Raw genomic sequence first — 72,089 nt, forward strand, 5'->3', positions numbered from 1 at the left:
CAGGCCATTTCCCAGCAGTATGGAGATCTGCAAAATTAAGACTTATTCTCAAGAATCCGACAAAACCACAAGACCTTCCGGAGAAATACCGCCCCATCGCTCTTCTATCCATACTAAACAAACGCCTAGAACATTTTCTAAGCAATACAATAGAAATTCATTATTCCAAGGCTGGCCTACACTCTGAAAACCAATACGGCTTTAGAAGGGGATGCTCCACGGTGGATGCCTTACAGAATATCGTCAGAGCGGCTACCACTACCAGCCATAAATACTTCCTTGTCATTTCAGTGGATTTTGCTGGGGCGTTTGACTCCCTCTGGTGGCCAAGCGTCCTCGGCAGACTCCGGATAACAAAACTACCAGCTAATTTGTACAATTGTATAAAAACCTATCTCTCAAACAGAACAATAACCGTCAGTGCTCCGTACTGTTCAGTCACACGACCAGTCTATAGAGGATGCCCACAAGGCTCAGTGCTTGGCCCACTTCTCTGGAATGTGGTGCTCGACAGCTTTCTAAACCTCGAACTTGGTGTTGTGAAGTCACTGGATCAGGCCGCCAGCATCAGGATCAGGTCATCCGTGTAGGCGGATGACCTGATCCTGATGCTGGCGGCAGACTCAAGAACTCAACTAGAGATCTCTGCAAACCGTGCTATAAATATCCTACAAGACTGGGCCACCCAAAACCATTTAAAGATATCCCCAGCAAAAACCTGCTAAATCCTACTTAAAGGTTCTCTCAATATCAGAAGGCCTCACCAGATAAAGATTCAGGAAACAACAATTAAGCTTTCCACCGAACATAAATATCTTGGTATTCTGCTGGATGAAAATCTGTCATCACAACTCAACTTACTTATCTCCGAAGCAAAATCAAAAAATACTCCACACTAATAGCTAGAGTCACTCTTCGCGATTGGGGACTTACGAAGAGGACCCTAGCCCTCTTCTATAAGGCAGTCTTCTTACCAGCAATAATATACGCATCAGGAGTCTGGTTCCACAAGGCGGTAACAGCAATAAACAAAAGGAAGCTAAAGACCATTCAACGTTCAGTCCTACTGACAATCTCGAGAACCTCCTGTACTGTTAAGCACCCACGCCCTCCAGGTCCTCTTGGGCGCTCTCCCCCTGAACCTGGAGATCATCCACTGTGGGTTCCTTTATGAGCAATCCAAAGGCAGAGCAATCACCTGCCTAGACTACACAACTGATCCGTTGAACGATCGGAAACTCGAGAAAAACACGCCTTCTCACCCACCTACAGCAGGCCTGGCAAACCCGCTGTACGACTTCGACCAAAGGGGAAGTCACTCAAAGATTCATACCGGATAATCAACTAGTGTTTCCCAAAAGCCCAAATTGGTTTTCACCGGGACTGCTGACATCTTACCTACACACGGGACATGGCGCAATAACAGCAAAACTCTCCAGTTTCGGTTTGAGTGACACCCCTCTCTGCCATTGTGGACAGCCAGAGACGAGGGAGCACCTCATGCACCACTGCCAACTATACGAAGACCTTCGCTGCCTCTTAATAACCAGAATACGTTTCTCACCAATAAACCAAGAACAATATCTCCTGAAGTGCGAGGAGAATTATAAAGCCTTAACGCAGTTTGCGCAGGATCTTTTTACTAGAAGAAGAATATACCCACAACCTTAGCAGGAATTTTCCTACAAACCAACCACTCGTCATCCACAATAAAGATCCTTAGATGTGTCAACCAAACAAAAACCTAACAGCTACAATCTGAAGAACAACTAGTTATTAACTTAACATGGATCTGACCACTGGCTTAAACTGGAGTCATTATCTAAACTTGACCACTCACACGGACGGGACAACATGTCCCAGGAATGCCATACCAAGACCTGACAAAGACATTGTGCAGTTTCCTGCCGAAACATCATTAGGCGATCTGAACCGGGTACCCTCCATCGGGTCACTTTTCTTCCCTTCCCTTGGCAGGGGGATGGTTACTCTGTACCTTCCCCCTGCCATCTCCTATCTTCACCTAGAATCACCAAAACAATATGGATTCAAACCGGGATTATCAACCATAGAAGCAGTCCAAACCCTTATATTCAAAGCAACCCAATGCGACAGGAAGTACTTCCTAGTCATTGCAGTGGACTTCGCAGGGGCGTTTGACACCCTGTGGTGGCCGAGCGTCCTCGGCCGGCTCCGGGAGGCAGCGCTCCCAACAAACCTCTACAAGTGTTTAACGGATTACCTAACTGACCGAAGAATTGAGGTGGTAACACCTTTTCGAAAAGTGGCTCGATGGGTCCGCAGGGGTGTCCCCAGATCTCGGTCCTGGGGCCACTCATGTGGAACATTGTCTTTGTCGACTTCCTGGTTCAGGACTTGGGCGAAGTGAGCTGCCAGGCCTTGGCTGACGATTTGGTCCTGATGGTGGAGGCGGACTCCAGATCGGGCCTGGAGGCTCATGCAAACCAGGCAATACAGGTGTTACAGGATTGGGCAAAGCTACACATGTTGAAGATATCACCCACGAAGACGAACTCTGTTCTACTGAAAGGAGTGCTTGACTTTCATAGACCACCGCACATAAAGATAATAGGAGCAATCATCAAACTTGCAAAACAAATACGATACTTAGGAATTACAATCGACAGTAATTTATCCTTCACCCCTCACATCATCCACCTGAAAGAAGAACTAAGGAATTACGCAGCATTAATAGCAAGAGTCTCACGCTGGGACTGGGGATTAAACAGAAAAACCCTGTCCTTGTATTACGAAGCAATTTTCATCCCAGCCATCACTTACGGATCTCCGATATGGTACAAAAAAGCAAAAACAGTAGTAAATAAAAGACGCCTGGACACAATCCAGCGTAGCATTATGCTCATCATCTCTCGTGCATGCAGAACAGTGAGCACGCACGCCCTCCAGGTCTTGACAGGAGTCCTCCCACTGGACCTGGACCTGGAGGTGACTCGCTGCGGGCTCATGTACCACCTGTCTAAGGGAACACCCACTACCATCTATGGACTCACCCTAGAACCAAACAACAACCGCAAAGCAGAAAAGCATAGAATCGTGGCTCACCTGCTACAGCTGTGGCAGGACAGATGGACAGCATCAAACAAATGCGAAGTGACGAAGAGATTCATACCACTGGTTGCCAAGACGTATCCAAACGCCCCCCGTGGTTTAACCCGGGGTTAAATGCAACGTACTGATTAACGGGTCATGGCCCATTCAAGGCAGAATTGAACATGCTGGGTATAACGGAGGAGGAGCTAACTTGCACCTGTGGTGAGCCGGAAACATGGCATCATATAATGCACGACTGTGAGTGCTATGAGGAACACAGAAGCCTGCTAATAACTAAAATACAGTACAAACCAAAAAACAAAGAACACCATCTCTTGGACACAGAAGGCGACTACGCGGCTTTCAGCCAATTTGCTATAGAAGTCTTCGACCGAAGAAGAACGGAAATTGCCATCCACAATGAATGAAAGTAAATTACATGCTCGAAGAAAATCGACTACCCCACAGACTGCAAAGAGTAAGAGGAAATCAAAATGAGCGTGGAAGAAGACAACCCCGACCAAAGTGAGGCCATAAATGGATCAAAGGACCCAACAGGACCCTACAAAGATCAAGAAAATAGCAAAGTGACAAGGAACCTGGTCAGACACAGCCATAGGAACTAACCGACGAAGATGAGTACATGCAAACAAACCAAGTGACAAAAAGCCCGGACTGGACATAAATGCAGGAACCACTTGCATTACGCCATATGGCGATCTGAATGAGACTCCCTAGTTCTATTTACCTTTAATTCCCAATCCCCAGGCAGGGGGGAGATGGTTTCCTGTCCTCCCCGCAACTCCCCGCTTCTCATGGTGGGGAATGGGCCTGCCCCATTGCTTTTGGGGACACCTACTCTATTGTCCCCATACTTCTGGCTTTTTCCCCCAGTCTTTAGCTTACCTCCCCTACTCTGTCTACAGGGTGTTTCAGTTAAACGTTTCAGAACTTCTAAGAGGGGTAGGGTACATCCTGGCAACTCGAAATCATATAGCAATGTGGGGTCGGAAATGCTTTCCTGAAGCGGTGTTGTACACAGAAGCACCATAAAAAGAAAAGAGACCGTAAGTGAGAAATCGTTTTAATAATACATGAAAAGAAGCAAAAGGTACATGGATTAAAGTAAGTGTTCGAAGTTTCTTCCACGGGCTACAATGCCCGCCTCACATCTCCGACGCATGGACATCCGAACATTCTGGAATACTCCAGGCGAATTTCGAATTTCTTGAACAAGAACGCCAAGTTAGTAGGATGGATGATTACACGAACGCAGAGTTAGCCGATATGCATTTGGCGTACGGGGCTGCAAATTGTAGTGGGCCAGCCGCACAGCGTTTGTACGCGGAACGATATCCGACGGGGCGTATTCCCAGTCATAATTTCTTTGCAAGACTGCACAAGAGGTTAGCTGAGAGAGGTTCATTTGAAAGAGCTGACAGGGACAGGGTAAGAACAGCACGGACTCCAGCCGTCGAACAGAATGTGCTGCAGCATGTACAGGGGAATCCAAGAACGAGTACACGAAGTCTAGCAAACGCAGTCGGGGTTTCCCATTGCAGCGTCTGGAGGATTCTCCGAGAACAAGACATGCATCCGTTTCACGTGCCGCGTGTCCAGACACAGCAACCGGAGGATTATGCACCTCGTATTGCTTTCGCACAGTGGTACCTTGGAAAATGTGCTACAAATCCCCTTTTTCCTGCTGAAGTGTTGTTTTCCGATGAGGCATCCTTCACAAGGGAAGGAATTTTCAACACGCATAACGACCATATCTGGGCGGTCGAGAACCCGCATGCAATACGACGTCGTGCAGCACAGATTCGATTTTCGGTCAATGTATGGGCCGGTATTATGGGAGATCACCTCATCGCACCTTACCTGTTACCGTGTTGTCTAACCGGACCTATCTACTTGATCTTTCTGCAGCAAGTATTGCCACAACTTTTGAGAGATGAATAGATTTCTACATCGACGCAACAGACAATGTGGTTCCAACACGATGGAGCCCCTGCCCATTATAGCGGAGATGTTCGTAACTACCTGGATGTCACATTTGGTCAACAGTGGATCGGACGTGGTGGTCCCGTGCGTTGGCCTGCTCGGTCACCCGACCTATCATGTCTTGATTTTTATTTCTGGGGTCATATGAAATCGCTAGTTTATGACACCCCTGTTGACAATGCTGAGGAGCTGGTTGCAAGAATCGCAGTAGCTGCCGAAGAAATTCGAAATTCGCCTGGAGTATTCCAGAATGTTCGGATGTCCATGCGTCGGAGATGTGAGGCGTGCATTGTAGCCCGTGGAAGAAACTTCGAACACTTACTTTAATCCATGTACCTTTTGCTTCTTTTCATGTATTATTAAAACGATTTCTCACTTACAGTCTCTTTTCTTTATGGTGCTTCTGTGTACAACACCGCTTCAGGAAAGCATTTCCGACCCCACATTGCTATATGATTTCGAGTTGTCAGGATGTACCCGACCCCTCTTAGAAGTTCTGAAACGTTTAACTGAAACACCCTGTATACACCAGCGCATGTCCCACACAATGTTAAAAATTAAAATATGTCCAAATTCAAACCGCGCACCGCAAAACGCTTTCGGCTTAAACCTTTTTCAGCGATTATTTTATTTTTTTATTTACATTTTTTTTTTTTAGGTCCTAGCCACTGAAATCTCAGGAAATTAGGTGGCAGGACCTGCCAGAGTAAATCTCTAAAATACTGGTGTACCTGGTCTGCCTCCACGAGGTATAGTGCGGACAACGGTGGGTCTCATTTGAGACCCAACGGCTAAATGACCAGATGAACAACGGTACAAAACATTACACACCACAATATCCATACACTTTTAAACCTCTGGCCCCTACAGTGTTCTGTATCACACCACAATGTATACTACGCGGAGATGGGGGAAACCCCTGGTGCCGTTAGACCCTAAACACACTATACACCTACGCCTGAGACCAATTAACTCAGCCACGTAGTGAAAAAATCCAATTAAAGTTCATTGCGTCATGGACTGAATTGTAAATCTGGCCTTTTCCGCCCGATGTTGGGAGGACGGTGACGTTCCACTGTGCTACCAGCGGAGATATAAAACATCCATTTACGAGAAATGGTTCGAGGACGACTGCAAAGACGTGTTTGAAAACAGCCTGCCATACAGTACACAAAACTGGGTGTTTTCCACTTTTATACCTTTTTACTTTTCTTTTTACCATTTTATGCCTCCTTTCAGAGTAGTTATAATCTGGTAGTTGCCATCCTATACGACGACCGACCGGGATAGTCCGGTGGGTAAAGTGCCTGCCTGGCAACCCAAAGGTCTCGGGTTCAAATTCCGCCTTCGGCTTGGATCAGAGTGAAAATGCAAAACCTTTGGAAGACGTATATTGGCCGCTGATGCGCCAACAACTAAAAAAAAAAAATGCGATATGAATGGTAACCTTTTCTTAAGAAAATTTCGGCAGAACAGAAATTAATGAGTCGATTGTGTGGAATTATTTTTTTTAATATTTGGAGCAGTGCTTGAATTGATACATTGTGTAAAGATGATTTCATGTCAATGAAGGTGATGTCTATTTAAGAACTGCTGTAGGTGATAAGATGAAACGGAAATGAGGTATCAAGGTTTATTATGGTAGATTTTTGTTCCAGTGATGTGTGGTAACGTGGCGGTCTATTGCTCAAGCAGTGGTCGAAAATTGTAGGGACAGATAGCTTTCAAAGATTTTCAACAGAATGCAACCAACGGGAAAATGCAGCTTATGTGATACTTCGATTCCATCATGTGGTTCTTCCACAATAGAATTAAGTAAGATTTATATTAAGCCAAGATGAGGAACTTCTCTTTCTCTCTCAAAAAAAAAAAAAAAAATATATATATATATATATAATAACAAAAAAAATAATAATAGTAATCTCAAACACTTTCATTGATTCTTAGGCGTAATATATTTTATTCAAAAACGCAAGGTGCCTTCGATCATTAACCGGTGAACAGGAACTGAATTGAGTGTTAATATGAAAATGGGTTTCAGTGAACTATTACTATTTCAAATATCTACTTACTTTAGTTAATTCCGGTAGCTTACATCTCCTACATGGGCGGCTTTTCCGCTAAACACAATAAGGGACTGAAGTCAAATCCACTCTTCTGTGAATATATAGAAATAAATAGGAAATGTAAAATTTGAACAGATATTTAATATTGCAATTATTGAATTCATTGATTTGCACATTAGGATGCAGAAAAGACGATAAAAATATATGGTGATTCGTTTTATTCATAAAGCTATTGATTTTTTTTCCTTTTTAGGAAATTTCAATTTTTTTTAACCACACAAATCGCTGCTCCTTAAATAAAGGTTTGGAGTGTTCGAGGGAAACAATGATTATTCTGCAGCTGACGTGAAAAAAATGGAGACTGTACTTAGCCAGTTCTGTGAAACAGGAGCTCATCTCCTTCATTTCACCGAATGGTATCGTCTATCACTAATACTTTCCTCATTAATTATTGTTACCATATGAAAGACGTGGGTGCTTTTTTCTCCAGGAATGGCCTTTTCTATTTATATACAAATGGCATTTTAAAAGTTTGTTCCTGAACATGATATGTTTGTTTGTTTGAGGAGTGTTTTAATAAGTTACTTTTCAACAGAGTCACCTTATAAGTCAATACCCTTTTGCCACCGATGCTGCATTGCGTTGAGTCAGGCTGCGATGCGAAGAACGTTTTCTTTTGAACTTATAGGAATGCATCCAATGCAGCAATCAAATCAATCAGTTATCAGTTTTCACCCAAATGTCTTACAAGGACTGCGTGATTTGCCTCTGTAAGTGTATGCCTTTCTCAAAGTAACTAGCTAGCAACACTCCATCCAGTGGCGGATTACCCATTAAGGCAATGAGGCACTTGCCTAGGGGGCCCCAAGCCAAGACAATTTCCCATAGTGTTCTAAAAGAGATTAATATTTTCAGTAAACATCATAAAAATCTTGATTCATTTAAGCGAAAATTTAAGTAAAAATTACAAAAGTACAAAATTTCATTTATTTACCACCTAACTTTTATTTATTATTTATTATTTTTTTGGGGGGACCGCCAAATATAATTTGTTTAGGAGCCCCAACTATCCTTAATCCGCCACTGACTCCATCTGCATCTCATAAACCGATGCCGTCACCTTGCAAGCAAAAGGAATCAACTTGACTTTATTTTGAGGAAGAAGTACTAGATTTCCACTTCTTCTTTGTCTCTGGCTGAAAATGATGGATCCATGACTCATTCGTGGTGACAAATCCTCCAAAATATTTGTTGAATCGGCTTGAAACTATACTAATTTTCACTTGATAACTCATTTCCCTTTTTGATCCGCTGTGAATAATTTTGAGCCCCATCATGATGACACCTGTCTCAATACGAGAGCCCCTGTTATTATGTGATGCACATAATTATATGGCCCGTCTGAGATACCGATAATATTCTGAATTATCACTGGACGATCACTCATCACCACATCAAGAAAACTCTGAACAACTTCTGAAGTGATTAAAGTTGCAGGTCATCTAGAAAGTTGGCTATTTTCCAGGCTATCCCTCTCTCTTTTAATTTCTACTGTAATTGACAATGGTTCAAAAAGAAAATAATATGATTTTCGATAATTTCATTTTAGAATCCTGTTAAGTTCAAATTTCAGGAAGAAATATATATATCAAGAATATGAAATAAATTATGAAAAACAATTGTAATTTTATTGCACTGGAGGCTACAAAATGAAAATTACCACATATACTGTTTAATTGTGTCTGAAAATGAACGAACATTGCAATTATTGGATAAAAGAACAATCGTTATTTGAGTAATACCTCCGTAAATAAACACTAGGAGCATAAAATGATTGAAGTTTTATTTGACTAGAGGCTAAAAAGTTTTAAATTGTTCTTAAACGAACAGTAAAAGACGTAAGCATTATAAATGTTAGCTAAAATTGTATTGACAAAAAAAATTAAGTAGTAAGTGGCAGATATTCTTAATATAAATCTACAAATCGCCCCTATAAAAAATATAGCTGATTTTTGAATATATTTTGAATACAACGTAAAAAAAAAGTCATAATTAAAAAAAAAAAAAAGATACTGCTATTCACCTGATAGCAGAACTTTATGACGAGAAATGAAATTTATTTCAAATTTATATGCCCGAAAAGTTTAGTCAAACTTTATCAGATTTCCACAGAAAACATTTAAATCTTTAATATAACTTAAAATTAGTCTAATGCATGTTACAAAATAATACTGAACATATAATTGAGTTTAAGTACAGAAATAGTCTTAAAAAATTGCATTTTTTCTGACTTTATTTATGGAAAGGCGCATTAAATTCGAATAACTTCATTACCTTTTACATGTTGAAAATAACTGAGCTCACTATTATAGAATATTAAGTAAATTTACCGAATAGCATGAGAAGAAATTCTTCATTCTCGAGAAACGAACGTTCGAGAATATGGCCATTATTCTCGCCTCTTCTTTCCATCTTGACAAATGACTGAACTGTTGGGAAAGTTTACACATTTCAGAGTGTTTGGTCACTTTGTTTGTATATAAGAGCGGAAATTCTTAATTTCCCAACTTGAGTGGTTTGAGGCGTTCAAGATTAACACAGTGATACGAACACTTGGAGGTAGAAGCAAAGTCTTTTATCAGCTATGTGTGCTTGCACACTTGATCAGCAGTACAGAGTAAAGTTAAAAATTATTTAACTGAAATAAATTTAACTGAAATGAACTGAATTCAATAACAATACAGCTGACATTATTTCTAGATTTTATAGATACGTTATTTTCTTGAAAATGTAAATAATTTTATTATTTTTTATATATTTTAGCTTATTTTAAGGGAGTGAACGATTTGAAGAGAACAGAGAGAGAGAGAGAGAGAGAGAGAGAGATATTTTTAACTAAAAATTGCGTTTGAAAGCAGTTTATTCCCATTAGAAATGCAAATAATGCTGTTCTGGAAAATTAACTATTTTTAAGACAAAATCGGGTGTGGTTGGTTATACAGTTTTTTTTTTTTTTTTGGTATATCTAAAAAGTGTACTAGGATAGGACAGTATTCTCCACACTACTTAAAATTAATTTGACATAGCTGAACACCAGAACAAAAATAAATTCGGTTTCTAGTTTTGCAACAACTTCTGTAAACTTCAATCATTGAATACCTTCATTAACTCTGTATTACTGGCATTGGAAGTCAATCTTTCACTTTTGATCTTAGAATGAAGCGAAATCTAGTTTCATTTTGTGAACAAGAACATCATTATCAACAGGCCTGGACAGATCGAACGTCACCTCCTTCTACGCATGAAAGCCACACTATATCAAAAACTTATTTCTTTTCCTAGTTCTGCACATTGATTTGTTGTGGTCTAACAGAATGTACAAAGAAGAACATAACAGAATTCCTAGGTATAAGCACCAGAACTGACAAAGACCCGAAAATAGAAAAAAAAAAAAAAAACGTATTTGGCAACAAGTGAATAATCCTGTGGCAAAGGTGTTACAACAAAGATGTTTATCCCAATCATCGACCAATTCGACTGCCCACTGACCATGTTCACCCCTAACCTTGTGACAACATAAATCCTCTCTGGACTAGGGTCACTGAAAGCCAAACTATAGGAAATAGGTATCTCCAATGAAAACCTTTGCATCTATGGTGCCGTGGAAGATTGGCGTCACATCATACTCAACTATGTTGCCTACTTGGACTACTGACACGTCTTCTGGAGAGTGAAATACAAATCCTCCAATCTGTCCACTCCCTAATTGCATGAAAGACAGCCTACTTTACCTTTTCAAATTTCACTACCAATGTGTTCAAGCGGAAAAGTAACCGCTTGGATCATCGTGGATTGAAATCTCCAATCTGGCTAACTTCAACTGGACATCGACTCATCTCACTACCACCACCTTACACAGAGAACTTGATCTCCAGCATGCTGCTGCCTCAAAATACTTCTTAGAAGTCTATTCAAGCTAAGGCACTTATACTCCATTACCCAACCCCCACCCTTCTTTAGGGCAACCCACCAACTACAAGTTTTCCTAGCTCCTACTCGCCTCAGGGATATCTCTCTCTCTCTTGATGGTCTCCTTTCACCTTCACCTTTGATTTCCATTTTTACTCACCTCAGGGACATTGATGTACACTTTCACCTTCAGCTTTGATTTCTCTTTCTTTCCCTTTCTCTCTCTTTTTCTCTTAACTTGGGGATTCTCCCACATCAGGATAAGTATATCTGGGGGGGGGGGAGGTCAGACACATCAGATATTCAAATCAGCTCTGATTCTTGTTCCATGGACGGGTTTTATCAGGTGATTTCACCTCCCAATGACTAACAGGCCAGATGAACAACACAAGCAACACATAACTTACGGTACCCGACATAATTCACTCTCACCTGGCCTTCCAGAATCCTGCATCTTCAAGTGCCACTAAATGCAGTTTTGTGGGATAGCAATGGCATCACCAAACAAAGACACTATGTCCACTTAGAAAGAAACAACAGATTCAATAGTTAAAGGAAAACCTATGAGCAGCTCTTTCAAAAAACGATTGGGCTCAGAAATCAATACTGAGATATAATTGATTTTTCTTTTCGATACAAAAGCGAGTATGTGTAAGTGTAACACCCTTATGCATACACCATCCGCCATCTCTGCACAGTATACCTTGTGGTGTGAAACAGGGCACTGTTTAAGCCACTCCGACCGGGTTAGCCGGGTTGGTAAGGTGCCTGCCTGGCAACCCAAAGGTTGCGGGTTCGAATCCCTCCTCGGGCTTGGATCAAAGTACTGCAAAAATCTTGGAAGGTGCATTATGGCCACAGAAGCTGATGCGCCAACAACTACAAAAAAAAAAATGTTTAGGCCACAGTGTATGGATTTTTTATGTGTAATGATGTATCGTTATTCCTCTGGCTATTTAGCAATTGGGTCCCTAATTGAGACCCAATATTGACCACACAATGCCCCGTAGAGGCAGACCAAGTACCCAGTAGTTAAAGATTTAATCTCGCAGGGCTTGCCACCTAATTTCCTAAGATTTCTGTGGCTGAGACCTAAAAATATATATTCTTGGGGAGACGCCGAAATTGGAAAAGCCAAAATGTTAATGAGTGCAGATCAGATTTACGTAGTTCAATTTAGATGTGCGGAGCGTACGTGTGACGTATAATTAAGGTAAGGCGGCAGATTAAAGACTGCAGCAGATTAAAGACAATAGAGAATTCAACCACAGGTGATCAGTGTGGCATGTCCAGGCCACACCAGCAAAGAAAGAGGGGGAGGCAACGAGACGGTAGGTCGTCGGTGTAGGAAGAAGGATAGGACCACACAAAGGATTGTGGTTTGGAGCCAATGGCCACTGCATAACTGTGCACGTCATGGTCGTGGTGATGTTCCTGCTGGAAGGACCATATTAGAGGGACGCTCATGGGACAGGGTCCCGTCCGGTAGATGACGCTGTCGAGGAAAGTCAGCTGCATGTTGTCATACGTGGGGCATTCGATCTGTCAGATCTCTTTTGTGGTCGTCTGAGTCGAGTAGTCACATTAGGTTGTCCTGTCTGGTAGATGACACTGTCATCAGAAGTCACATTCGTACAGTCGTACATGGGACAATTCTCCCATCAGGCCTCTTCTCTGGTTGTCTGTTTCCGGTTGTCAGTTTAGTTTGGTTTAGTCAATCGTGAGATGGGAGTCTCAACCCATATTTTGGTAAAATGTTACTACTCCATATTTCCAGTCTAGTCTGTTCTATCATTTAGGGGGCGTTTTTCCCGTCATATCTTTTTCTTGTTGTCCGAGTCGGGTTGTTAATTTAGGTTGGTCTAGTCACTCACAAGAACAAGGTGAAGTCCAGTCTTTAGGAGTGTTGTTACTCCTTCAGATTCCCAGTGGATCTTAAGGTCCTTGTCCTAGTTGCGGAGGTCTTTTTGTGGGTACTCCTATAGTGGATGCGGGAAGGTTCTTCGAATGAGGAGGTCCTGGGCGTATTCGTTCGGGGCTTTGTAGCTGGGTGATGTTCTTGATTTTGTGGCATGAAGCGCAATCTGGTTATTAGGGATATTCGAAGATCTAAAAGTTGGCAGTGGTGCATTAGGTGTTCCCATGATTCTAGTTCAAGATTCCGCTAGGTGGAGTAGATGACAACAGTGTGATTATCGTGCTCCGTATTTTTTGATATTTTCAGTTTAATTATGAGTCATGTACTAGCTATATTTAGTATTAATCGAAAGTTCAGAAGTGCCTCTCTCTAAATATACCATCTCAGGAAGAAATGCACAGTCAGGTAAATTATGATTATTGTTTTTTGGTCTCATGCATGAACTTTGCTGTATGTGGTACAGCTATAAATAAGTTTTCTTGTCTGCGGCAAGTTCAACTACTCAGCTTTCCCCACCACTAATCCTCTCTCAAGGTCGCTCCTTACATTAAAGGCTCCAATTTAACCGTAACTGGGTGGGGAGTGTATAGCTCTCCCCATTACCGCACCTTTCATCGAGAAATAAGTGAAATATCTGTCCAACGCTCCAGATTTAAGTAAAACATATAAGTAACGCTTCTACGGTCTCAATCGTTACAAATATGGAAAAGAAACCATCTGATATGACGGAGCAAATATACGGCATTTGTAACGTTGTAAATAAATAGGCCATTAAATGCTCGCGATATGGCAGCGTCATTGGGAGCTGCTGTTCCCAAGTTGACATCGTGCGCTTAAATCAAAGCACACGAAAGAAGTTCCTTTGCTCAAAATGCAGGTCCTACAACGAGAACAATAGCGCACAACAACGGGAAGAAATAAATGCAGCAGAATCTCACGTCATGGACAGCGGCGACTCAGAAACTGAGGAACCTTCCCCACATGTTTCCGACAACCTCGCAGTTACGGAACGGGAACCTTAGTGGCTCATTAATTGATATCTTAGGTTGCGACGCTTGCCCAGACGATTGCGTGCACAAGAAAACATATGAAGATGGAAATGATACTCTTGACGACATTAAAGAAATAGGCTGTAGTGGGGCTCGGAATGATCAAGAAAGAAAAACAGGTCAGGATTACTTTAAGCCTGAGTCACAAATGCTAAAAGAGTTACTCGAGAAACTCCTTCTTCCGATCCACAAAACTCTGCAAGGAATCCAAGAAGGAAACCATGAACTGCATGAACAGAATACAACTTTAATAGCTAAATAGAAACTAATTGATGATAAATTAGACACAGTCCTAACTCAACTACGTGCAATTAACGGAACAATCGGACGAAATATCCCGATACTCGAGAACCCACAGGCTTGCCCAGCTGGCATTTCAAAAGTTGCAAGAGGGAAACCGATGGAGAACCCGCACATTAAATCACAACGGACGACTACCCTCAAAGGTAGGGCAGAGTTGCAAGATGCTGATCCCTGCAAAGTGCAGTCACCTCCTCAAATTTTTGATAATTCAAAAAACTAATCCTCCAATAAAAGGTATGCACAAATGCACCGGTCGGAAAACGGTCCAGCGACTGCTATCCCCAGCTCTACTTCTTCTGCAATCCAAGATCGCAATAAAAAGAAATCAACCCCTCCATCAGAGCCAAACATGAATCAGAAACCTACTTTTGCTCAGGTTGTTTCTCTGCCGACAGAATAGGCCCCTCAAAATTCCACTAAAAAGGACCCCCTCACCTAAATGCCCATCAGCAACAACATGCCATACGGACAAATGGCGATCCTTCTGATCATCCTCCAACATTCCAGCCATCTGATTATCATCCTTGTCTTGCAGAAAGGTACAGAATCACCTCAGTTCAAACAAGAGGAAAGCTATTTGTCTCGCGGATTGAACCCAGTATCACACCGAGCGTCATTAAAGAAATGTGCGTAGAGGGGATGGGTATTGACGTAGAAGTACGACAAGTACGAACAAGGCATCCAGTATGTTCCCCCTTCACTATCTCATGCCCTATTAATTGTGAAGCACGATTACTAGACAAAACCATTTGGCCCACTGGCACCCTCGTTAAACGCTTCAGGGAACGTGCTTGGAGTCCCTCAACTAGGGTTGCGCAGTAGCAATTAAGGAATTCCTCATCAGACTCGAAAGAAATTATGCGAGTCTCTCTTTACCTTCAAAATGTGCGCAGCATAGCCAATAAACTTCACACTTTGCAGAACCTTCTATTAAGCTCCGAATATGAATTCATCTTCCTGACAGAAACCTGGCTTCAAAATAATAGACAGCTAGATGCTCTGGCTGACAATTTTGGCTTTAAATGATTTACAAGAGGAAGAGAAAACAAAAGAGGAGGAGGAGTAATGATACGCTTTTGTAAACCAACTTAAATACCTAGGTGTGGTACTGGACAACAACCTCTCGTTCCAGCTGCACCTAAAGTACATAAGAAAAAAAATCAGGAGCTATTCTGCACTGGTAGCGAGAGTTACTAGGAAAGATTGGGGACTCAAAAAAAGAACCCTGACGCTATATTACAAGACAACGTTTCTCCCAGCAATTACTTACGCCTTAGCAATTTTGTTCCCAAAAACTGCATTTGCAGTGAATAGAAGAATTCTGGACATGATCCAAAGGACCATACTCTTAACTACAACGCGTGCGTGTAATACAGTGAGTACTCCAGCTTTACAGGTACTCGCTGGAGCGCTTCCTTTGGACCTTGAGGTCGTTCGCACAGGTCTGCTATATTTGATATCCAGGGGAGGGGCGGCCACACATCTGGACTACACAACTGACCCAGAGAACAACCTAAAAACGGAAAAAAACTAGATTACAGAACCACCTGCTAAAATTATGGCAGAGAAGATGGACGGAGACCACCAAGGGCGAGATAACCAGAAGATATCTACCAGACCTCCAGAAAATCTACCCAAAACAGCCGACCTGGTACTTCCCAGAGTACCATTTGACATCTCTCATAACAGGACACAGACCTTACAATGAGAAGCTGCACGGATTCGGACTCACTGAGGACCCCAACTGTACATGCGGGGAGACAGAAAGCTGGAATCACATAGTGTACGAGTGCCCACAATATGAAGACCTCAGAGCGGTACTTATAACAAAAATAAGAGACCTACCGAAAGGATTGCAATCTCATTTCATAGATACTGAGGATGAATATAGAGCATTATCCCAGTTCGCAAAAGACCTCTTCGTCAGGAGAAGGACATTAATCACCATCTACAATGACTGACATCAAGTACCACTATTGAGACACCAGCCAGCACAATGTAAAGGCTGAAACTAAAGATGAGGGACACAAGCACAAGGACGGAGCTTGCCCCATGAGTAAAGAAACTTGAAAACAGAAATGCAGCAATAGCTGCCAATAGCCATATGGTGATCTGAAGAGGACACTCTAGCCCCCTTTACCTTTATACCTACTTCCTTGGGGGGAGGGGGGACATTTTCGGCCTCCCCTCCACCCTATATCTTCTACTCTGGTGGGACATGGGCTACCTACTATATTGGCTCCATAATTCTGTCTTTCTCCCCCCAGCCAGATGCCTTCCCCCTCTCTATCTGTACGCTAGCGAAAGCCCTACACACCAAAAACTTAACATGTCTAAATTACTTTCCTCCCATAACTTGGCCTAGCAGAACTAAGCGATTCTACCCCTACGTCGACGCGTTTCTTTTTCTTTCTTTTTTTTTTTGTAAGGTCCTAGCCGCCGAAATCTCAGGAATTAAGCGGCAGGGCCTGCCAGAGTGAAACAGACTACTGGGTTCCTGGTCTACTTCCACGGGGCGTAAGTGGGGCAACCTTGGGCCTCAGTAGGGGCCCAGCTGCTAAATGACCAGATGAACAACGGTACAAGGCATCACACACTTATACAAAGTCCATACACTGTTAAATCTCTGGTTTTTTCAGTCAACTGGTTCACCCACAAGGTAAACTACGCGGAGATCGGGGGAACCCCTGGTGCCGTTTGACCCTAAACACACTTTACACTTTACACTTTACCTTTGGGTTACCAGGCAGGCACTTTACCCACCTGGCTAGCCCTGTCGGCCTTGTGAGTTGTGTGGTGGCACAAGATCAGTGGGACTCCATCGCGATTAGTGTCTCCAGTCATCTCCATCGCATAGGAGATGAATGATTGTTATTCTTCTTTCGTTTCCAGTTTGTGGTGTTCTTGTCCTCTGGGAGAATACATTATCTTTGATATTAATATGCTGTGGAGGTTTTCATAGAGCCAGCAATCGTACATTAGATGTTACCAGCTGTCTAATTCCTGCAGACGCAAGAAGGATCTTCTTCGTTTCCAAGATCCTTCTTGTGTCTGCGATCTACGGAGTGTGGATCCTGAGGTCTCACTTTTAATCAGGTATTTTCACAAGAATGTGCTTAGAGAACTTACTAAGAGATATTGGACGAGCCGCCCTAACACGCAGGGTCCAAAAATTGATTTCTCTTGCATAACGGGTGCCCACACAAAATACTGTCTATCCAACAGTTTGCAAAGAAACGTATAAACAGTATTCCCAAAAAATAACATTGCACTGAAGCAGAAGCAAACGTCTTTGAAATATAAAAGCAACATTAGTATGCAGGTATGTTGCATGAATTTTTTAGGATTTGATTATATACAATTTTTTGGGACAAGCTTGTATATTAATTCACGATGTTTTTAAAGTTATTCTATAATCCTCTTGTATTTTCAGCCCAATGTTCTACCTAATTGATAGAGAGCATGTGTTATGCCAGCATTTCATAATAGAAGATTATGAGAGTCCCCTTTTATGAAATTAAAATCTGAAGCCATATTTTTAACAACCGAAATCTAGCTCATCATTCATTTTAGCGTCCCCTCATATCTACCCACTACGGTTCGAGGGCTGGCAATCCAATGATACCATCAGGGTCATGGGGACGATCAGATAAAAGATATTTTTTTCCCAAGTATTTTCTTTAACATGCTGAAAAAGAGAACACTCATCTAGTGCATTTAAAATTTGCCTTCCAGTAGTAAGTTTTTTTTTTTTTTTTTCAATTGCTGCGATGAATTAGGAGAAGTCTGAAATCTTCCATTCCAGGAACACACAATTACTCGCTCATGACATCTTCATACAGAGGCAGTCATAATTTTCACAGTGTTCTGGTCTATAGTATTTCTCTTTCTTATATTTTCATTTGATTCTTATTATCTCGTCATACAAACTCAATGCAAATATAGTTTCGAATCTGATAATGCTCTTATTTTTTTATAAACAGAATATGCAAGTAATACAAAAATTGAACTGTGAGAGTAAAAGTAAGTGCAACTATATACTTTAATGTCTCTATGAAAATAAGGTTAATTTCTGGTTAATAAGGGAATCACTGCAGTTAAAAAATCAATTATTATACCGGTTAGTTGTACCGGTTGAGAATGCATTGGAAATATTAAAACTTCTGAATTTTCCGTAATTAACTCATAAAGATCAGATACAACGTGCACATACCCATATATATATATATATTGTTCTTCCAGTCATATAAATCCCTGAGGAGCTGGTGTGGCCAACAACAAATTCCTTCAACTGCATCGATCATGTGCTATATGATAGGCATCGTTGGTTTTGTTATGGTCTCTGTGGCATCAGATAATGTGGTGATATGCCCTAGCCTACCACAGGCGCCTCCGTAGCCAGGTGGGCAGGAGTAGCACACGCTTCTTGATTAAACTGTGGTTCGAGCCCGTGACCACTAAATACGGAGGATGCGGAAAAATCGGAGAATAACCACCGCATATCCCCTGAGTAATATGGACTTAGTTGCAAATGGTCCTAAAAACCTAATAACAACAACAGCACCCTACCACATGGCCGATTTTGAAAGGGGCCGGCTTTAAGTTGCTCTTACTCTTATGCTGATCCTCAAATCTTATTGAAGGCTGCATGGATTGAACATGAAAATATTAAGTAAAATATATATATATATTTTTTTTTTACATAATTACATCGTCTTAACTGTATTTTAAAAAATGTTCCCTGAAAGAGAGCACAATCATTGTAAGACCACACACAAACATGGATTACGAAAAATAAAAATTGCCATTTTCTTACTTTATTTATTTGGTTTCATAATTTTCACTAAAAAAACTGATAGTTTTGATTGTTAAAAAAATTTGCATCATAATTATATTTTAAATAAACATTGAAAAATTACCTTGATTGCTTCAACAAAATTGTTAAAGTTTACTGGATCGTCGAAGTTTTGTTTCTTCGAGAGACAATCAAATACTTCCTTCTGTTTCTATTAAAGAAAGAATGTTTAATTAATAGAAATATCATCGAAACTGTGTTACAAATATTCCAGCGGTGAACATTTAATTCACGGGTTGGTGCAAGATCTCATCTTAATTATCATCGCTTGAATCTTCTCTGGATTTCTACTTCTCGAAATACGCTCCCTTCAACTTTACACACTTCGCCACCGTCGTACACACGCATAAAATGTCCATTCTACCCATATTTCGAAACATTGAGTCCTGCTTCCGTTATGGTTCTGCGAGCAGTGTTGGGTCGGGTCGGGTCGGACTTGAAACGCTTGTCTTTCAAAGATTTCTTCAGACCCGGAAACAACAAGAAATCACACTGGGCTAAGCCTGGCGAAAAAGGGGGTTGAAGCAGAACCTCTGCACCTATGCTGGTGATCGATCCCTGCACATTGCTAGTCATATGGAAATATTTAGTCACATCGGAACAAGGCCGTTCTACCAAGGCACTCATTACCGTACTCTTCATCCATCTCTTGTAGCTTTTTCCGATGCATTTAAGCCCAATCTTACATGATAAATCAGTAGTGTCCAATTTACGGCACGTGGGCTGGATACCGCCTGGAATAAAAATTATTATACGCCCCATGCGGAAAGTGAACTAAAATAGCATTTAAGAGAGTCGCGCCACTGCCACTGCGTGTGCTGGCATGAAGCTTCGAGCTCAACTGTATCAAACGTGATTTGTTAATTCTGGTTTATGGCAACTCAAGGTCCGAACTAGAGGCACGTGCCTCTCAAATAATGGAGGAATTGATAGAGTGGTCCAGATTGTATAAGTTACAGATCTCAAAAACAAAGACTGTACAGATGCTGCTTAAAGGACGACTGAGTATGAATAGAAATCCAGTTGTTAAAGCATTTGATATGTCAATTAGGTATGTGACTTCTGTAAAGTACCTTGGTGTGTGTGTGTGTGTAGGGGAGTGGATGGCGTTTTTGGAGCACATGAAGTACTTAAAAAATAAAGTTTGAGTGCTGTATGCCAAGCTGAGAAGAATGATTAGAACTGATTGGGGGATAAAAGGAAGAGCTCTGGTCTCCTTTATGACTGTGTATTTGTCCCCATAATCACATATTCTTCTGTGGCTTGGTTGCACCGAATAACTAATAGTGTTGAAAAGAAGTACTTGCTCCAAGCGCAGAGGTTCGCTCTACTATGCACAACACGGGCCTGCAAAACAGTTTCGACAGATGATCTGCAGGTCTTGGCTGGGCGATTTCCGGCTGATTTTCAGACCATCTTGTCGGCGTTACTATACTGTACTAGAAAGAACATCAGGAAAACTGTGTTGGGAGTTTCCCCTTGCCCAGATCTAAATAGGATATATTCAAGATCTGATTATAAAGAAGAGAAGGCAAGAATTAAAAATGAACTGATGGCTGTATGGCAACAGAGGTGGGACACGAGTGAAAAAGGACGTGTCACCCATATGTATTTACCGAGAGTTGACATATTAAATGTGCGGGCAAATCCTTGGCAGCAATTTGGAATACATGCCACTTTTCTTATTACTGGACATGGATTGGCAAAAGACTCCATGAGTTGGGACTTGTGGAAAATGATTTATGTTCTTGTGGGTTACAAGAAACTAGTGTCCATATTATGCTCCATTGTGATCAATATGTTGATCTAAGACATGAATTGGAGATAAGTCTAGGTAAACTTGAACAACAAGATCTTTGGATCATGTTCATGGATAGGGCTCTCCTATGGTATGTTAATAAGTTTGTGAGTCTAGTTTTTAAACGGAGAGCAAGGCTAGATAGTAGTTCCCGCCTCTTCATGGCTGGGGACAGTAACACAGCCAATTAGGATATGTAAGACGACGATAGCTAACACTATATCCTTCTTGGCTGCGGCTAAGAGGATTAGCACTCTCCTAAGATGTGTTGTGATGTTGAATTTTAAATAGTATTTTTATTACTATAATATATTTTTAAGAACAGCTTAAGATAATATCACTGAAGAAGCATAATCCACATATAAGCCTAGGCTTAGGGGGTGGACTTGCTGAAGGTGAGTTGAATGAATGTATCAAACGTGTACATGAAAACCACTGCAGTCCAATTATGTCCGCTAAATACAGTTGGGTACGCAACAAAATTTTCATATTGTGGAATTAGACCTTTTTGATATAACTTGTTCATTGTACTGAATTATTATTATTTTGTATTGAATTAAATCGTCCTAAAAATGTTCCGAAAAAACATCTTTCGGAAAACTGTAAAGCCGATTTGAAGTGTCGTATTTTAACAAAGGTGGGCTAAGGACTATTTCTTCATTGAGTTCGAAAAAGCAGTGTGTTTGGTTTGTAAGGGGACTGTGACATTTTAAAGAATATAATTTAAATGATCAATATAAAGGAGTGTTGGGAAAGGAAAAGTGTTCGAAGTTACAAAACGAATTAAGGAAACAGAGCACACTGAAAACGTATGTCAAGAAATTTATCTGTTGTAAGTGCGAGTTTTCAAGTTGTATATTTGACCATTTTGTAAAGTAAATCGTTCAGTGATGGTGAATTTATTAAACTTCGTGTGTTATAAGTTGTGGATAAAATTAGCGCACCGTATAGAATTATAATAATAATAATAATAATTTATTTCTAGATGTGACTTTATAATTACAGTCACGCTCCTTATTTTATTTTGTATTTATATAGAGATTTTATTGATTTCACTCAGTAATTGTAGACTCTTGTACTGTTTAAAACTTGACCCCATGGATGTAGTATATTAGATCGATACGAAATAGTTTAATGTACATCTATAACTTGATAGCGTAAGGTATAACGTAAAACTAGATAGTGTAAGATATAATGTAAAAATATACAGCGTAACGTATGTTGCAGCGCTCATTACGCCCTTTCCTCTAAACTTACTGTAAGAATAATAATTTTAATTTCCCATACTCTCCCTACCTACTTATCATCGAAAACTTCGGTTTAACTATAATTTTAGAGTTATAAAAACTGAGTATTAAAGCAAAATATCCTTAAGCTAGAGCATCTTTTTGTTCTCTAAGGAAAATGGCAAAATTAGCCACAGCAACTGTGTGTTAAAAAAAAATGCCTATGTAAAAGTCTACAGAAGCCTACAGTTGTTGGCTGGCAACAGCTATATCGCGTAGTCCCTTACGAGTTAGAATTCTATAAACACCGGAAAGATGCGCTTAGCTCGTGATGCAAATTAGGGCAACAAGGGGGGTGATCATACTCGTGTGAACGGATATCGAAGATTCCTCTCAGTCTCGTAAACTCGGCGTAGATGCAAGCAACAGCTTCTTCATTACCTAATAAGGAGATAGCTAAGAGTGGCTACACGTGTTGCCAGAATGTTCGGTACAGGGTGTAATGAGGTGATGATGGTTACCCCTTTGACTAAGTGTTCCATGACGTAGAGTCCGAACATCCGAGGACTTGCAGACCTCCAATAAGAGAAAAGGCTTGAATAAACAGTGTGGGCAAGCTTGGGACATAAAAAGCGGATCCTGGCAAAGAGAGAACAGAAGCACTGACGGAAAGAAGATGACGTGACCGTTGCAGAATCCTCCACGGGAAGAAGACTGGAGACATCGAAGGAAGAACCACCAGCGAGCGAAAGAGCCCAGCGAGGAAACCACTGTCGTTCTGCTGAGCCAACACCCAGAGTCGGCCGAGGAAAAAGAAGAACTACAGCCATGGACTGATCAACCCAGCATGATAACTTGAGCTGGTAAGTTAAAATGATGAGTACGAAAATGATAGTAAACATGATGCTGTTAAAATGACTCCTTTCTAGTTTCATATAATCTGAGCCTATTGATACTTAAGAATGTAAAACCTTAAAAGTTAAAAGTTCGATCTTATAATTGTTGGACTATTTTGATGAACATGAAATGTCATAATATATCTTTTGAGTGAAGTGTGTAAATTCCCTCTTGTAAGTTTTCTCTTGTATTAAACATTGTTATGTTTCGTATTATAGAAGTTTCTTTTCTCTGCCAAAACCTCACATTCAATCACTAAAACAGTAGAGCTTGCAATGATTTGAAGTTAACTGCGGCTTTGAGTAATTAATTACATAATTACCCGATGATAATCACAATGCAAAAGCCGAAACTGCAGGATGGAGAGAGGAAGTAATCTTCACCCTCCTTATTCTGAGGGTATACGAGGCTTGTCCTATTGAAATCCACTAGACGAAAGCAGAACTAGATACCATATAGGCAAATAGGTTACGGCGAATATGTTAAGTATAATAAGATAACCAACCAAATGAAAAAGGTAAAAACGACCCAAACTGCACTAAGCAATAAAAGTATGAGTTATACCTAGTCTGGCTACTTCTGTTACAGCCACACCTTAGAGCTCGCGTAGGCAAAAAAAGTACGGAGAAACGGGAAAGCTTAAGTAAGTAAGCAAAGCACTCACACAAACCTGAAGCGAGAGAGAGGGTAACAGGTATAGGGTAAAATTAGATAGCGTAATGCATATCACTGTATCTGGGTATCTATTAGATTAGTGTAAAATTCTCAATTAGTTAAGTAAATTTAATTATCATATTAAATTTACTTAATTAATTGAGAATTTGTTAATCAATTAAAGGTATTCAAACCATAAATTTGTTAATCAATTAAAGGTATTCAAACCATTAATTTGTTAATCAATTAATGGTATTCAAACGAAAATAACGCCCAAGAACAGAGCAGCAAAGCAACTGACACAAAGAACCGTGAGTGCTGTGGTTTCGGGATTAAAACAAAATTGCAACTTGTGAAATGTTTCTGCTTTTTTTCTGAAACAGGACATGATCCAGCAAAGGAGGATGTCTTAGCATTAGCATTAGTAGAGGCATTTGATGCAAGAAAGCAAGCTTATGCAGCATCAGCCGAAAAAAAAAAAAAAAAAAAACACTTCCACTTCACCCCTCTGTTCGTTCAAAATACCTCTCCAGCTGAGCCTTAAACTTATTTAGGCTATCAACTTCCACGACAAGGGATGGAAGTCTGTTCCACCAACCAACGACCCGCTGGCTAAATGCAAATTTCCGCACGTCTATCCTACATCTGTCTTTCCTCAATTTGAATTTATGCCCTCTCAGGTGATTATTCTGAGCGAGAGGAAGAATCCCATCAGCATTGAGCATGCTCAAACCATTCAAGTCTTTATACACTTAATATAAAGTCTTTGTGTGTGTGTGCAAGGTGCAAGCAGTGTCAAGAAATTAGTTGCCAGCTCGGCATTCTGATGGGTATCTATGATAGTTTGAAGAATAGGGTAGAGGCCCTAGAAGGAATTAAAATTAGGTGGCCCATCAAGCTCTTAGTTGCCCAACTCAATACTAGACCTCACTGCTTTGCATCAGTCATCAAAGTGACGATCTCTAAGGCAGAATGGCTCCTGGTCCCACAGGAGCTAGCTATTGTCGGTGACTTTATTGTCAGGGTGAGAAGGAAAATATTATGCAAAAAGGATAGGTGAAAATCTTTGGTAAAGGATGCAAAGAAAAACAAAAAAGTCTTTAGAATCAAGGGATGAATAAGGTTGGTACACTTGATATCGATGATTCGACTGTTGCTGATCGTGCTCAGATATTGACAAACTGAATAAGCATTTTGCATCTACATTCATATATGAGGAAGAGTGTAGAGAAGGGGATGACAGAAGCTTATTAAACTCTAATAGAGAGCTAAATTATTTTGTAATAATATAGAGCAAAGTGTAGGAGAAATTGTTGAAGTTAAACGCGAGAAAGGCGCCTACGGTGAATGGAATCTTCCCAGTTATATGAAAGAGGGCAGCTAGGGAAGTAACCAAACCCGTAGGCGTAATTACGACAGCATTCTTGGATTCAAAGGAGAACTCCAGGGACAGGAGATGCACAAATGTATCCGCGATTTAGAAAAGGAATAAAATGGTGACAGAAGCAATTATAGACCTGTTAGTTTAACTTTTGTTATGGTAAAAAAATATGGAGTCACCACTGTTTAAAGAAGCATTACAGGATCATCTACACAAGACTGCAGTGATAGTTTAGACAGAGCATTGGTTTGTTAATGGAAGGTTTTTTTTCTTACCAGTTTGACTGGATTCTATGGTGTTGTCACAAATGTACTGGATGCAAAAAACGTTTTCCTATTATATACTTAGATTTTAGGATAGCTTTTTTTTTGGTACTGTTGGACATTGAAGACATGGCAGTTTTACAAATTGGAACAGTATGGCGTTAAGGACAAATTGCTACAATGGATAAAGTAAACGTTGAGTGGGAAAAAGACAAAGCGTGGTAATCAAATCAATGGAAACTGCTCATCGTGGACTAATGTTATAGTGCAGTCCCCCAGGGTTCAGTGCTGGGCCCATTGTTATTTCATGTATTTATCAGTGATATTGATGAAGGTATATCAGGCTTAATGTGCAAATTTGCATTTGAAACAAAGGTTACAAGGTTTATTAATGACAGTAAAGACAGTATGCTACTGACAAGATCTAGAAAAGTTGTGCTGATTGGCTGAGAAATGGCAAGTAATGTTTAATTTTGACACATAAAAGTACTGAATATGGGTAGCAATAACCCCAGGAGCAATAAACACGTGATTATCACTTTTTATGAGGCAATGGTCAGATTTTTTTTTTTTTTTTTTTTGATTTGGCAGTTGTTGGCGCATCGGCTTCTGTGGCCATATTGCACCTCCCAAGGTTTTTGCAGCACTTTGATCCAAGCCAGAGGCGAGAATCGAACCCGCGACCTTTGGGTTGCCGGGCAGGTACTTTACCCACTCGGCTAGCCCGGTCGGGCAATGGTCAGGCCACCCCTTGAGTACTGCGTACAGATCTGTAAATCTAATTTTAGGAAGGATTTAAAGTTGTTAGAACGAGTAAATACACCCCAATAAGACCACTTGCGAGGTGATTTTATCGGGGTTATAAGTCCTTGAATGGTTTGTGCCAGCTTAATGCTGATGATATTGTTTCCCTTGCTAAGATTACCAACTGGGGGTTGGGGGATATAGATTCAATTTGAGGAAAATACAGTTGTAGAATGGGCTTGCGGAAATTTGACGTTAGCCAGAGGTAATTGATTGCTGGAACAGATTTCCATTGCTGTTCTGAAGTTTGATAGTTTATATAAATTAAAGGCAGAACTAGACAAACATTTGACCTAATGAATGGATTGATGGAAAAATTTGAATGGATTGATGGAATATGATTTTTTTTTTTTATTATATCTCTGTTAGCTTGCTTTCTTGCATCATATGCCTCAATTAATGCATAAAGCTAATATTAACACTGTACGAAAGAATTTCTTTGAGCTACTTTTGGAAAACATAAAATAAAGGAAATAGTTTGGGGTGACACTGGATGACAGCATTGTTTTAAATGACACGGTTCAACTTCATATTTTCATAAGTGGAATTAATGATAAATTTGTATAGTTGAAGACTTGGCTGATCTACAGAGTATGCATGGAACAACTATAAGCGAAATTAATTTTGAAGATTTTTGCCAATCTTTTGAAAAGTTAGATTAAATATTAAAATCCTGGCAGGATTCACAGCTAACCGCATTATGGATAGCATAACCAAGAAAATAATAGATATCAGAGCTGAACCTCTTATTGGAATTAAAGGCATTCTGCCTTTAGAAGCTCTGGGAAAGTATTCATTTTCCAAAAGGTTACGTATGTGGTTATTTCAACCGCAAATTTTATAACAGCGCACGGTCTTTATCACCGTATTTTTCAACAGTTTCTTTCCGAAATCGAAGCAGAATACGAAGATGTAATTTTACATAGTGCAGTGAGATGGCAAAATGCTATAACTCGTTTCTTTAAACTTCATCATGAGGTTGATATATTTATGAGAGAAAAGAGGAAACCAAAACAATAAAGCAACTATCAAATATGGAGTGCTTGTTTGATCTTGCAATTCTTAAAGACATTTCTAGTTATTTAAATGCTTTTAATTTTAAACTACAAGGAAAAGGAAAACTGGACACTGATTTGTATGATGATATACAAATAATTTCAGGATAAATTGTTATTATTTAAATCCCAAATTGAGCAAGGCAATTTAGTTCACTTTTATTCTTGTACCGAGCTAAAAGGGAGACACATGTTTCTGAAGAATCGTTGCCCATCGTTATTACAATTACTTTCTCATGAGTTTGAAATTTGATTTTCTGACTTAATACAAAATACAAAAGCTTGCTTAAGGATTTGTTTACTACTATTATGGCAGAAAACTACGATCCCAGGTTGCAACTTGAAATTATTAATCTTCAAACCGAAACATGGTTCAAAAATAAATATATGGACTGCGAAAGTAAACTGCTTGAATTTCGTAAGGCTCTATCATCTCAAGATTTTCCTCTAATAAATGAAAATTACTGATATTAATATCTGTTTTTTTTTTTCTCTGCTCTAGAAGATTTGTCCCTATCATGAAAGTAACAGTATTTACATAATTATTTAATTACATACTTGAAAATTGTGGAATACCGTGGTACCCCAAATTAAGCAAAATGATATTTGATCAAACGTGCTGGACAAAAACGTGAAAAATATGTAGAAAATGATATTTTCTTGGTTGAAGCAGTCCAAAACTGTAGATTTGTGTATGTGTCATTAGCTTCTGGCATCTGTAAGTATGCTGCCGGCAGAATTTATCAATATCGATGTTTAGACTGTTAATCAAGTCAATCGTGTTTCCTGGGAACTTGCGTCTCAGACCTTTGAGATTGCTGAAACTAATACGTAGCTGGACTGTCCACTTGACTTCATCCGGCAATTCTGGGAGTTTTTATTAGGTCATTGGTATAAGGGTTGCCAAGTGGTACTGTGATTAGTCTGAGCAGTGCAAAAGTTTAGCTGCCACAATTTGTTGTTTCCATGGTGTACATATTGCCCTTGAAATGGTGTGCTAATTAACCTAGAAATGGTGTCCTTGTTGCCCTAGAAATGGTGTACTAATTGCCAGTCTGCTAGTTAAGTCATTTCAGGAGCCAGTATTCTAGGCTGAGGAACTTGTTGAAGTATGTAACAGGGGCCGGTGACCAAATATTTGTTGCATAAAAAGGAATGGGGTAGAGACATCAAAGGATGTAATCCTTAACCAATTCAGCATGGTGTATCCCCATAAGTCCCAGGCGAATTTCCCACATAGCAGAATATATTTTTGTGTTCAGGAGGTGTGCTTGGAATGTCAGACCCTCATCTTATACTAACCCCTGATCCTTGTGCCTTTTAATTTTTTTAATCAATGATCATTGATGGCAACGTTGATATTAGTGTGTGTCTTCTTCCAAGTGAATGACATTTGGGCTGTCTTTTCTTGGTCAATCTGTAAACCAATCGAGGTCAGACATTATTCAAGTTAATAGTTTTTTTTTAATTTGCCTACCGAGTAGTGGAAAGCATTCGATTTTTGTTAGATGTAATGTAAAATTTCTGATCATGATTGGAAATTAGTCTCGGATGGCAGGAAGAACTCTACAATTACAGCAAATAAAGATGATTACACGATTCCCCTCCTCCTTGTGGGATACCCATGTTAGTATTGCTCGTTGTCCTGAAGCTAGGATGTGAGATGATGAGATGTTTGTGCTGCAGGATTGATTTAATTATGCTGAGAGAATTTCCTGTAGTGTTCAAATAATGCTGGAGAATGGTGACTAGAACTGTTATTTTTATTTTGTTACAGGCCGTTTTAATATAAAAAAAAACAATAATAACATAAAACTGTGTCCTGTCATTGAAGGCTTTCTGTATTTTGATAAGGGTGTCCTTGAGTTTGAAATTGGTAGCCAGTGATTGAAGCAGTGGTCTGCAATGGAGGGCTGAAAAAAAAATGTCATTAAAATTGCTACTTTGTTCGGATCAACGTATATTTGCAAGGAAATTTTTTTTTACGCATGAAATCAAATATATATATATATTTTTTTTTTTAAATAAACAGAATAACAGTTGATCACCTTAATTCCGTATTGTGAATGGGCGTCACAAATTTTCAATCAAATTTTGAACATTTTTTTTTTTAAATTATCCAGCCTCAATGATCTCATGAAATGTTACATTTTGTTCAGTAAATATTATGAATTGTAATCACCAAAATTTTTAATATTTTTACATTTACGTGTAACATTATATTTGTTTATTGACCTTACTATTGTAAGGTCAATAAATAAATATAATGTAAATATAATGTGTTGTAAATATTCTAATGAAAGTATTTAAAATTAAAATTTGGAAAATTAAATGCACTAGGCATAATCCTTATGGGTTTTGATAATTAACTATATAATATCGGTGTAAATACACCATAGTTAACCCATATATTTGAGCTACGATTGTAGCGTAGAAGGCATCGTTTTAAATGTATCTCATAATGTGGTTGCCTTCACAACAAGATAGCTACTATTGAATTACTTCAAATAAATAACGCTTCTCTAGTAGAGAAGACTACTGTTATTTATTTTCAGCAGTACCACCACCCAGACGATCGTTTCGAAGCTTTTTGGCTTCGTCATCAGTGGGCGGGCAGGTACCCAGGTAATCCAACAAGCCATCTCAGTTGCGAAGTTATATCCACATTATGAGAGATGCCAGAAGGGTGTGGTGGTAATGTATTTGGAAAATTAAATGCACTAGGCATAATCCTTATGGGTTTTGATAATTAACTATATAATATCGGTGTAAATACACCATAGTTAACCCATATATTTGAGCTACGATTGTAGCGTAGAGGCATCGTTTTAAATGTATCTCATAATGTGGTTGCCTTCACAACAAGATAGCTACTATTGAATTACTTCAAATAATGATGGCTTGTTGGATTACCTGGGTACCTGCCCGCCCACTGATGACGAAACCCAAAAAGCTTCGAAACGATCGTCTGGGTGGTGGTACTGCTGAAAATAAATAACAGTAGTCTTCTCTACTAGAGAAGCGTTATTTATTTGAAGTAATTCAATAGTAGCTATCTTGTTGTGAAGGCAACCACATTATGAGATACATTTAAAACGATGCCTTCTACGCTACAATCGTAGCTCAAATATATGGGTTAACTATGGTGTATTTACACCGATATTATATAGTTAATTATCAAAACCCATAAGGATTATGCCTAGTGCATTTAATTTTCCAAATACATTACCACCACACCCTTCTGGCATCTCTCATAATGTGGATATAACTTCGCAACTGAGATGGCTTGTTGGATTACCTGGGTACCTGCCCGCCCACTGATGACGAAGCCAAAAAGCTTCGAAACGATCGTCTGGGTGGTGGTACTGCTGAAAATAAATAACAGTAGTCTTCTCTACTAGAGAAGCGTTATTTATTTGAAGTAATTCAATAGTAGCTATCTTGTTGTGAAGGCAACCACATTATGAGATACATTTAAAACGATGCCTTCTACGCTACAATCGTAGCTCAAATATATGGGTTAACTATGGTGTATTTACACCGATATTATATAGTTAAAATTAAAAGTAAGCTATTAAAAAAAGAAGTCATATTTTTATAATTATAAAATCTTAAAAAAAAATTTCTATGAAATTGTTGGAAATTTGCATCTTTTATATATGTGCTAAAAACAAAAAATCGTAATACATGAAAATAGAAACTTGTTTTGCACTTAATGCGGACCGCTAAACAAATCTAACTTTGAAATGGCCCCTGTACGGGAAAAGGTTGGACATCCTTAGAAACACCCATTACGGCAGTTTGGTTACGGGATAAAACAAAATTTGACAAAATTCTTTAACTAAAAAAAAATAAATAAATAAAACGAAAAAGACATATACTAAAAAATCTGAATGAATTAAATTAGCAGTTCAAATACAATATAAGTTAACACATCAAAAATAAAGGTTACAATGCAACTGTCAAAGCAGAGGCAGTCGGAATATTTACAGAAAACTTATAATATTCCTGAATTAATCACGTAATTAATGCAAATTAATTAATAGTGTCAATTATATTTTGCTTTTAAGTGAAGTTCATACCTCAGACAGAGCACTGCATTCGCAACCTTCAAATCTATCTGTACACACGAATTCAATAGTTTCCTCTATGGTTGGGTAACTGCCCTGTTCACTCTTTTGTATGCACTTTCTGAAGTCTGTGATTACCTTTAAATAGAAAATTAATTTCCCATATCAGAAAACATAAAAAGGCTTTGCTATCCTAAATTCGTTATTACGAAAATTAGTAATATTTCGTCAAGATAATATATAGCACGAAAAAAGTATGAAATAAATAGTAATAATAGTGATAGTAATCGTAATCGTGGCATCTGATGAAAGAAAGCAAGCTTATGACCTTATGTAGCATCGGCCAAGAAAAATAAAATAAAATTCACAAAACCATTCACTTTAAAATTTTTCCAGAGCCTCCTTAAATTTATTTATCCTATCAACTTAGTATTAGTATTAATAATGGCCGCATGGTGCAAGAAAGCCTACGGCTAATGCTGCACCAACCAAAAAAAAAAAAAAAAACGAATAAAACAATGATAAAAAAATAATGATAATAATAATTAAAAAAAGAAAAGGTAAATAAACCTATCATCCTATGCACTTCCCATACCCGCAGGTACTATCCAGATGACCTTTGAATTTCCCGGAACTGTCAGCGTCTACCACCCATGTAGGCAACTTATTCCAATATTTCACAACTCGCTGGATAAAATCAATCTTCCTGCAGTCCAATCTAAACATTTTCAACCGTAACTTGAATTTATGTCCCCTAGTTCTAGCATCATTTATAATCTTGAAAATTTCGTCCTCATTCATTTTACTGATGCCTCTAAGAGCCTTAAACACCCCAATCAAATCTCCTCTAAGGTGTCTAGTTTCCAAACTTTGCAAACCCACATATTCAAAGTCTTTCTTCATAAGGACGCCCTTTTGCCGATCTTACCAGGCGAGTTACCCGTCTTTGCACCCTTTCAAGAAGCTCGATGTCTTTCTTTAGGTGCAGTCTTCATACTTGAACACAGTATTCCAAGTGTGGTCTGACAAAAGCCTTATATAATGGGATTATCACGTCCCTATCTCTACTTGGAAATGTTCGATAAATCATTGGTAAGACACCATGGGCCTTCCTCGCAACCTGTTTACAATGCTCAGAGAATTTCATGTCTCTCCGTAACGTAACACCCAAGTCCCTTTCCTCCAGTACTCGGTTTATTTGAAATCTACCAAATGAATAGGTTATTTTGGGATTATTGTTTCCCAGGTGTAATACCTTACACTTTGTTGGATTAAAGCATAGCCGCCATTTTTCTGACTATTCCTGAAGTCTATCTAGGTCTCTCTTAAGAAGCTCAGCTTGACAGTGATCATTAACTACTCTACCAATTTTAACATCATCTGCAAATGTAGACATCACGCCCTCTATCCCTTCATCGATGTCGTTTATGAAAATTAAAAACGACAGTGGTCCTAATACTGATCCTTGGAAACTCCACTTTTTACATCAACCCAATCTGAGAAACTTCCACAACGAGAGATGGAAGTTTGTTCCAACAATAAAACATCCGATGACTAAAGGCAAATTTCAGCACATCTATTCTACAGTCGCTATCCTCATTTTGAATTTATGCCCCTTAGGTTCGTAATCTCAACAAGTGGAAGAATCCCATCAGAATTCAGCGTGCTCAACCCATTCAAGGCCTTATACCCCACAGTCAGATCAGCTAGCAGGTGATTAGTCTACACCCGCTGCAATTTGCAGAAATTAAGCCTCTCTTGGTAAGAGGACCCTTTTATTCTCCCTCACCAATCTTGTTTCCCCCTGTACACGCTCAAGCAAATCTACATCCTTCCTAAAATGACTTCTCTAGACCTGTACGCAGTACTCAAGGTGTGGTCTGACCATTGCCTTATACAGATGGACATTCACCACCTTTTTCCTGCTAACAAAATTCCTGTATATCATTGAGAAAACCCCATGACCTGCTCTTGCATCCTGTCTGCATTGTTTAGAAAATTTCATATCTGTCTGCACAATTACTCCTAGGTCTTTTTCATTTTCTACCACCTGAAGTGTAGTACCACACACTTGGTACGTTCCTCTGGGATTACTTCCACCCATATGAAGTACTTTGCATTTGTAAAAGTTAAACTTCAGTTGTCACTTCTCAGCCCATCTTCCCAAATTTTCTAGATCATGTTGCAGTAGCGAACTGCCATTACTGACATTAACAACCCTGCCATCCTTTGTATCATCTTCAAACTTTGACATTAAGCCTGATATACCTTCTTTAATATCATTAATACATATACAAAACACCAGTGGTCCCAACACCGAATCGTGCGAAACTGCATTGATAACATTAATCCACGAAAGGGTGCGCCCATTCATTACCACCCTCTGTTTTCTCCCACTCAACCATCCTTTTATCCATTGTAGCAACTTACCCTTAATACTGTTCTGCTCCAATTTGCAAAGTTGTCTTACATGCGCAACAGTGTCAAAAGCTTTTCTGAACTCCAAGTATATGATACGAAAATTATTTTCATCCAGTTCCTTTGTATCCAGATCATAATATCCAATAAAAGTTGTCCGACATGACTTTCCCTTAACAAACACAAGCTCTGTCTGAATTATTGCTGCCGTCTTGCTAGATGATCGTGCAATGCATTTTTAACCAGTGACTCCATTATTTTACCCAGAACAGTAGTTAAACTAACTGGTCTGTAATTATTAATGTCACCCTTCGATACCCCTTTGTGAATTAGGGATACATTTGCACATCTGCAGTCCATGGGGACCTTCCCTGAGTCCAATGATACTCTCATAATTATGGCTAAGGGTTTGCTTAGATTCTTTTCCACCTCCTTTCATATAAGTGGATATATCCCATCCACCCCAGGTGCATTTCTTATGTTTAACTTCAATCGTTTCTCCTCCAATTTGCACTCAGTTATTACAAAATCATTAAGCACCCTGCTACAATTTTGTATCCTTCTGGCATCTTCAATTCTTCAATTCTTTTAGAATTTATATAAGTAAAGATGTCATTGCTGTTTTTCTTATCATCCTTTTTCTAAATTTCTCGTAATTTTGAGTCGCTTGATAATTTATAAGCATCCCATGCATTTTTCTTCACTGCCAAGTTTCCTTAGTTCAATTGACACAATTTAGACCTCAACCTTGAAAAATATTTCTTAATTGGTATGAAACGTTTAGTAGTTTCCACTATTAATTCCTTGAATGCTGCCCACTTAGAATTTTCTGTTGGTAACACATCAGTTGGTCTCACTGTACAGAATTTTAAAAGCTGTCAGAGACCAATGTAGTCACCTTTACTTTTCCGCCTGATGATAATTATATCTTTAAGTAAATCCCACATCAGCACATTGTGATCACTGTCAGCTAGTGGTTCCTTAATCTGCAAATTCTTAATAAACAGATAATCACTGCTGTTAACCAGATCGAGAGTATTGCCATCTCTAGTTGCCCCCTCCAAAATGCTGCTGCAGAAAACAGTCTTCCAATAAATCCGCAAAAGTCGTACTAGAGTGTGAGTGATCGACCCACAAGTTCCCGTCAATATCTGGGAAGTTAAAATCCTCCATTATAAGACACTCTGATTTATTGGCCTCTCTATTTCTCTGTACGATTGTTAATTGTTCTCATTCCAGTCATTAGGCCATTAACACACTCCTACTCTTATTTTTGCTTTCCCAGTGCTTACGTCACTCCAAAGTGACTCAACAGTGCACTGTCCACCCATCTCAACTGGATACACTTTTGAATGTCCAAATATAAAAAAAGATTAAATGTTTAAAATAAAATTGTACCTAAAAACGTCTTTGTAGGTTTCGAAATGTTTCTGTTAGTGTCCTTCACTAACGGGTTTTCAATTTTCGGGATTTTCTTAAGTATTTCTTCCGAACAGTTTATTTTTCAATGTTATTTTGTACAATAAGTTTAAAGGAAGAAAATTTTTAAAAAGAAATTGTCTACAATTATTTTAAAAGAAATTTTGTGCTGTTCTATTTCTCTCGGCATATTCTTCAATTTCTTTTCCCTTTTTTTCCATTTAACAGCTATACTTTTTGTTTGCCGTTTTCTTTTTGGTGTTCATAGTATTAATAGTCAGCAACTGTGTTTCTTTTCTTTATGCGCATATCTTTACCAGAGTTATTTATTTTTTTAGCCATCCTTTAATGGATTTGGTGCTTCTGATGGAAAATACTACATTTTTCTAGTAATTTGCTATCCCAATATGGCTTACTGCTTGCATGTGTTTTTCATAAAAATGTTGTTCACAGTTATTGGTATTGGAATCATTAACATCAAGTGATGTAGGGCAGTGAACGTTTTCTGAATAAGCCAAAAATAAATAAAATAATAAGTATGATTAAGAAAATAATAATAATGCAGAAAATTCCATTCACTGTCTCAGTATCGATCACCTTGGGTTGTAACTTATTCTAGTCCATCTATTCAATCGACATCACTCAGGTTCCTGCCTTACTTTCTCTTCCCCTACCCTCCTACTCCTCCTTCACTTTGTTTTTGAAAAGAGATAATAATAATAAATAGTAGTAATAAATAGTGTTTCGGACTGTCTCCAAAATAGAAGGAATATAATTTAACCCTAAGAAAATATTTCAATAATGGTTATTAACAATATTCTTACATTGTTAAAATCCTTCTCTAAGCGTATAAAAGATTCTTTCACATATTCTTCAGACGTCACTAGAAAATAAAGTAGGAAATGCATTACAAAATCCTCATTAATTACTGTGCGAAATTTTATAATTTAATTATAGATATCGCTGTAAAAACAATTTTTTGAACTTCGTACAGAAAAATTGAAAATATTTTATAAAATTTCAAATAAAATTTAATTTCTTTCATTCTCTTTAATATTGATCTAAGAACTACACAATAAGTTTCTGTTCACAGCAGCCAAATATCTGCTCTGTTACGAGTGGTATGAATCCCACCTTTCTCTTTTCGAATAAATCAAATCTTTATTAATTGGTAAAATCAGTATTAGTCTGGTTTCCCTAATTACTGATATCTATTTTGATTGTGTTGAAATTCAGAAAATTATTAATACCATCAACAAAGACGGAAACCAGTAGAATCAAGCAAATATTATTCAAAATTAGAATTAAAATATTAAAAATCTTAAGAAAGCCGGCCCACTCGTAACTAGCTTAGGAGAATCCATATACAATACAGCCGTAGACTTCCGTTGTAAGGTCAGAAAAGGTCAAGGGAAACTGTCTTCCCTTGTAAACATACAAGCGCTTCGCAAGTATGAGATGATACTACAGCAGGGGAAGCATAGTCGCTTCCTGCATAAACAGCAAAATACCTTGAGCTCTTTCTGAATAATCTTGATATTGGATAACAATCTCGCTTGCCCAAATATGGTCAAGAGTAGCATCCGCGACATCAGCGCCTCCTTAGCGACCATAGAAAATCATGACGTACCTAGGGTTCGTTGCTCGTTAAGAGGTTTAGAAGATGAGTCAACAGATTCTTTGACCATGACATGATACTCGGACCATATGAGATTTTGGCCTTGGAAACTAGAACATCCAATGAGACAAGCAGTGGAAAGAAACACAAAAGGGATTTGAGCCTCATATAAAAGGAGGAGAGACAGACGGAGAATAATTAGAAGGAGGAGAATAAGAGAGAAGTAGTAGAAAATAGTTCGACTGGGATAGAAAATTAGGAGAGTCGCGATTATTGGTTGTAGTGCGAGTACTAGTAAAGTATAGTGCAGTGCCAGTCGTTATTGAAGTAAGCAAGTAGTTCCAGACAGTAGAAACAAGCAGAGGGAAACGCCCTAGAAGGAGGAAGCTCAAGAAACAAAGGAGAAGATAAAGGAAAAGGTAAGCTGAATTGTTTCATAATATGTGTATAAGAAGGATAGAATGTGTAAATGGAATATCAGAATGACACAGTTTTAAAAGATGTTTCCTTTCTAAACGATTTCTTTCAATGTTTTTATGTATGTTATACATGAGATTTATTATATGTCACGGTACAGTATGTTAATCAGCTAATATTCAGGTACCATGAATATTAGCTGATTAACATATGTTTTGATAATCCAATGTATGTATTCTAAATATTAAATGTTTTAAATATTAACTATTTTAAATAATAAAAGGAGGAGCAAATGGAGAAGGTGTTGTTGATATTTATCAAGAGCGATAGCCACATATATACCTATACACGTATTACGATACTATATATTGTTATATTAACTGTATGACCCTATGTATAAGGGGTGTAACCTGAAGGAATCATTGTAATGTTAAACTGGTATAGATGAAAATGTATTAACCTTAATTCAATATCGCTAATTAATCATAGGAGAAAATATTATGGGAACGAGAGTGATGTATGTATGTGTATCTCTTTCTTTTGTAATGTGTTTTATATAAATAATAAATGATTGTTTTTGTTTTCAATTTTGCCTCGTTGCTGAACTCCAGATCAAATCAGTAATCACCTGGGTTGATTAAGTTCAATTAATGTTATTGCGCTAGGGAAGGAAGGTAATTTCATTAAATTCCTCCCTAGTTACACAACGCAACAGGTCCAAACTGCAGCATAAGGGGAAGACGGCTTACCCTTCTCTCTCTCTTATGTTGAGGGTATACGAGACCAGGTCCTAAACAAAGCCACAAAGCACACAGATAAAGCTATAACTGTGTTGGGGGGGGGGGTTACCGGTTAAGGAGGGAAATTCAATGAAACAAATACAACGTAATAAGCCCTATATAAAAGGCGCAGTCCTTAAGATCTCAGATCTCCACCCCCCCCCCAATAGCTCATATAAAACGCCATTGCAATATAAGTTTCAATCAATTAACCGAAACAAAATTTTTTAACAAATAATCTTATTTGTGAAGTAAAGTTGCCCGCCATGGTTCACGTGGCAAGGAGAATTAAATTTAACTAATTGGAAAACAGGACACGAAACTATTTTTCTTTAAATTTAAGATTAAAAAAGAATAAGAAATACACCGAAGGCTTATATTATTTACCATATCAAAAACCGCGTTAAAAATGGTTTATTTTATGCAAGAATAATTCACATTAAGAGGATATAACGGTTTTTCGTTTATGACCAGTAGGATACATAAACGATATTAAGTGCAACTGTTATCTAGCTTCTAGAGCCACACCAGAAGCAATTTCAATCAGCACTCGACTCATTCTTATCAGAAAATCTTAAATACGCTGATAACCTTAAATCGTTCGTTTGTTCACTGAAATACTGCTGACTCGATAGAATTCTAACTTTGGTCTTTTCCACCCGGTGAGGGGAGGGCATTGACGATATCACTACGCTACATGTGCAGACTCTTATAATGGTACATGTGGACATGTGTGCGTATAGGTAGGGTGGCTCCTAGAACGTCCGTTCAAATCCACCTCGTTTCTTTGTACGTTGAACAGACTCTGAAAACAGGCCACCGTGTAATAGTGCAATGTTCGTGTAGTTTAATGCATGTTATGTTGTTGTGTTATGCTGACCTCTTGGCTAGCGAGAAGCAGTATCACCAGGAAGGCTGCTTCTAGATACTCGTCCACACCAAGGGAAGGTGGGCCAGTTCCAGTAGATGGGACATATAAGGTCTCTCAGGTTATGAGACAACAAAAAAAAAAAAAAAAAAAAAAATCCTCTGGGGGCCCAATCCAGAGCTTAAAAAATAAATAAATAAAAAAAAATAACATTACATATATATATATATATATATTATAAAAAAAAATAAAATAAATAAATAAAAAATAACATTATATATATATTATAAAAATTTTTTAAAAAATAATAATAAAATAAAATAAAATAATAATAATAAATATATATATATATATATATATATATATATATATAATAAAAATAATAAAAAATTAAATAAAATAAAATAAATAAAATAATAATAATAAAAAAATAAAATGGTACAGAATATTATAATGGTACAGAATATTATTTATATTTGAATAAATGTGAACGAATGTTCTGTTGATACTGGTACACTATCATAGCTATGCCCATTATTTATGTTCGCGTTTTAATATAATTATATATATGAGAAATAAAGATAATGGAGATTTTTCGCGAATGAGCCAAGAATAAAACTTCACAAGAACTGTAATATTAGGACTGACAAGAAACAAATTTCTTTTTATACTCCGGCATGACCATCAACCAGGTCAGAGGAATTTACAGTAAATCATGAATACAATCGTTACTCGTATTTAGTAGTCACGGGCTTGAACCATGAACCTCAAAGTAAATACAGCAATAAATCGTTCTGCTTTTTTTTTTTTTTTTTTTTTTTTTTTTTTTGGCTGCTGACCCTTGATGAAGAAGTTAAGATATAGCATTAATTGCTGTTTGTAGTATGTTATTTAATTTTTTTATCTACTTTTATTTCTGTGGTACTCATTCAATGTTTTCCATTGTAACTCCATCTGACAGTTCAGCATTTCTCCACTCATACTGTAATCTACTTTTCAACATTCCTTTATGGTTGGGTATTTCTGATAGTACTAGTAGTAACGCGGGTCCATAAAACATCCCAATATTTTAACTTATCATTCCTTTTTTCCCCGTTACTTTTCACTGCAACTAATTATTATTAATACAAAGCATATGTGTATATTATATGTAAGTTTATTCAAGCGATCATCTTCTACAAAAGGTGATGGTCATTTTTTTCCAAAAATCACCTGCTCAATGACTAAAAGCAAATTTCACTAGTCGATCTTTCTGATTTTAGTCTTGGGTACTTTGTGCGCAGTGCCTCGTGATTTACATCAAAAAATGTCTGATTCAGCTGTGCTTATTCTAAACAACAGCGTGTGTGAGAGTGCATGTAGAACTGTATGATATAAGTGAAGCACAAATTATAGTGTATCGATTGGTTGTACGGTTTAGATGCATCAGCAACTTAGGCCACATTTCGTCGTATATAATATATCTGTAAATTGCGTGTGTTCTGTAGTGGACTTACCGTTCGCCGCTTTGGACGAAAGGGTCGAGTTTAGCCTCGCCGGAGACTGACTAACTCAGCCATGTCGTGAAAAAGATATTCATAGACTTATTGACGGGATTCGAACTCGGGTCTTTTCCCCCTGATATGAGAAGACGGCGATTCTACCAATTCTCTTACTAACCATCATAGCAGATGAATAATACATCTAAATAGCACCAGCATACTTTTATATACTTTTAATTTTTCATTATTGCGAGATATCAGAATGGTGTGATTTATTGCAAGATGCAAACCGCATGGCAAACAGATATTCTAAAAAAACAAAAAGAGATTAACGGGAATATTCATGTCTGAGGTGGATTGTTGCCTTTCGGTGAAAACTGCTTTCAGTTAATAAATGCACTTATTCAACAATCTCTTTAAAAAGACTCCTCTAAATCAGCAAAGAAGACCATCCGCTCCTGGTGGTCCTAGGACCTTACTACTCTTCGCAAATCAGTTCACCGCGCTCGACGATTATATCAGCGACACCGCAACTGGCCTTTTTTTTTTTTTTTTTTGATTTGGTAGTTGTTGGCGCATCGGCTTCTGTGGCCATATCACAAGGTTTTTGCAGTACTTTGATCCAAGCCCGAGGAGAGAATCGAACCCGCGACCTTTGGGTTGCCGGGCAGGTACTTTACCCACTCGGCTAGCCCGGTCGGCGCAACTGGCCTGTTGACGACGTTATGCTATTATATAATGACGACGTTATGCCGTTATATAATGACTACATTGCAAAAAAAAAATGCCTTCAGTAAAGCAATTGCAACGAGAAAAAGAGAAACCTGGACCACCTTTGTAAAAGAAACCAACAGCAAAAACCCATGGGCCTCATGTACAAGAAAGCTCGGGAGAGAACATTTACCTCTGATGTCCTTGGTACTGTTAGAACTGAGACTCATGAAACCTCTGGCTGGACAGACTCTATAAACCAAATTCTTGACAACTTATTTCCTATGGATAATCCTTCTGAAGATTCTCCAGAGCATATGGCAATTCGGGAGACAAATAACAAGTACACCATTGAAGAACGTACCGAGCCATTTACTCTAGAGGAACTTACCTCGGTGATCAAGAAGATCAATGTGAAGAAGTGTCCAGGAATGGATATGATTGAATATGTGTTCATTCTCCGGCTGTTAAAATTAAGACCTCTCTACTTGCTCTTGCTCTTCAATAAATGCCTCACGGAAGGCAGCTTTCCCTCTGTTTGGAAGGTTTCTTTCATCTGTCTTATCAAAAAGCCAGATAAGCCTGCCTCAAACCCACGTACCTACAGACCAATTGCGCTGCTTACTATTCTAGAGAAGATCTTGGAGCTGCTTATGGCTCTTCGACTAACAGCTCTGTTTCAACAACAAAATCTCTTTTCTCCCTATCAATATGGCTTCACCCTAGGTCATTCTTGCAAGGTGGCCATGTCTGACTTTTTCTGTCACATTATAAATTCTAAATCAAAGTTTATAGGGCGCCTTCGACACTGTCTGGTGGGACAGCATCCTTGAACGTCTCCGGTCTTCCAGATGCTCCTTTCATATATACAAATTATTTCAAAACTATTTCTCTGACCGCTCAATAATTGTCAAGTCAAAATTCCTCCAAGTCTCTAGGAAGATTTTTTGAGGGCGCCTCCAAGGTTCAGTCCTGGGGCCCCTTATCTGGAACATTGTGCTTCAAGACAGGCTGGGCCGCTATCTCCAAAATTGTAAATTTTTTGCTTTCGCCGATGACCTGACAATTGTGGTCTCAGGCAGTTCTCGTGCAGTGCTGGAGGTGAATGCAAACCGGATTTTAACTGACCTTTCCACCTGTCATTGGCTAACAAACTTAAAATTAATCCAGTGAAAACAAAAATGATGCTTTTTAAATCCAGATTAGATCTCAGGTGGTCTCCCCAAGTCGAACCTTTTGGCAAGCGGCTTCCTATAGTCACTGAGACAAAGGGGCTTGGCGTCATTATTGATCATAAGCTTTCCTTCTATCCTCATCTGATTCACATAAGTACTAAAATCAAAAAGTTCACAGGGTCAATTATTCGAATTTCCAGAGCGGAGTGGAGTCTCTCCAGGAAGTCACTCTTTCGCTACTATAATGCTGTTTTCCTGCCCATAGTCACCTATGCAGCAGGAGCTTGGTTTCATCGGGCTACCAATTCCAAAATGAGGTTAAAACTGAATTCCATCCAGCGGAGCATGCTCCTCTCTATTCTCAGAGTCTGTAGAACAGTTTCCACCGCTGCAGTGCGGGTTTCCCTCCCATTGGATCTCTTTGTCATCTATCGTGGCCTCTGCTTTCGACACAAAAAAAAAAAAAAACAAATACCTTCAGAATTACTTGGTATCCAGCTAAATTTAAGTGAAGATCCTAAAAAAGAGAAATCCAGATGCTTTAACGGGCTAATTAGCATCTGGCAGACCAGATGGGTCAGCATCGCATTTGGAGCTACGTCAAGAAAATTCCTGCCTGATGTGACCTTCTTACTCTCTAAATCGGTTAAAACCTGGTGCTCTTTAACTATGCAAACTTCATTTCTGATAACAGGACATGGCTCTCTCAATCAAAAACTCTTTCAGTTTCGCTTGCATTACACCGATCTCTGCAGCTGCATGTATACAGAAGATTGGAGTCACCTGCTCTTTAACTGTGCAATCTATGACGATCTTAGGGTGAAGCTCTGAACTGACGTTCTAGATCTCTCTCTCTCTCCGGGGAAAGAGGAAATGCTTCTGCATAATAAGAATCATCTCTCAGCTCTTCAGAACTTTGCCTCCCAGGTGTTTGCTCGCAGAAAAAGAATCAACGCCAGATTAGTGCACCAAAACAATCCACCAAATCCAACTGTGTAAGCGGGACAGTTTGCTTCTCTGATTTATTTTCTTCTATGGGTAAAGTCTGCATAAATTGTCATTGCACTGATCCTAAAGGTTACCAGTTCCACAACTCAATTCTGGATACAAGAATACTTATTGAAGACTACTTTTTTTTTTTTTTTCACCAGCGCCAGTCTGTTTTTTTTTTTTATTATTTATTTATTATTTTTTTATTTTATCTTATCAGTCCCAGAATCTCTTTGTTTTTTTTATTTTTTTTACTTTTTGTTTATGATTATTAATTTTATTTTATTATTTATTATTATTATTTTTTTTATCCAAACGTCTTTTTTTAACCACCACGGGTTGTGTTTATTTTATTATTACTATTATTTATTTATTTATTTTTATTATTATTTATTTATTTATTTTTATTATTATTTATTTATTTATTTTTATTATTATTTATTTATTTTTTTTATTATTTATTTATTATTTTTTACTATTATTATTTATTTAATATTTTTTACTATTATTATTTATTTAATATTTTTTACTATTATTATTTATTTATTTATTTATTTATTATTTTTTGCTATTATTATTTTTTATTTATTTGTTTTTTTCTCTCTCTCACTCCTTTCTTTTCCTCTGGAATGGGCCTCCGGAGGAATCTGGCCCACCTTTTGGCAACATCACGTGGGTCAGAGTCTCTTTTTAGGCATTATGTGCTCTACTGGAACTGGCCCACCCTCCCGTAGTGTGGACGAGTCCCAGAATCATCTGTCCAGGTGACTGATGCTTCTGGGTAGCCAAGTGGCCAGAACATAACAACAGAACACACACACACACACACACACACACACACACACACACACACACACACACACACACACACACACACACACACACACACAAACCTACGTCACACACATATTTGGCCCATTTGTAGTGATACTGTTCTTTCCAGAGATACGAGGCCGAGTTGAACAGACGTTCTAGGTGCCGCCCATAACATATACACATGTCCATATGTCCACATCTCGATCATAGATATGCAAAGTTGTTGTTTTTTTGTCGACTAAAACAGGCAAACCGACCAGAGAACACACACACAATTTGCAGAAAAAATAAATATATAGGTAAATGAAATCATTTATGGGTTACCCTAATATCATAATTTGTTTTTTTGTACTTTTTATTGACTTACTCAAATAACTATTAATCGCAGAGACTCAACCACTGGTTACACAACATAAGCTTTGGATGAATGAAAAGGGAGTTACGACTGCTTATATTATTATTATTATTATTATTATTATTATTATTATTATAGTAAAATGATTTTAAGCTATACATACGACAATATGTACACCAGCCTTGACTAACAAACTCGTACACATCGCAGTGCATGCCACCGACGAAGGCCAACAAGAGAACGGAGAAGCAAATCATCTTCGAGTTCATTCTGGCTTCAGGAATAACTTTATTTGCGAGTGTCTACCCTTCTCTATTTATAAAAACACACGCACTGCTGCTCCTGCCCATCTGGCTACGGAGGCGCCTCTATACCTTTATACCATTGGATGCTGCTGAAAGAAACTTTGAACTATTTGGAAACGCTTGATTGTTCTCTAATTCATGCATCAGGTGTGTGTGTGTGTGTGTGTGTGTGTGTGTGTGTGTGTGTGTGTGTGTGTGTGTGTGTGTGTGTGTGTGTCACAGTTAAAACATTCCTTAAAATGGAATAACTCATTGGTATTCATTTACGAAATCTTCTCAGTGTTGTAAAATCTGTTGGTTGTTTTGTCATATATGTATATATTTCTATATGATCGTTATCCGTCTTTTTACTCGAGTTTGTTGGGTACGGAATATATATTCTGTGCTCCATATATACTATGCCTAATTGGCTGTTTGCGAGAAAATAATATCAAGTACCCCACATAACACCAGCAGCTCATCAAATTCGACTAGGGAGTGATGGACCTTATTTTTCATTTTATTTAAACGCGTAGTCATTTGCACCCGGTTACAATGTATTGCATCGTATGACATCGTTATAGTTGTAAGGTTAATGGAACATATATCTAGTATTACATTAAAAATAACTGTAACCTCTGCTGTTTAATGCTCAAATTTCACCTGGAAATTCTAGAAAAGGGGTGTGTCCCCCTGAGGCACAACTTTCAAACGACCACATGGAGGACGATGCTCTTGTTGCAGTGGGAAATTTATGTCCTTTTTCCTTTAGTCAGATGGCCGTAGAGCCAGAGTCAATCGATCAAAACCTAAGTAGAAGAACCACTTATGCACAAGTCGCAACTCTCCACTATACTCGCTGCATTTGAAACCGGCCAGGTCCACCTGATAATCCCACTGTCACCCAGATCGCAACTTAGAGAGCCCAATCCACAAACATAAACCCCGATTATAGTACTAATGCCTCTCGGAGTGAGCAATTTAGAGACAAGAAGATGTCTACCGCATAACTGCTGTAGAAATAAAAGAGAAGATTTTTGTATCAAGAGTTAGTTCCAAGACGCGAGCGGATGGTGTCAAGATCTTTTTTTAAAAGGAGTGCAGGATATCTGTTGAGGTAAGGGCATTTATGACTAAACACCGGACCGATGCATCTTTCATAGTCACATTCCATAATAGTATTAGTCACAGGGTTTAGAGTTGAATTGCTGGCTACCGGTACCATCGTAAAACCCTTCAGTGCTAGGCAGCTCCAGGAAGAAATCAGGAGAACCACCGATCAGCAGTCAGCATAGAAGTCAATTTGCAGCGCATGCCCAGAAAAGCACACTATCAGATACACTATTTTTTTACTAAACAAAATAAGAGATTATCTCAATCTTTTTCGTGGAATGCTTCCAGTCAGTTCTCTCCAAATGTGACGAATAAAATAAGGGTAGAGATACGGCCAAATTCGACGCGAAACGGAATCGAAAGCCAAGAGCCCCAACCCGACCCCTAAACACATCAAACCACCTCAGCAGTACCATAAGTTTGAGAAAACATTGTGCCAGAATACATAATTAAAACCGCTTCCGATAATAAATAATTAAATTCACTATTAAAATCGTGATTAAAAAAATTAAAATCTAGTCCGAAAGCGGAAGGCAGTAAGGAGGAGCCTTGGTAAACCGAAAGAAACAGCCCTGTGAAACTGAAAGTAGGAACCTTGGTAAGGAGAAATAAGCCTAGTCCGAAATCGGAAGGTAGTGGAAGTGGCCAGCGTGAAAATAAGTTTTGTGTAAGGAGAGAAATAACCCTAGTCCATCATCTGAAGGCAGAGATAAAGGCCAATGCGCAGGTCAGTGAGCTGAGAAGGAAAAGTTGTAACCCCGAGCCCGCCAGAATAGCTGAATCGAAGGCTAAGTAGCAGTATTGTAGACCAGCCCATAAATTCCTAAGAGACTCAGTGATGCCCTATCCAGACGTAGACTACAGCCAATTGAGAAACGAAAGGCCCTAACAAGAGATCCAGTTCAGTATTAGAAGTAAGTGTCTAATTAACATGTGTATTCCCTTGTAAATTATAGGACTCTGAAGAAGGGTTAGGAATCATAAGAGGGACATTATAACATATATAATAAGAGATATGTACTTTAAAAAAATGTGTAAATAAGATAAGGTTCCGTAGATAAAGATAAAGAGAGGGAGATTCATAGATGTAGAAAATTTTCTTGAGTAACGTAAAGTAAGGTAACAGTTTTGGAAGTGGAATAATTCAGAGATTTTAGAAAGAGTGTTATATATATGTGTGTGATACACTGAACTGTCATAAGCTGACAAGTCAGAAGTAAGGTTGTTAGCATAATTTAGGGATTGAGATAAATATTGATTAAGAGATGATTGCTAATATATTAGAAAATATAAATAATATAATTAGAAGGAGATTACCTTTAATGTTGCCAACAAAGAAATCTTATTGTTAAAAAGGGAAGATTGGAATTTCAGAGACAAGCATGATCTATTTAAAAAAAAATATATTTTCTCAGAGAATGTTTTACTGAGTAATGTACAAAAATAGTGGCATAAGAAAGATGTTGTTAGCCTTGTGATATAATAAAATTTTGATATATTTTAAACGAAGTCTATGTTTAGTCATTTTGAACATACAGCCAAAACCAATGGAGGAACATATAATACAGCAACCCCTTAGAACCTGAAAGCTCCTGATAGACATACGAGTCAGATTGCAAAGTACCTTTATTAGATGAATAATATATAATAGGGAAATATAAAGAAAGAAAACAAAAATACCTCCCCCCCCCACAGAAGGACGCTATGGGTCTCAGTTTAAGAGACAAAAGAAAAAAGAAATCTTTATAATATAGATATTCTTATTCTTTATATAAATTATTAACTGTCCACTTTTTTAATAACATACACGTATAAGTTATAAATCCAGTTTAATGTAAGAATACAAATACTGTATATACTAACAGTAGCTTTCGAGACGCGTGTCTCTTCATCAACTGACATTTAAATACAAAAATATATAACGATTAAGTGCTGAGTGAGGCACGTTAATAATGCGTCATTGTTGTTGCACGGACATGCGCTGCATTCTACTCCACTGATCATCTAGCATTAAAACTGTTGTTTCTAGGATGGGGTGTAGACGTCCACTTAATTATAACAACATACTGTATTAGATCAGTCTAATGCTAGTTGTGTCAGCAGAATTTTTTGCCTTTTAAACACATTAATTTAAACCCAGTAGTTTCGAGTTCCATGCTGATGTCGAAATAGTGTGGGCAGTCATACAAAATATGACTTCAACTATTGGGCTCTCCACAAAAACAGAGTGTATTGCGCAAGCCGAACATATACAGTTTCTGTTTTACCGAACCATGTCTTGTAAGGGTGCTTACACGTAGAACGCAGGTAGCCGCTTACCGGAAATCAGCAACGACATAAAGTGGAAACTTCTCACTATCTATAAACACCCAGAAAACAGTTGACCAATGCAACTCCTCGGTATGAACACATAGAAAGCAGTTGACCAGTACAACTTCTATCTGTAAGCACCCTTAGGGTGCTTACAGATAGAACGCAGTTAACCGCTTACTTGGAACCAGCAGCAACATGCAGGTGAAGCTTCTCACTGGCTATGAACACAATAGAAAGCAGTTGACCAGTGCAAAACTTTGCCCCATCGCATACCCAGAAGTTGCACTGGTCAACTGCTTTCTATGTGTTCACCACCAGTGAGAACCTTTCGCTTTATGTTGCTGCTGGTTCCCGGCAAGCGGCTACCTGCGTTCTACGTGAAAGTACCCTAAGAATATATAGCTGAACATGGAACAAATTTCTTCGTCACTAATGCAGCTTCGGATGTATCTCTTCTGTCTTGCTATTTTTCACACAACTCAATCCAATACCTTTGTTTCTCTCTCTTAGCGTTTTGTTGTTTGCCAATCTCAATAACCGATAAAAGGAGTTGGAACCGCTCTACGAATATGAAAAAATAGTCCTCGAAATACTAATCAAAAGTCTAATGGTAACACTCCGGCTAATACATGTTGTTGTACTAGTGTTTTTAGGAGCATTAGCGAATAAAGCCATATTGTTCATGTATAGCGTCTGTATATTTCATATGTACTGTGCTTGATTTTCTATTTGCTGGACGAAAAACCAGAATTTCAGGCGAAAAAACCACGCTACCCTCGCCTGGGTGAGGGATAATAAGGAATTCTTCACATATATAATTGCTAGAAGAGCAGGACAAACCAGATCGGAACATTACGTAAGGGAAAGGGGATAGTAATGAATACACCAGCTACCGTTGCAGATGAACTCAACAGTTATTTTGCATCGATATTTACAGAAGAAAAACCTTTTGTGGCAATGGGAAATTGTGGGGGCAAATTTGAAAAATATGTAATTAATGATATTGAAATTTCGCAAGATTATTTAATGAAAAAACTTTCGAGCCTACAGACCAGCAAGGCTCCTGTAGTTGATGGAATATACACTATAATCTTAAGGGGGCGGCAAGTGAGAGCATTGAACCATTGAAGCTAATTACGAGTTACTAGACTCTGGGGAGATTCCATTGGATTGGAAAAGTGCCAATGTATCTCGAGAGTTGGGAACATCTACTCTTTGAATGCACTATCTACGAGGACCATAGACAACAACTCCAGGCAGCAATTTTGGGATTTTCTCCTGACCAAGTAGAACTCCTTGTCCATTCCAAAAGAAACTTAGGTGCACTACAGCACTTTGCGGCAGACGTATTCAAGCATAGAAGGAGGATCATCCTAGAAGCTTCTGCAATTCAATAACTAGTTATTTATTTTTATTATTTTTTTACTCTCTCTCTTCTTCTCATAATCAGCTAGCACTAGTAGCCCTAGCACTCTCCTGATAGCCTTTTCCTATCCACCCCGTGTGGGATAATTTAAAAAAAAAAAAAAAAAAATCCCTCTTTCTTTTCTTTCTTATTTATTTGTTATTTTTTTTCCCTTTAACATCATTCTGCTTGCTGACATCCTGACTCTATTCCTTTCCTTGACCAGGTTGTGGGATTTAAATCTTTTTTTTTTTTTTTTTTTTTTTTTTTCGCGTTCTGACCTGGGCTGGGGCTCCCCAGACCAGGAAAGCTCCTCTCTCACACTAATTTTTTTTTATTTTTATTATTATTATTTATTTATTTATTTATTTATTTGTTTGCGTTGTTGTTCTAGCTATCCATCCTGGATTGGGACTTTCCTGGGGCGGAACAGTCCTTCTCCTCTTTACTCCTTCCCTCTCTTCATCTTATACAAGTTTTTCTTTCTTCCCTGGGAACTCTTCCCCAGGGAGGAGGGCGTGCAGATAGTAGGGGAGGCCTTGCCCTTCTTCTGCTAGGGACGAGTACCTGGAGGAATCGTCCAGATGATCGCTCCTTCCAGGTAGCCAATAGGCCAAAACACAACATCACGCTACAGAACACACACACACACATAAGCTCACAAACACAGTTTTTCTTTCCTATCACTTTCTCCCGTGCGGAATGAAAAGCTTTTTTTTTTTTTTTTTCCCTCTCCCCTTCCTTTTCATCTATCTTCATCCAATCTGGGATATTCCTGTGTGGTTTCGGTTTGGAAAAAAAAAAAAAAAATATATATATATATATATATATATTATTTATTTTTATAAGACACACACCGGCCTTACCTTTACAGAGTCTATAAAAACTGAACAGAGCAACGAGGCGGAGATGAACTTCTGTTCTAGGAGCCGCCCATACAAAAACACAAAAATAAAAAAAATAATATCTCCCAATCATAAGGGCGGTTCTAAGAGTGAAATGGGAAAATCTCGACCTGTCAGTCTGACTTCAGTGGTAGAGAAAATCAGGGCAATGATCAAGGGTGGAATTCAGGATCATTTGGATCGAACTGAAATTCTCAAGGATAGTCAGCATGGTTTTGTAAAGGGAAATCATGTTTAACAAATCTGGTTCGCTATTTTGAAAGGGTCACTCACGAGCTGGATTTAGGGAATAGTTTCGACATTGTTTATTTAGATTTCAGCAAAGCTTTTGACTCAGTCCCACATGAGCGGTTGCTTTATAAGCTGGAACAGGTTGGAATCAATGGGAAAATCCTTAGATGGATATCAGGATGGCTTCAGGGCAGAAGGCAGAGGGTTGTGATAAATAGCTATTCCTCAGATTGGGTTGATATAAGAAGAGGGGGTTCCCCAAGGATCAATATTAGGACCACTGTCGTTTTTAATTTTCATAAACGACATTGATGAAGGGATAGAGGGCATGATGTGTAAATTTGCAGATGATGTTAAAATTGGTAGAGTAGTTAATTATCACTATCAAGAGCTTCTTCAGAGAGACAGATAGACTTCAGGTCAGACAGATAGACAGAGACCTAGATAGACTTCAGGAATGATCAGAAAATGGCAGCTGTGCTTTAATCCAACAAAGTGTAAGGTATTACACCTGGGAAACAGTCATCCCAAAATAACTTATTCACTTGGTGGAGTTCAACTAAACCCAGTACTGGAGGAAAGGGACTTCGGTGTTACGATACGGTCAGACATGAAATTCTAAATAAGTTTACAGCATTGTAAACAGGTTGCAAGGAAGGCCCATGGTGTTCTATCGATGATCTAACGAACTTTTGCAAGTAGAGAGAGAGAGAGAGAGGGACGTGGTAATCATATTATATAAGACTTTTGTTAGACCACAATTGGAATACTACCTTCAAGTATGGAGACTACACCTAAAGAAAAACATCGAGCTTCTTTCAAGGGTGCAAAGACTGGTAACTCGCCTGGTAAGATCGGCAAAAGGGCGTCCTTGTGAAGAAAGATTTCGAATATGTGGGTTGCAGAGTTTGGAAACTAGACACTTTAGAAGAGATTTGATTGAGGTGTTTAAAGCTCGGAGAGGCATCAGTAAAATGAATGAGGACAAAATTTTCAAGATTATAAATGATGCTAGAACTAGGGATCATAAATTGAAGTTACGGGAGGAGATGTTTAGATTGGACTGCAGGAAGTCTTATATTAGCCAGAGAGTTATAATTTACGGAAATAAGTTGCCTACATGGGTGGCAGAGGCTGACAGTTTGGGGAAATTCAAGGGTCCTCTGGATAGTACCTTCGGGTGAGGGAAACACATAGGATGATAGGTTTAATTTCCTCTTCTTTTATTAATTATAAGTTTTTTTTTTCATCATTGTTTTATTCGTGTTTTTTTTTTTTTTTTTTGAATGGTGCAGCGTAAGCAATAGATTTTTGCACCATGCGGCCATTACTAATACTAATACTAACTCATCCACGTTGTGAAAAAAAGCTAATAAAAATTCCTCACTTCATCGACGGGACTTGAACTCACGTCTTTTCCACCCGATGTGGATAGGACTGGAACCTAATACCTCTGCTACCTACGAGGGCCAAAGATGAAAGGCTCCTTCACTTCTTCTACAAAATGTAATCTTTTAGAGCATGGGGTTGATACTACGTACCAATAAAAGAAATGGTGGTGTTCAACTATTTGTTGCGAAGCGTTGGCACACAAGTAGCAAGGATTCATTCAGATAGGTTTGAGGCCATCTCTGCGATTACCAAGTACAAAAATATTAGTAGCCAACTCAGTTTAGTATATTTAACTCTGGACCACACCACTCTGACTGTCTGAAACTGGAACACTAGACGCGGTATGTAACCAATCGTGTAACAAACTTCCCAATAGTGGCAGTGGGGACTTTAGTGAACCTTTCCCAAGGCATGCAACAGCACTTCAAGATCTGGCCACAAATTTAATGCACTTAATTTCAAAAGTCTTCGAACACCAATATAATGAAATAATCGAAATGTAGATCTATTTTTTTCTGCCAGAAGTGTCAGCTCTACGAAACTCTAATTTATCCTGTGGCCACTCATCTGATTATTATCTGTTTCTCCCAATGATCCGATGCAAATTGAGAATCATTAATTTCCCTCGTCTTCTCAGCGGATGTCTCCTTTAAATTCCTTCAGCCTGTAGAGGGCAGCACTGTTCGTAGAGTCACGGTCCACACCGGATGGAAAAGACCTGAGTTCGAATCCCATCGGTGACGTGAGAAAAAATTTTTATGATGGGCCTTTTTCACATGGTTGAGTTAGTCAGAATTAGTCCACCACGAATATTGAAAAATTGTAGATAAATCTGTATAGACTATTTTATTTTAAACTATGCGGTGTAATAGCATCAATATTGCTCATGCACTCTGCATGGTGCACAGTGAATTGCCCTTGCATTATGCATATAATCATTGTTTCCATATATTTTTCTTATTTGATTTTCTGTATAGACGATACCAAATAGGTAATACATGTTGTTTAGCGTTATAATCTAAGACAAGTGATGACTTTTGTAATTTGATTGGCTAATATGTGCTTCCGTCTAATTAAGTTTTGTGTTATTTATGGGTTTTGGCTACGTTTGCTCTAAACAAGTTTAAGTCTTTCAGATGTCAGACAAACTTGCTGGCTACGGTATCTATTGATGGATTGGTTGGCTTGAGAAGAGTTCTCTTGAGCTTAGGTTTAATTATCTTTATCAGCTAGTTTTTGATTTAACATTATCTAATTCTTAACTTGAATATTTTAACATAATTGATACTACTAATGGATTTTCATTGAAAATTATTTTAAAGAGGGATTATTTCTTTCTCCTGAGTGATAATTGTTTAATTAAACAGCCAATATATATTGGTTGAGCAAATCTCAATTTTTCCCCTCCTCGTTTAGCCACTAGGGGCCTCTACATTCTTTCCCTCTTTTTTATTATTTTGTTAATACACCATGGAACCTTCTCTCATTTTTTTTTTCTTTGAGGAATCTGTCCCGCCTTTTGGCAATATCAGACTGGTCGGAGTCTCGAATTGAGACAGTACGACTTGCCCACCGTTCCGTGATGTGGACGACCCAGGAGCTTCTCTCCAAATGACTGATGCTTCTGGTTAGCCAAGTGGCCAGGCACAACAGAACCCGCAAACACACATAATATACATAAAACTCTGTTTCTCATATATCTGGCCCATTTGCAGCAGTACCGTTCTTCTTAGAGACACGAGGGGCAGATGAAATGACGTTCTAGGAGTCGCTCTTTACAAAAACGCATGTCAACATGTGTACACGTCCTAGACATTACCTATGTTGTGCACGTCGAAGAATATCCACACTTGTCAGTAGGATAATGCTGTACTATTTCATACACTCGACATGTGAACGGACTCGTTTGGGAACACGAGAATTGAAAATTGCACTAGCTAGCCCAGAGCCCTTACGTCAGTTCTAAAGAAAATCTGTTGAATGAATCAGATCATCGACTGCATGTGAGCAAGGATCGCCCGAAATACAGTTGAACAGGTCGCCATTTTGATGGCAGAATAGCAGAAAATGCAAGTATGCAGCGACAGTGGTATTGTCACTGTCGCTGTCACGAATGCTAAAGTTTCGCTGTACTTTAGTAGTTTTTTCTGTGAATAACGGTCGTATGTTATATGGAGGTGACTTGATATTAATGATAGGGTGATTGATATACGTATTAAAGTAATAAGGCAAACATTGACCACCTACCAAATAGCATAATGGGCTGCCTTTCGCTGTGAAAACCGCTTCACTCAGCGTGGCTTCAACTCCAAAAGAAATTTCTTCAAGTATCCTGGACCAGGTGAATAGAAAGATTTCGTGGAATTCAACAACGGAGCGAGAAAAGCTTTGCGCTCCACAGCATCCCACGAATATTTGATGGGATTGATGTTAGGGGAATTTCGCTGCCAGGGGAGACTACAGACATGATTCTCGAACCATTCCTGCACAACGCAGGTTTGATAACACGGGGCATTGTCTTGTTGAATGAGTCCAGTGCCATCTGGATACGCCGTCATTATGTAGAAAAAACTTGGTCCGAAAAAATAGAGGTAAAACTATTTCATTTTCTGGACATCAGAAAAGTCATCTCATTTGCCCATGTGTATTGTCTGTGTGGGTGGCACAGTGGTATTGTCACTGTCCTCACCACACCGGGTGGAATAAGCCCCTGTTCGAATCCCGTCAATGACGCGAGGAACTTTAGTGGGCTGAGTTATTCTGTCTCAGGCGTAGATAGCAAGGTGTTTCCCCCAAAAAACTAGGGTTTTGCGTCCAGCAAAACAGGTAAATCGACGAGAGAACACACGCAATTTACAGACAAGAATACGGGTTAATGTAATCATTTACGGATAACCTTAATATAATAATAATAATAATAATTGCCCATGTGTATTATAAATTGCCTGTGTTCTTCTGTAAATTACATGTGTTCTTCTATCGTCGATTTGCCTGATTTGCTCAACGGCAAAACCAGAGTATCTGGGGATGGGGCTGGAAACCTTGTAAGATATTCGTCTTACTCAGCCAGTGAAAAAAAAGAGCATAAAAGTTCCTTATAACAGTGACAGGATTCAAACCCGGACGAGGAAAACGGTGATTCAATCCATTGTGAAATTTTAAATTTTATGGGAGTTTTGCACAACGTGGCTGAGTTAGTCGTTCTCAAGCGAGAGTAGCATGACATTTTTCGTCCTGCAAACAGAAAATCGACCTCGGATGTACGCACATTACAGACAATATATACAAAGCAACATGGCCTTAGCTGGCGATATTCCTAAAAACCCAAAACAAACCAGTGATATCCATGAAAAGATCATCCAAACCATGATATCACCGCTGCGGACTTGTTTTCGAACAGAAGTTCGAATCACACGAACTTCTGTTCGAAATTAGTTATCGAAACACACGACACTGGAATTCAACCACGATTAATAAAACTTCTGTTGATCATAACAGTATCCTCAAAAAGGCCTCTAAGTTTGGGAGAATAGTTCATATCACAAATTTAAATAAATACACCAACCGTTTTGATTAAAATAATTTAATAGTGTAAAAATATAAAAATATAAATATGATAAAATGTACCAAACGATACAGTGGATACTGTAAAATAATATATACAAAACTGATTCACTATAAAATAAAATAAAATATATTACGAAAATGTTAAAATACAATAAATTGCGAAAATTAAAAGCGATAAAACAATGATTGTAGCTTTCGGGGGTGTCCGCCTCCTTTCTCAACCACAATGCTACTTAGGCAACACATCCTTTAGTATCAGGTTCACGGCACACATGGCTGACCAGGCGCATGTTCAGTATTACTTTCACTTACACCAGAACCTGAAGTGGCTCGAGAATGTGGAAACGAAAAGCGCTCATCTCTTGCAAGAACTACAGCTTCCAAGATGGGATGGAGCCGAACACCCCTATCCGTCCCTATTCATGCTACTGTTTTCGGACGAGCCAATCCACAAACTCTCCAACTACTTACGGTCTCAGAACCTGTGAGCCCGGTCAAGGATGACAGCATTCTCGGGGGACACTTGGTGCTGTTTTTCCCAATAATGTTCGGCAATCGCAGACTTATTGAACTCTGCGGACTGTATGGCTCTCATGTGTTCCCCCAGACGGTCTTTTAGTCGCCGTCCTGTCTCCCCCACAATCCAGGCATCTGATCACATATATAACCACGCTACTAGAGTCCCTAGCAATGGAGTCTTTGACCTAAGACACTACCGTGTGCAACCTCAAGCCCGGAAGTTGCACACAGCGTGCCTGAAAGTCACGAAGTATCCTTGCAGTACGATCTGATAAGCCCGGATAGTAGGGAATATAAACTGTGGTGACTGGAATGGACGGTGTTGTTTCATGATTAATCTGCGCGTCTCTACTATATTTATCAATGACCCTCTGGGGGGTGACCGCATTTTATACTTGCTCAATTTCTTTCTCTCTCTCCTGAGAGGTACTACAATGTGTCCTGACCGTACCCAAAAGAGCCCTGGCAACGCCATTTTTATACTTCGCAGTCTGCGCTGACCTGTAATGGGTGTACTGGCTCCTGCACATTGGTTTCCTAAAGATTGTAGTTCTAAGCCTGGAGCCTTCTCTGTACACCATTAATAATAATAGTAAATATTTTGGGAGGTTATAGTATCGATTATTCTGAATAAAAAAGTTCATCGAAACATCTGTCCAGTTGTCAATGGATAGGTAGATACAGCTATTTGAAACTGTCGCGCACAACTCCCTGAATCGAAGAAGCAGTCATAACCTGACTCTGTTTGGTGTTAGAAATGTTGTTAAGAATGCCGCAAATTTTCAGACTTGCTGAATATGCCGTTATGGTGTTTGTCTACGGTTTTTGCGGTGAAAGTGTTGCTGCTGCTGCTTGTAGAGAATACCGTCGACGGTTTTCTAAAAGGAAAATCGGTTGAGCATAGTCCTACTATTAGCAGACGAAGAATTTTTACGCGTATCGGTGTCCACAGAGAAGAATATGACGAATAATTATGTGAACACGGCTTGTATCCATTTCATATACAGCGGTTGCAACACCTTCAACTAGAAGAAGATTGGAATTTTGTGGGTGGGTAAATTAGCATTTACCCACCGACAACATTACTTAATTACCATTTACCTACCGACAAAATTACTTAATTACTTAATTAGCATTTACCCACCGACTAATTACTTTTGTCGGTGGGTAAATGCTAATTCATCCACCGACAAAATATGACGCGAATATATTTGCATTTACCCACGTCACATTTTGTCGTGACGTGACCATTAAACCACAAGCGTTTTGAAGAGCATAAATGATCGAAAATGATTTTAGATCCTTTATTGTGAACTGTAAAAAAATTGTCAATTATTTGTGTGTTGTATCATTTAAAAAGTCAATAAATGCAAACAATAAGTCATTAATCGTTCTTTAATCAGTCATTAATCGTTCTTGGGATCTCCGCTAGGTGGCGAAGGTCAGTGAGTTACTGAATTATGTGCTCCTAAATATACTCAAATACCTAAGTTAACCTGAAAGGATCATACATGAACTGCATATTGACAGAGAGCTTATGAGAAGTGGAATCTGGATATAGTGTCTACTAATGGAATCCTGAACAGGTAATATGTCTAATCTTGATTTTAAGCATTCATACTTCGCGTAATAGTTGAAAGGAACGGTTGGTTTATAGCGATTCAGTGCAGCGGAACATAGCAATATTCTGCTTAAGGCAATACGGCACTTAAGCTCTGAACAAGGTCAAGCGGTGACAAAGTTAGGGATTAAAACCTCCCCCATTTCCACCTGCATATTTCATAGGCTAGTCATCGAACGATAGAAGTGCCCTATCTTGTTGTACTAAAGACTACCTTCCTCGAAATTACTGAAATTCCAGCCCCCATTTGCATTTCAGAATGACAGATTTCAGCGCATCAGCCGTGCCGCTTACTTGCTGTATATGTCTGACCAATGATGACTTCATAATTAAATGCGTTACTTGTCACAAAAACTATTGCAATAAGCCTGATTGTACTTCTGTAGATATTAAGAAATTAAACAAAACTAGGAAACGCAAGTTTGAATGTAACGCCTGTAGGCAACAAACAGGGAAAAATAATGAAGAATTACCCAATGAAGTCATTTGTGAAGATTCTTGCACAGAACAGATTAATGACCTTGAACAAGCAACAAGAGAAATCCTCTCGCAGACTGACCTTGGAAATGGCATCTTGGGCCATCCTGAAGGATCAATTTTTGAAACCTTGGGATGCGATATTTGCCCGGAAGACTGCGAGCACTCTGAAGGGGGTTTCGCTAGAAAGAGGAGCAATCATAGCCCGGATGAAAGGCAGGAAGAGAACCGTAAAGAATATGTCTCGCGTGCGGAATTAAAGGATATCCTTGCAGACTGCATCAGCCCCTTTTCGATGCAGGCTGTGGAATACGCTGAAAACCTCGCGAGCAATTTCATCCCTGTACATAAAATGCTACAGGAACTGCAGGAAGAGAATTTTCTTCTCAAAGAACAAAACAGTAAAATATTGCACACCCTTAAACGACTGGAGGAAAAGCTAGGATGCTTTGAATCCGTCCTCGTTGCACAAGGTGGCTCAACGGCTCCCGTAACCGACGAAACTTGCTATGCGAGGCAGAGCTACCCAAAGAAAAGTAGAAGTGATATGCATGGATTGTACAGGAGGACAGAAAGCATTGAAAATCGCAAACAGAAGACAAGAAAAGAATTGAATTCGGAGGAAAACATATCAGAAGGAATTGCAAAACTACAAGACAGCCAAATAATATGTGAATCTCAAGCCCAGCCGCGAACTGTCTGTTTGCAGCAGGACCTCACAAGCAATAGCACCAAACCCAGTGAAACTTTAGGGGCAGCACAAGGAAATGGCTCCACACATTCCACTAGGAAAAGTCGAAACCAAAATAAAGAAGCCTCAGAAACATTAGGACAACAGGAATCAACTGAAATGATTGGAGCATGCATGTATTCCAAGAGTACGAACTCCAGAGTTACATCTTCCCCCTCAAATCATGTTCCTGCAAACCCACTCACTTATGCGCACATCACTATGCTACCTAAAAAGCATAACACTTTTGAGGGTAGAAAAACCCGCCCATCCCAAAATTTCATGCCTACTCTCGCCGAGGACAGCCGACGACGTAATCCAGTTCACAGAGAAAGTATTAACGAGTCTTCCTGTAACACACCTGAAACAAACAAACGGTTTTCTGAAATGTACAACATTACTTCCGTTGCAACCAGAGAGCAAATTTTTGTATCAAGGCTGGGACCCACAACACAGCCCAGAAACATTAAAGCCATGTGTGAGGGCGAACATGGGATAACTGTGGAAGTAAAGCAGGTGAAAACACGACACCCAGCTTACTCCTCCTTTATAATCTCTTGTCCACCAGATAAAGCAACTCGCCTACAAGACGTAAGCGCCTGGCCAGTAGGTACCTTAGTCAAGCCCTACAGAGACAGATGGGCCAGACCACTGGTTAAAAATGATGCAAGGAATCGGGCTCAATAGCAATCAAGAAAACTACCCCCAGCTGGGAATGCAGAACATCACATCCACCTGTTTGTACAAAACGTGAGGAGCATCTCAAATAAGCTCCACACCCTACAAACGATGATGATGTACGAGGACCTGGATTTCATTTGCCTAATCGAAACCTGGTTGGGAAATGGAAAACAGTTAGATCGGCTAACTGCGGCAGCAAACTGCAAATGTGTGGGAACCGGAAGAACAGATAGGCGAGGAGGGGGAGTTATAATTTGCTATCAAAATAAATACCAGCCTATAAGAGAACGAAAAACCAATTCAAATAATTTTGAAGGGATTTGCGTTACCTTTTCAAAAGAGCACGTGAAAATACAGTTATGCATCATATACCTCCCACCTGAGCACTCAAAGGAGACAAGAAACGAACTCTATGCTTGGCTTGCTGCAAATCTAAAGCCATCAGTCGACACAATAATAGCGGGAGATTTTAATTTGCCTTTTCCGAAACACAGGGAGGCCAAGAAAGAGCTGGATGCTACATTGGGTGCATTGCACTTAACGCAGCTTCCGACACCAGTGACAAGGGGAATGCAGCAACTTGACCTGTTGTATCATAGTTCCTTAGACATAAGGCTAGCGCAAAACTGCATAAAATTTAAGTCGGACCACAATCCCATTGAAATAGAAGCAGCACTGAAGATACACAAATACATGCAGGGTAACCACACGAACTGGGAAAAGCAAAGTAAGTATCTTTTCTCCGTGAAGTATATTAAATCAGAGGTCATTCTCAGTCACCTGACTAGTTACAACTGGAATGACCTGCAAGAAAAGCCAGTAGACGAAGCTTTAGAAATGATCACTAAAAAGCTATACCAAACAGCATTGGAAGGAGCAGCAAAAGAAATCAAAATATCTGAGAGAACAAAAGAATGGTTTAACCCACAACTGAAAGCAAGTTTCCTCAGGAAGCAAAAACTGTATAGAAAATGGCAAAGAACGGGTCATCCTGCCGATCACATTCGTTATAAGAAAGAAAGAGCACATTTCATCAAAGCAAAAAGACAGGCACACTGCAGTGTTGTTCATAATAAACTAAAAAGAGCAAAAAGAATTACTAGCAATAGAAATAGCACAGAGAATATGACCGAATGCATTTTCAAGGAATGGGCTAATAACACTTTTAGTAACCTGCATGGACGGAATCAAATTGAGAACACTGATAATGGTAACAAAATTTTTGAATTCCTGAAAGATTTAAAAAAGCGAAACCATTCGGCAATAGAGGAACCAACAAGACCTCCTTTGAGTGAAATACAAATCACCAAAGAGAGCGTAATGAAAGCAATCAACGATCTGCCCAATAAGGCCACTGTTGGACCAGACAAATTTCCAATGTTTATCCTTAAGATAAGTAGCCCATTTATAATAGATCTATTACTGCACATCTATCAGGAAATCATCAGGTCAGGCGCTTTCCCGCAAGCCTGGAAAAATTACATTGTAACCCCAATACCAAAGATTAAACACCCAAAATTGGCTAAGGATTACAGACCAATTTCTGTCAGCTGCACCCTACAGAAGGTATTCGAAAAAGCACTGCTTCCCACCATCAATCAACACTGCTTCAGCCATAGACCACCACATTTGCACTCAGTTATTTCGGGTAGATCAACAATAACAAACTTACTGGAAACCCTTTTTCGCGTGCAGAGAGCACTAAATGAGAAGGAGCAAATTGATATTATTTTTTTGGATATCTCCGCAGCCTACGACAACGTCTCAATTCCAGCGCTCATTGCGATTTTAAAGAATTATTTTAATGTAAGAGGAAATTTGTTAACTATAATAACCAGCCTGCTAGAACATAGGAAACTTATTGTTAAGCACCAAAAGCTACAATCTTGCTTTACCATCTCGCGAGGAGTGCCACAAGGGGGAGTTCTTTCGGCTACTCTCTTCGCGGCCGCCCTGGAGCCGTTTCTTGCACGGTACTACAATTTTATAACATATGCTGACGATGTAAAATTCTTCATCACTTCCAAAGACCATGAATCAGCAGAAGGTATTTGTCAGATGGCAAATAGCACAATCAGAGAATTTGAGAGCTACCTGGATTGCATCGGACTCCGTATTAATGCGCAGAAGTCTGCCCAAATGACCATAACTTGCAAGCAGAATAAAAATGACATTTCGATCTCTGTGAACGGGTCTAATGTGGTAAAAGTGCACTCTCACCTGGACCTGGGTCTTAAGTGGGATGACAGACTCACCTTTGCTCAACACTTCGCCCATATGAAGACAAAAATATTCGCCGCTTTATGGGCTACTAGACAGGAACTGGTAGGAATTAGGGATCCTCAGCTAGCGACCAAGTACATTTTAATGTGTGTCCTGCCAATTGCAATGTATGCCTCGCAAATCTGGTCTTCAGCTCCAGATTCACATTATAAGCCCGTCCTTGGGATCGAGTACTGGTTCTTGCGATGGATTAACAGAGTTGCTGGCCACCCTTTTACTATCTCAAGGGCCATTCTCTACTCAAACCTTAACATCACACCCTGGATGCAGCGGACAATTAACAGGAACATACACACTCTCGCACAAATGCTCACAGGCAGAGTGGATGCTCCAGTCCTGGATAATATTCTAGTCAAACCGCGTGCCACTGCTAGACGTTGCGGGGAAGTAAATAATCCACTGCGTCCAGTCCTGAACAATCTTAGTAGCCTGCAAAGATTCTTCCCGTCAAATGCAGCGAAAATATTTAACTCACTACACATAGATGCCGAAAAACTGTGTGAGGATGCAACATACCGGAAAGAGATCTTCCAGGATTCGTATAGACTTACCAAAATATGAATCGGCTGCAAAGTACCAAAGAATTTAGAGTAAAAGAGAAACTTTCTGCTTTCAGAACAATAATAATTTGTTGACTGTAAAAATATACCTTCTGTAACAGTTATGTAAATATGTAATTTATAGATGGAATTATTAGTGAATTGTAAATATATCAGTTGTATAATGTATGTACAGAATCATCAATGTGTAAATACTGTATATATTAAACATAAAATGTGTATATAATATTTCGGGACGAGACTACGTGTTCAGTATATGTAACCCACTGCACGTAGTATCTCGTACCCTGATATGTACTTAGCACCCTCCTGGCACTTTGCCGTCCCGGGGTGGTTTCCTTATTGAAATAAACGGATAATAATAATAATAATAATAATAATACCTCTCGTAATGGCTTTGCGCGCGCGAGTTTCAAACAGCTGTATCTCCGTATCTATGAATTGGACACATGTTTATATGAACTTTTTTACTCAGAATAATCGATACTATAATACTCCGCACCATTAGCTAGAGTCACTCGTCGCGACTGGGGGCTTACGAAGAGGACCCTAGCCCTCTTCTATAAGGCAGTCTTCTTACCAGCAATAACATACTCATCAGGAGTCTGGTTCCACAAGGCGGTAACAGCAGTAAACAAAAGGAAGCTAGAGACCATTCAATGTTCAGTCCTACTGACAATCTCGAGAGCCTGCTGTACTGTAAGCACCCACGCCCTCCAGATCCTCTTGGGCGCTCTCCCCCTGGACCTGGAGATCATCCGCTGTGGGTTGCTTTATCAACTATCCAAAGGCAAAGCAATCACCTGCCTAGACTACACAACTGATCAGTTGTACGATCGGAAACTCGAGAAAAAACGCCTTCTCACCCACCTACAGCAGGCCTGGCAAACCCGCTGGACGACTTCGACCAAAGGGGAAGTCACTCGAAGATTCATACCGGATAATCAACTAGTGTTTCCCAAAAGCCCAAATTGGTTTTCACCGGGACTGCTGACATCTTACCTACACACGGGACACGGCGCAATAACAGTAAAACTCTCCAGTTTCGGTTTGAGTGACACCCCTCTCTGCCATTGTGGACAGCCAGAGACGTGGGAGCACCTCATGCACCACTGCCAACTATACGAAGACCTCCGCTGCCTCTTAATAACTAGAATACGTTTCTCGCCAATAAACCAAGAACAATATCTCCTGGAGAGCGAGGACAACTATAAAGCCTTAACGCAGTTTGCGCAGGATCTTTTTACTAGAAGAAGAACATACCCACAACCTTAGCAGGAATTTTCCCACAAACTAACCACTCGTCATCCATAATAAAGATCCTTAGATGTGTCAACCAAAGAAAAAACCTAACAGCTACAATCTGAAAAACTAATCACTAACTTAACCTGGATCTGGCCACTGGCTTAAACTGGAGTCATTATCTGAACTTGACCACTCACACGGACGGGACAACATGTCCCAGGAATGGCATAGGAAGACCTGAAAAAGACATTGTGCAGTTTGCTGCCGAAACATCATTAGGCGATCAGAACCAGGTACCCTCACTCGGTTCACTTTCCTTCCCTTCCCTTGGCAGGGAGATGATTACTCTGTACCCTCCCCCCTGCCATCCCCTATCTTTATCTGGCGAGGCATGGGCCTGCCCCACCGACTTTTGGGGTTATCTTCACTATTGACCCCATATTTCTGTTTTTCACCCTCGAGTCTTCAGTCTCCCTTCCCCCTCTATTTTGGGACTAGCGTTTGACCCTTGCTAAAACTACACAAGCCCCACACTAAAAAAAAAAAAAAGAAAAAAGGAAAAGGGAACATTAACTCTTCCCCGCATAACTTATATCTCTTTCGGCCTGACCCAATTTCTAGCGTTTCTCTCCCCCCCCCCTTTTTTTTAGGTCCTAGCCACTGAAATCTCATGAAATTAGGTGGCAGGACCTGCCAGAGTAAATAGTAAATCTCTAAAATACTGGTGTACCTGGTCCGCCTCCACGAGGTATAATGTGGGCAACGGTGGGTCTCATTTTAGATCCAACGGCTAAAAGACCAGATGAACAACGGTAAAAAAACATTACACACCACAATATCCATACACCTTTAAACCTCCGGCCTCTACAGTGCTCTGTATCACACCACAATGTATACTACGCGGAGATGGGGGAAAACCCTGGTGCCGTTAGACCCTAAACACACTATACACTATAACTTCCAAAAACATTTATTATTCCTCCTAAATCACCCTGTATATTCAGTCCTCATTAGAAAATTTAGTCTGCCCTGGCTGCAACCCATAAGCTGAGAGGATTTACTTTACAATTTATAACAGCAATTTTAAAACTGTTTTTTCGATAACATCAAAGAAATGGACTAATTTTGACTAAATCACGTGGGAGCGAAAATGAGAGTAGAAAGTTCGTAGCACCTCACGTTTTAATATTATAGCTTCCTGCTTGGTTTTTTTTCCAAAAATTGTGACTTTTTACTTGTAATTAAATGACAAAAATAGAGGCAAAAAAGGAATTGCCTCTATATTTGTGATTTAATATACTAATTGCATTACTTACAATTAATTTCCTGAAAGAAGTCCAGGGCGAATGTAGAAAGGGTATTTTCAGCGAGATTCGGCATCCTAAATTTGATAGTTATGCAACAATTCTTCTATCAACTCTTTATAGTTCTCTACTTTTTTTCCATGAAAACTGGATAACAACAGCTCGGAACGATTTCCACGCTGCTAATTCAGTGGCGTTAAGTTTAGTTTCAAAGATTTAATCCTTTAAAAGCCGTGTAATTTGTGGGTCTACGAATATACTCTCATTCAACACTGCGTCACTAATTTTTGGAAACTGGCTTTTTAAGTACTCGAAACCTTCACTATTTTTGTCCAGCACTTTTACAAAATATTTCATGAGACCCAAGTTAATGTGTATACGCGGGAGAAGCATCATTTCAGGTTTCACTATAGGTGTGCATTTGATGTTCAGTATCCCATTCTTTCACAATATAATGATATTCTACTGCTCGACTATCACAAAAACACAGGAAAAAACCATACTTAGTAAAACCATCCTGTAGGCCAGGCAACTAAACGATTAATTTTAAATCATCACAGATTTTCCAAAAAAAATTTCTTATAGTTTAAGACATTTAATAGTAATGACATCATATCATATGTTTCTTTAATAGCCACTGAATGAGCCACTTTGACCGACCTTTAATATTACCACTGTGTAGCAAAATTCAGTTTAAAAGAATCGATGAATAATCTCCATTATTCAGGAACACAATCACCATTGTGTTCAAACCCTATTCATACATCAATCCGTTGACATCTTTGCAGACACAAAGAGAACCTTTCATTTGATAATAACCCGCAAACTTTTCATTTTAGATTCTCAACCCAGAAATATTCGCGGTTTTTACCAGCAAATTCCAGTGATGTAACCTAGATCATAGTAGCTCAGCCTGTTGCTTTGAAAGATTTAAATCCCTAACCAAATCATTAAGTTCACTTTGCTTAATTATGTGTGGGGTTTTGTCATTTTCAGGATTGTAACTGGGATCGGCAGTAGTTTAGGAGGAGTGGGTGTAAGCTCTATTGACTCTTGCACTTCTTCCCGAATAGTGATTTCTTCACAACTGGGTGGGGGAATAGGAATAGTGAGTTCTGGTGCGTACGACACTGGACTTATTGCGGAGGGAAGGTTGAGGTATTTTATCTTAATATAACGATAATTTTACTTTCCCCGTCTCGTAAATCTCGATCTCCACACACATTTGATGAGTCATAAGCTCAGCTGACATTTTGTCACAGCAGCATGCCAAGTTGGGTGAATGCAACCAACTTGTCTGTGTGTTTAAAGTTGTTCTAATTCTGGAGCAGATTTTTCACCTTTCAAAGAATGTTTTTCAACAGAGAATAAACATTTACATTCATGAAGTGCGTTTCGAAACTTTAACTTCATTTATTATTACGAAGAGGCCACGTTGGTTGTTGCAATCGAATTACACGTGTTTCAAACTCCAAATAATGGTACAGGTCACTTGTTGCAATCAAATTGAACGTGTTTCAAACTATAAATAATGGTACAGGTCACTGCTCCACATTAATTATTTATTACGAGCAGTTCGTTTTATAATTATTTGTATTCTGAAACGCATTCCTTTTTGGTGTTGTTGTTTGTTCCCCAGCTTTTGAGAATTCATGTAGCTACAGTCAATTAAATTTTATGATTCTATCAATAAATGAAGATACCTGAAATGGTTATAAGTAATCTTAAATAAATAAGTAAATTTTCTGTTTATACTCCGGGACGACCAGATGAGTTCACAAGATAGACAGAATACAAGAAACAGCCCCGTATTCAGCAGTCACGGGCTTGAACCCCGGTCACTCAAGGCACGTGTACTTATACACTCGCTCGCCTGACCACTAGGCTACAGCGGCTAAATGATTATCAGTAATTGGATCTGCACGGTAACTTTCATTTATGCATGAATTGAATACGATGTTACTTACAAAAAGTGTTACCATGGATACAAGCATCATCCTATACAAAAATTTGGAACTTTATTGGAGCCTTAACCATAGATCAAAATTTCAGCAAGGAAATAAGTATGTTGGTCAATCCAGATATTATAAAGTTCAGGCAGGATTAATACAAACAAAAATAGGTATTATAACATTATATTTTAAGTAAATAATTGTACACTGAAAGAAGCATATTTACTTTGTAGATCTTTTCATTGAAGCATATATAAGCTGGTCTTCTGTTTAAAAGCTGGTAGTGTTTAAAAGCTTCTGTTTCAGAAGTTTATAAGCTGGTCTTCTGTTAAAACTGATGAAAATAAAAAAGGTTCGTTTCGGTTTTATATGTCTTCTTTAGAGAATCTAGAATGATGAAATTTTGAATTTATGATATCACAGAATATTTTCAAATTAACAAATCCAAATGTTTAATTTCACAAATTCAAATATTTGATATAACAAATTCGAATATTGCAATTTAAATGATATTATTATTCACTGGTACTGCAGCAGTCAATTTACCACCGTATAATCCTATAGAAAACATTTTTAGAATAAGAGTAAGGTTTTCTTATAAGACTTAATTAAATTGAATTTAAAAAAGTATGCCTGCATTTTCATGAATATAATCTTGAGATCTTCACTGATCAAAACTGCTGGTCAATCCTTCAAAATTGAGGCAGGCATTTAGGAGAAAATATTATTACTCCTGACAGTAGCAACTTGGAAAAAGAGCTCTCATGCTGTTTACAAGTCTGATAGTAATAATATTAATAAAGCATTGACAATACAGTGCCAAGAAGACAAATGTTTCTGGACCGCAAAAAAAAAATCACTACCGCTTGTGTCTCTCTTCTTCTCTTAGCTCTCAATTTCAATACACACGGAGGTACTCGAACCACACAGCCTTATAATAATATATAATAAATAAACCTTATCTAATGACTAATTAGATAATAGTGTGCATAGTAAAACAGTATAAATTAAAATTTTTGTATTATAGAAATAATAAATAAGGACCGATTATTATGTAGCTTGGGAGTGGGAAGTGACCATGAGGAAACCGCCCTGTTATCAGAAGCTTGAAACACTCACCTGGAACAACTTACCTTCCAATTATTTCAGGGAACACCTTGAAACAAGTGCTGTACGTGGCTGAATCATCACCCATTCGGGATCAAATAAAAATAACAACATACCCGTTGAAAGTCAATGTAATGCGACCAAACCCAAGATTTTCCCCACGGTAGGGCTATTGTTACCTAGGGTGGACTCAGCTAGTGAGTTCTGAAAAGAAAAACGAAATAACAGATTCTGATAGGTTATATACAAGATTTTCGGCTGGTAAAGTGTAGGGGAGTGTAGGCAGTTTTCCTGAGAGTGGAGGAGTGCGTTCTTCGCGCTTCATAGAAAAAGTGTGTGCCAGGTACTAAGTGGTGGTAAATTCAGGGCATAGATTTTTATCGGGTATCGTACACAGATATATCTATTACAATTCCAAAAATTAAATAGGATGGCTACGCAGATTGCCTAACAGCTGATCCAATCTAGTCACGAAATCTGAGTGCTCCACATCCTGAGAGGCAAAATCAGAACTCAAGAGGGAAAATAATAAAAAAAAATTAAATCAGCTCTCTCCTGAATAACGGAAGGTCTTGTAACACCAGAAGTCATGATCCTGAAGAAATTCATGTAGGAGCAGTCATAGAACTCGTTCGAAAACTCTCAGCCAAGAGCGAAAAATACAGTAGATATATATAGGACTTCTTCAACCAAGGGAAAATTATTTTTATTCCACTTTTTTACACATGAAAAGACACAATTCCCCTTTCAGAAAGTAACTGGGATCAGTATCTTGTTGTGCACTATCTAAGGAAAGGAATTAGATGAACAGTTTATATATCTATTAGATATTTTAAAGATGGTATGGCTTTTCTCAGGAATGCAAGGGCTGGTTTCAGATTATTGAGAAGAACTGGAATTTAATAAACTGAGGATGCCACATTTATTATACAGTCCACTCTATTGTAGAGTGAGTTTATTGGCAGCATTGAGCGAAAGGAGGTGAAGTTACTTACACAAAGGAGGAGTACTGGCAAAGTTAGAATTAAATACATTTCTGGAGAGAAAAAAAATAATAATAAGATATAGAGTATACATTATCTGTAATTTAAAATATGTGTGTTTTGCAAAAAAAAAAAAAATGACTAAAGAAAAAAAAGGACGAGTACAAACTTATTACAAGTATTAAAAATTCGCTGGATGAAAAAGGATCGCTTCCTACCATCTACTCTATGGCTCTTCCGACTAAATTTGAATTTATCAATTCATAATGCGAAAATGTCATCTTCTTTCATTTTACTGTCACGCAGCCTAATACGATTCAATTTGATCCCGTCTAAGATACTTAGTTGCTAACACTGTTACCACCATATTTAAAGTGTCTCCTCGTAATGTGCGTGATATGTTTTTCAGTGATGATTCCGATAACTAAACACCTTATTCTCCGTTCAATCTCATATAGGAAATGCACTCTTACACTTATCAAGAGAAACACATTCATGTTTAAAGAGTACAGATATGCATCCCTATTCTACAAAACAACGATACTTCAAATCCTCCTGTCTGGAACCTCTATCCGCAAACACAATGTGACAAAATCGAAGAACTTGGTTCTATATAACACTTTCAGAGACCGCTTTTCTACCACACGATTTACTACCATCATTCGACAACCTCCTTCTTGTATTAGAAGAAACATCTGACATCAAAATTTCGCCGTCAGTATTTTCAAAAATATCGATGTTCCTATGGCATAACATTATGTAAACTTCTGTATGTTTACGGAAATTAACTACATTTAATGTGTATTCTTCAAATTATGATATCATGAAGCATATTCACTTAACAACAGCGATACGCTTCAATTCGGGTTTAGGGGTCATAAATTCAAATTATGGGGAGAGATTTTTTTGAATGGATCCTGGTACGTTTTCTTTTAGCCAAAGAATTGTTAATTGCTGGAATAATTTGCCTCCACGAGTAGTTTAGAGCTTAGGGAAATTCAAAGGTGTTCTACAAGTGGGAAACACATAAAATTTATTTTTTTTATTGTTTATTTTTATTTAATTTTTGGCTAGTTCACCAGATAACAGATTCTTAAGAGTTGCATATCCAGCATAAATTTTTCAAAAATCCTCAACCAGCCCAATTTTCAATTACGAAATATGCCAGTTCTCTAAGTATAACCAATATAACTAATAGATCCAGCGGTCAAATCTGGACATATTAAATAAAAAAAATTATTTAATTTATTTTCTTTCTAGTAAGCTGTTTAATATTTTTATATGGGCATTTAAAAATGTGAAAACTCAACTGTGTAGAGTTCTGTTAAATATACAGCGTTTATATTAATATCAATTCATTTCTCCCTTTAAGTTACACTACTTGGACAAGCCAGTGGCAAAAAGGACGTCGATTGCATGCATAGGTGTGAATGGATCCCTATGAGCAAGAAAATATACAGCAATGGAGGGTTCACCGTGAATTTCAATATACGAATTGCTTTAAAATTGTAGTTGTCATTATTCAGAGTTACATTTATGTGCTTGTATCGCACGTGGGAATAATGTGTAGAATAAAATAATAATTTTGAAATAGAATAGTTTTAATTAGATCTTCTTTTATTCTAATTATGTCCTTATGAATAAAAGAAGACATTTTTAATCATGTCCTAATTTAGTGCTCTCTTAAGGCAAGTTCTTACGGTACAGTACTGTAGAGTATTTCCTACAATGACTATTACACAATGAAACCTTAGTAGACTAACTACAATCCTACTGGTTATTTAAGCAACTGATTTTTATGTAATTATTCATTCACCGTTGTCTGTGTTTGTTTTTAATAACAATACAATGAATTATTATTATTAATAGCAGTAGTATTTAAAATGTACCAGCGGTAGCACATTTAGTAAAACTGTCGTTCCCCACACACCTGGTGGAAAAGACATGAATTCGAATCTCGTCGATGAAGTGAGGAAGTTTTATGGGCCTAATTTCAAAACGTGTTAAATTAGTTTGTCCCAAGCGAGGGTAATATGGTTTCTTTCTACCGCAAACTCGGGTTTTTTGTCAAGAAAACAGGTAAATCGACCTCACATATATACTGCGCATATATGGCCTAAGTTGTCGATACGCCTAAAATCTTATGACAAACAAAACAAGTAGTGGGAAATAAGGCAAAAAACTAGCTTACAAAAAAACTAGCCATAAAAAAGTCAACACTTCCTATCTCACCTGCCCATCCCCTCTAACAGTTTATCTACTTCTATCTTGAATTTATTAAAACTATCTATAAAAATACTTGATGGAAGTTTGTTTAAAAAATCAACCGCCGTCTTACTGAGGGCAAATTTCCGCAGTGCAACCGTCTTTGCGGAATTTGAATTTATGCCCTCCCCCTCATGTGGATAGTCTGAGAAAGAGAACGGTTTCCACAGCACTGAGCTCACTGAAACCGTTCAACGCCGTAAACCCCTCTATCAGTCAGCTTTCTCGCCTAATCTCCAGCGGCAGCAATTTCAAAATTGAAGCCTTTCCTTGTAAGAGCACCCTTTTCTCGCCTGACCAACCTTGTTGCTCTTCTGCGCACCCGTTCCAATACATCCATGTCCTTCCTAAAATGATGATTTTAGACTTGCATGCAATACTCAAAATGTATCCTAACCATTGCCTTATTCAATGATATAATCACATCATTTTCCCAGATTGCAAAATTCTGTGTGTCATTAACAAACTAGAGCTGTCCTAGCTGCCTGCCTGCCTGCACCATTCAGAGAAAGAATTAAATATCTGACTGTACAATTCGCTCCCTTTCCAGCTCTTTCTCGTTTTCACTACTCTGAGAGCTGTCCTATCAATTGGTACACTAATCTGGAATTGCTGCTTTCCATATAAACTACAATACTCTGCATTTGCGAATATTAAACTCAAATTGCTATTTCTCAGCCCATCTGCCTAATTTGTCTAGATATTTCTACATTGCTGATTA

The 72,089-nt window shown here is 38.6% G+C and overlaps 1 protein-coding gene across 1 annotated transcript; it reads right to left on the reverse strand.

Moving 5' to 3' along the window:
• Positions 1-7,147: 7,147 nt before the first annotated feature.
• On the reverse strand, positions 7,148-44,739 carry LOC150089799 (uncharacterized). The gene is made up of 5 exons (XM_090368820.1): positions 44,595-44,739; positions 36,046-36,104; positions 31,397-31,522; positions 19,301-19,387; positions 7,148-7,233 (listed from the first exon to the last, which is right to left on the reverse strand). The coding sequence occupies exons 1-5, from the start codon at positions 44,698-44,700 to the stop codon at positions 7,177-7,179; spliced, it is 435 nt and encodes a 144-aa protein (XP_090224946.1). The 5' UTR covers positions 44,701-44,739; the 3' UTR covers positions 7,148-7,176.
• Between the last annotated feature and the right edge of the window lie 27,350 nt (positions 44,740-72,089).

The sequence above is a fragment of the Mastigoproctus giganteus genome, chromosome 2 (genome assembly GCF_048544385.1).
Source record: "Mastigoproctus giganteus isolate SK-2022 chromosome 2, ASM4854438v1, whole genome shotgun sequence".
Taxonomy (NCBI): domain Eukaryota; kingdom Metazoa; phylum Arthropoda; class Arachnida; order Uropygi; family Thelyphonidae; genus Mastigoproctus; species Mastigoproctus giganteus.

Excerpts from the sequence above, each read along its gene's own strand:
- LOC150089799 (XM_090368820.1), bottom strand. The coding sequence starts at position 44,700 with ATGAACTCGAAGATGATTTGCTTCTCCGTTCTCTTGTTGGCCTTCGTC. Across the intron at positions 31,523-36,045 it reads TAGAGAAGGATTTTAACAAT|GTAATCACAGACTTCAGAAA; the intron begins GTAAGAATATTG and ends TTCTATTTAAAG. Across the intron at positions 19,388-31,396 it reads AATGCAGTGCTCTGTCTGAG|AAACAGAAGGAAGTATTTGA; the intron begins GTATGAACTTCA and ends TTTCTTTAATAG.